Raw genomic sequence first — 68,090 nt, 5'->3', positions numbered from 1 at the left:
AAAAAAAACCAGGGTAGATCTCAAATCTGCACAACCAGGGCTGAAGGAAACATCGATTCAATTTTTTCTTTTAGTTCTTTCCGTTAATTTAGTGTCTTTTTTAAAATATTTATATCATAAACACCCGATGGTGTAATAAAATCGCAGTATGTTTTTGCCCAAATTGTATTTCTTTCCTTTTTAATTGTAACAAGAAAACCAGGTCATGTCAATCTTACCAAACCAACCACCTTTTTGCAACCAGTGGGAAGGGGTTTTTTTAAAATTTTTTCGGTTTCGAACGAATCACAACAAAAAAACCTTTAAGAACTGAAATGCGGCAAATTCGGAATTTTCACTTTTTTGGTATGACTGAAAATTTTTAAATTTTTTTTTATCATACAAGTTTAAGCCCAATTTGAATTGGCAGAAAAAGTTTTCCAGAGAAAAAGCAATTTTTAAATTTTACCACAGCCTACAGACACAGACCACACAGACAACCGAACACTGGTTATAACATGACTCATTTTGTTTCCAATGAAAAAAAAGACATCCATCTGTTTTTTGAATACTGTTATAAAATGGTTCTTTTTTGTTAATAAAACCAGTACTCCATCTTTCATAAATGAAGATCAGACAGGTTTTTGTAACTACAATACAAATGAAAACATTTGACTTTTTTTCGATACAATTGGTGTGTGTCCATCGAGACGGTGCCATCTTTGCACCAGCGGGGGGATGGGGGAGGGTGGTGGGGGGGGGTGGGGAGGATGCTCAGATCTATCTTTGAATGCCAATGGTTAAATAGTCCAGTCTGTGCACAAATTTTCGTGACAGTTGGGGCATATCATTGTCGGGAGCTTGTTTCCCCGGACTTTCTGGCCTCCCTCTTCTAACAGTGCAGAGTCCTTTTTGGCCTCGACAACTTGGCGCCTTGTGCACAGCACGCGCCTTTTTGCCCCCGGTCCTTGCAGAACCTTTCCCGGAGTCAGGGTTATGTCAAAAGCTTTCAGAGAACCTCAAGTATCCGAACGCTCTTCTGGCCTCCGTGGATCTCTTCCCCGTTTCACCCCCTAGAAGAGCCCTTTGGGCAGCCAGGCCTGCAGCCCCCACGTGCCAGCCCAGCGAAGCGGGGACTGCATCAGGAGGGTGAAGATGCTGGAAGGGTGGCTTTGCAAGCACCTCCGTGTCTGGGTCCTGTCTTGCCCACTTGATGTTCAGAAAGCTTCAGAGGCATGTTGTGTGGAAGTGGTTCAACTTTTGGCGTGTCGTTGGTACACGTTCAAGTTTCGCGGCGAAACAGTAGTTGGGGAGAACTACTGCTCTGTAGACCTTTAGCTTGGTCTCGAGTCCAATGCCTCTTCGTTCCAGACATTGCATAGAGTCTGCCAAAGGTTGCGCTTACTCTTGCAATTTTTAAACGTTTACTTTCATCGTCGATGGCGTATTTCGTGACAGTGTGCTGCCAAGGTATGTGAACCGCTCCCCCCGCACGAGCTCTGACCGTTGACTGTGATGTTGGGCTCAACGTAGGTTTCCCTGGGCTGGCTGTTTGGAGAACTTCAGTTTTCTTCGTGCTGATGGAAAGGGCCGAAGTTCCTGCGGGCACTGGCAAACTTGTCGACGCTGAGTTGCATGTCAGCTTCAGATCCAGCGTTGAGGGCACAATCATCACAAACAAAAAGTCCTCTGATGATGTCTGTCATGACCTTGTTTTTTTGCTTGAAGCCTTCTGAGATAACTTAACTTCCTTTTCGATACAATTAATTACATCATGATAACATCCCACCAGGACTCTTAGTCTGTGCTATTTTTAAAAGGGATTTGACTCTTTTGATTGACTTTTAGACTAAATATTCAAATCCTTGGCTTCGGGAAGATATTTGTTCTTAGATCGAAATATTTTATATAAAAAAAAAAAAAAAAAAAAAAAAAAAAAAATCACTAAACATTAATGGGCAAGCATCTCAGTGCTCTGCTATTTGAGAGATTACCTGGGTTTTTACCTTGCATTTCATTATCTGCGTTGAAATTCTAGGGAATAATGGTTCGAAAAAATGATGGTAATCAGGCATATTAATTGACGATAATGAACCTAAGATACTGTAATTTGCAGACGATTACACAAGTGCTGTAAAGGCAAAAAGAATTGGAAAATTAAGGTTTACAAATAAATTTATTAAATGAAATTAACCATTTGGTTGGGAAACAAAAAAAAATCAGCTTCAATTTATATGCCACATCTTAAAATTCAATGGAACCCACCATTTTTTAAGATAATAGGAATATGCCTCACAGAGATCTGCAGGAGCGAAGATATAAAAAATTCTGAAAATTTTTAGGAAAAAAAAAAATATATAAGATTGGGGATACAACGTAAACCCACACCGTTTGGAAAATTGCCATTTTGAAATCTTTAATATTGTCGAAACGGTATACTTATATTTTATTTTACGAACCCTCCACCCCCCTACCTCCCTGATTCTTTTATAAAAAACGTGCAACAAAATATAAAAGGGAGACTAGGAATACCTGAGTTCCCACAATTTCTTTAAAGGGCCCTTCCAAACTGAGCTGGATAAAAAAATTAAAAAAAGAAACAAAGTGTGAATGGAAAAAAAATCATTATCACATCCTAAACTAAAAAATATTGATAAGTCTGGCCCAAAGTTATTTTGTTTGTCTTGAAAAACAAAACAAAAACCGAATGTGTTTTGGAAGGATGTCTTTTCATGCCTCTAAAGACTTTGTAAACATGATCTGCCATAAAAAGGAAGCACAAAATGTTGGCCAAACCCCAAAAAATTCACTTAGCATAATCTTGAATTAAACTTAAGCGAATGGATGCGAGAAGGCATATATGTGGCTACAGTCTGTTTCCTCTCTCTCACTGTGAAACCAAAAAGGCCAGCGTCGCACATCATCGCTGCACTGTCTTCTTAAATTCTCTTATCTTCTCATAATACTGTAACAAGAAAGGCAAGGGCCTTCAGACTCACTTGTGATAAAATTAAGTCCCCTATCATTAATTACAGAGTAATTTACCTTTTTACTATCTGCACCAAAACGTTTGCAAAATAAATAAAACTTCCATGCTTAGCAAAAGAATTCCTGTTTGAACAAGAAAAAAAAAGAAAAAAAAAGAAGATAATAATGACTCCTCTTGTTGTTGTGTCAGAATAAGAGTCAAAGTTCCAGTTTAGAGAATACAAAAAATATGAATATAACATAAATGCAGTTTTCATATAATAGGCTTCTTTTCTTATTTTTTTGTGCCCATCCCAGAGGTTAATATTTTTTTTAAACAAGAGACTGGAAAGAACTAATTTTTCCTATTTTAAACCAAATTGGTGTCAAATGACAAAGTATTTGCAAAAAAATGTCAATGCTAAAGTTTACCACGGACACATAGACACACGGGCACCACACACACAGACAACCGAACACCGGTTAAAACATAACTCACTTTGTTTACACAAGTTTACACAAGTGAGTCAATAAAACAACAGAAAAACCCCTTTTTTGACTGGCCTCTACATTTCCTTGACCTGCACAGATCTTTCTATCCTTTCACCTTCAAACTCTTTAAATTTAGTAATAATCTGAATTCTTTTGTACCGTCCCCTGTATATACCACTCGGGTTAACACGGTGCTACAAAAGTGGCGTCACCGACAGGATTAATTTTGATCCACAGGATGGTCCCAAGATTTTTTAAAATAATGTTTTTAATCCTCTTATCCAAATTAAGCGCAAAATTCTTAAAAAACAACAACAAAAAAACAACAACAAAAACCGCACAAAAAATCCTGTACTACCATTCCCTTTAACAAAAGTAATGTTGAAGACTGATGACGAAACCCTTTTTTTCCATTTCGTCTTAGATGGGCACCCTAGTCTCCGAAGAAGGCAGCTTTATGCTGCAGTCCTCCACACAACCGTAGAGCTTTCGGGCAGAACGATTCGAATGCGTTTAAGTTTATTTAGTTTACTGTCAGGAAACCAGGCAGAAGAGTGTTACAGTATTTAATCTAACAGTAATGAAAGAAACAGTAAGTTTTTTGGCACGGCAGTGGGAAAGGAAGAGCGAATTGACTGATCTCCTACAGAGCGCGGACAAGCGTTTGTCCCTGTTACCCATAGACAGTATTTCACAGAAGTAATGCCAAGGTTCTGAAAGACTGGAAGAAAGTATGTCGCAACCACATATTTATGTAGAGGTGATTTTGTTACCTTTGATTTAGTGCCAATGGCAGATAGATGGGTTCATCCTCTTTCATCTTCAACTTGTTCTCACTCATCCACTCAGCCAGAACACAAAATGACTTCAAATGGCTATTATCAAGGTTTAAAACCGTAGCTGAGTAATATGGTTTACTTTGTACTTTAAAAAGTGTTTTGATGAAAAACGCACTAAACTGACTGCCAGTAAAGTTCGTCTGCTGCTCTCGCGTACAACCCACGAGTACGCAACACCATGATTTAACTTCACACTGCGCTATACTTGATTACGAGATTTTTGATTACCAGTTTTACGAGATTGCCAGTGATATTCATCAATCAAATTTGATACCTATATACCACTAGTTATTTCCATCATATCCCTGGTTTTTTTTTGTGTTGGTTTGTTGTTTGTGTGTGTTGTGTTTTTTACTTACTCCGCTGTTTGGGGTATTATTGCTTGTTTTCCTCAGAATGATTTAGTTCACCAGATCTTTGCTCTTCCATTCACCACCATCCTATTAATGTGACGTGCTAATTTCATCTCCAAGGAAACATTTTTAATAGTTTCAATCAAAACTAAGCAATACTGTCCATATTGTAGAAATAACCGACGAAATCATGTAACTTGCACTTTCAAAATGTGACACTAATGGTTTAAGCTGACCTAAAGTATCTGTGAAATATATATTTTTTGATCATCTTTCGCACGAATACATTTGTAACAATAAAAATATTTCCAAATGATAAATAAAACCCCTATGTTAATATTGAAATGGAAATAACCATTTTTTTGGCATCACACAAAATCTTGATAAAACCTTAAATCATTTAGATATGTACAATGTGGACACACCTGTCTAAATACATTCTATTATATAAAATACCCAGGGCACAGCTCCTGCAATTTACTTACTGAATGCTAAATTTTCTTAATGAACTATGCAGACAGACATATAGGAAAACAAATATACAGACAAACGAACAAGGTAACAAAAACCCCAGTCATCACAATAGTGATGTTTTGGGGTGACTGGGAGAATCAATCGACGTTTGTTTTCGATGAGGTTACGCGCCATTGAACAAGCAAAAAAAAGTAAAAATCGCTTTTGCAATTTCTTTTTAATCGTGTGTTTTTTATCATCTTTTTAGATAACTTCCTGCCTTCGGGCTTATGTTGTTTTTACCTATTACTCACGTACACTTTAAAAAATGCATAACAGAGGACATAAACAGCAAAAATCATTCCAAGTTTCTCTGCTTTCAGCTTGACAAAACTTAAGTCAAATATAATATATTATAAGAATGAAAATTAACCCCCATCTCTTACGGGGATGAAAAGGCTTTCATTTGTATTTTCCTTTCCTTTTTTCCGCGCGCTGCTACGAATGTCAGGGTTTATTTTCAGCAATTCTTTCTTTAGGGTTGACTGCACATCTGATTTCAGGCCTCGTGTTGAGTCCTATCCAACGTATTGGTTTAGTAGCTTTTTCTTCACTTTTTTTTGTCACATTGTATTCTTTGTTGTGAAAATTCACACATCTTCGTTCCCTGTCACAGTCAACATAGACAGAACGGGCTCGAAAGATCGTAAAAAAACTGGTCTTTGCTTTTGCTTCCGTTGAAGTACTTCCACCACACTTAAACTTTTCGTTCGTTTTGTTTTTGGCTTTCAGTTAAAGCACTCACTCCACTTGTGGATACACTTTCTATAGGCCTGTTCTGTATTCAATGTCTAAAGCACTCCTTACACTTAAAGGTTGACTTTCCTGCCGCTCTGTTTTTGTCTTCAATAGCTACATACTCTCTCCACGTGCGATAACTCTTCGATATGTCTTCTTTTGTCTTCCATGTCCAAGCACTCGCAGTACTTGTGATTAATGTTCCTTTTTTTCTAGCTCATCTTCCATGACTAAGGCACTCAAGTTACTTATTGTTGGCCCTTCTTCAACCCATTTTTCGTCTTTTTCGTAAGCAAGTATTCGTCGTCGTGACCAATGTGTTCAATGTGATTTGCATACTATGCCTTGAAATATAACTGCATCCTAGCTTTCGTCTTATGGCCCCTTTGAAACGATTTATGAAAAAGCATATATAAAGGATTAAATACCGCGCCACTAAACAAGAAACATAAGCACTACTGCACGTCTAATGATAAGTTGAAGACAAAAAAACATTTAAACTATGTGTAATAAGAGGGGCAACCATTTATGACAAATACTGATACGAGCGCAGCAATACATTTGACATAATGCTGAAGTTTTTTGTTTTTTGGTTTGTGCAGTTCTGATGGATGGCTAATGCATATAGGTCGAACGTCGCTGCCGTTTCCGAAGATGAGAAAAACGTTTGTGTACGCAAATATCATGAACACTAAACAGGTAAGACGAACCTAAAAAAATGACTAAAACGAGAAGTTAGAGGAATGACAGCAAACGAACAGCACGAAACACCACCCCGGTACCACCCCATGAGAGCACAAAGCTGATGACATGCCAGCTAAGAAGGTTCGCACCAACTACTTTTAAAGGATTTTGTCTTGTGACGTTCTTCCTGTGCATGATAGGATACTTGACTGCCGGAACCTCTCATGGTATAAGCAGAAGTTTTCCCTGACAGAGAAGTTGGTGAAAGCAATGACCAAGCAGTTGACGAAGATACAAGCTACAAATCCGGGAAAACCAGGGAAAATCATGGCTGAATGGGTCCGCAATCTGCTGACGATAATCACCAGGCCAAAAGCCCCATAAAGTGTTGGGGGTGTTCGCAACTAGGAAAAATTGCAGAGGGGGAGCAGCACCATCCATTGGCCACCACAGACACAGTGCAGACTAATCATAGCTGACAGTTACACCAATTCACCAATATCCCAGTTTCCTGGGCCATTCAGACACTGAAAAAAAAAGTGCGTGGTAAGCTTTCACAATCTCATGTTCTCTGGAGATATTTTGCCTATTTACAACAAAACGACTAAAATTGAAAAAAAGTTCTTTCCAAATATCCCATTGTAATAACAATGCATTTCTGGGAAGAACACAGAAATTATGAAGTATCAAAAACCGTTTCCATGGTCTTTGTCTCACGATGTATTTACACAGAACTTGAGTCGGCCTGTGAAGTTACACTGTGTTTAGTTGTTTGTGCACTGTGTGTGTGTGTGGTGTGTTGTGTGTGTGTGTGTGTGTGTGTGTGTGTGTGTGCCCTAACAATTCATTTTCTCTGGAAATTCTTTGTTACACAAACTGTGGCTTACGAAAAGGAAGAAAATATTCGTTAACCCCCCCCCCCCTTTCCACTTGCTAATTGTAATATAATGCACTTTGGGCAAGGACAAAAATGATTATAAGTGATAAGTGTTTCCACAGTCACGTTGCGATAACATTTTTGTTTCTTATCCACAAATCTTAGTATTTTTACATGACATACCGAAACACTTATAAAAAACAGTCAATTTATATCATTAGTTCAAATACGAACGTTTGCTGAGTATGGAAGTTGCATTGATGCACATATCTGCCAGGAGCAGCAAAATTATGCCAGTAATGGGACATCATATAATATACTGTGGATTTTCTAAAACGGATCTCATCAAAAACATTAGAATTTGAAATATGACGGAAGGCACAGAAGGCTATTATGTTTCACACTCAGTCTGATCTTATGCTACCTACATTCGCTCAGGTGGTCACTTGTCAGTAAAAGAAGCAAAGCTGTGCTTTTACGACTTTCATGTTCCGCTTGTGAAAATATATTGGAAGGAGTGAATGAAGCTACTTGATTTTATTCATAAAATGTTTTGCGCAAAGGCCTTAACACTCACTGCATAATGTTCATGGCTACATTCAGTGTGAAAACAACACGCTTAGGCCCAGTCATTGCAGGTCCTGCGAGTCTGTCCGTCATGAAATAGGGTATTTTGGAGTGTAGGAGGCAAGGTGGCATTGAAGGCTATCAGTATTTATCTGTTGAGTATATGAGTGTGACTTGTTCCTGCAGTAAGACGACTAGGTCTGAAAGCTTTTCACCTGATGTGGTGTGGCCTACAGGTAAACAGCCCCCGAACGTGAAGGCGTGTGAAACGCGAAAAGTCATAACCTATCGACTGCAACTCACATCCCCTGCACTGGTTTCCCTGTATCTTTTTGACAGTCCACGGTTCGCCTCGATTCCACATTGATAGATTTTCCCCGTCGATAGATCACTACATCGACTGATACATCAAAAGCCGCAAGTTAAAAACATCACTCAGTTTGTTTGTTTTTCTGCCCCATCAACCATTTCAGTGGCATTACTCCCACGCCACTCATCCCCGGACCTCCATACAGAACCACACCCGGTTCGTCTGTCGCAGTCCCAGTGCCAGCAGTCCGCCATCGATAGTAGATCGCCAGGAGGCCACTTTCCATAGAGACCCTGCACTGCTGCTGAGTCACTCTGGTGGTGCTCAGTAGTGCCTGTTCTGAATTAACCGACACAGGGCACCGCCTACTAACCCCATACTGACGACAATAAGTCTTTGTTTACGGAGCCAGACTGAGTATGCGTCTCCCCTTAGTGGAGACCGCCCTCCAACAACAGTCCCCCTTGAATCCGCCAGTACTGAAGACATTGACAAGACTCACCCCAAGGACGGACGTAGAGGGTATCGAAACTGAGGTCACCATAAGAGCAAGACATGAAAAGCCCATTAAAAAAAAAAATAAAAAAAAAATGTCGATGATGAAGAAGGAAGAGGATGACGATGATGATGATGATAACGATGCCGCTATGGAAGTCCATTTAGGTTTGGGACTACGTGACAAGGCTGTACTCTACGATTCCTATCATAATGATATCCCAGCGTTAACCAGCCCGAGAGATGCACACTTGCAGTGTTGATCAGGAAATTTGAGCAACACACCCACAGACGCATCAGTGAAGTGGATGACACTCGACCGTGTGGTCCAAGTCTTCCCATACGCCCATGGCACATTCAGCTTTGGTAGGAGTGGCCGCAGGCCGAAAAAAACCACCTCCGCTGGATTCGAACGCGCGTCCTCCCAGCGTCAATCCGCGACGCTAACCACTTCGCTACGGCGCTGGTACATCACTCAGTTTTTCTTTTTTTTGGTCGGTTGGATGATCGGTTTCCCCCCCTGTGTCTAGCTATTCGAAAAGAAGAAAGTCGAGAGAAGCCTGCTCTCGAAATAGGCAGAATATGAGAGGAAAGCCACACACGTGTTCTCGCCATCTCTCATTCTTTCTCAGTTGAGAGTGTACGCGCGCGCGCGCGCACACACACACACACACACACACACACACAATTGGGACTATGTGCACTGAGACATGTGCTGCATTTACAGCAGTCAGAGCCATTATAGAAGAGTTAAAGAGATGTAATAAGTATTGTACGTGGAGTCTGGTATTGTCCATTGAATGAAAGACAAAGGTGAGTTAATTCACTTGTGTCATTATTTGCGCATCTAGTTCCAGCTGTAGTATCCACACTAAAATTTGTACTCAAGACGGAGATCTATCACGCGAAGATCTACTGATGTGGAATCTATCGACTCGAGATCTATCGATGTGGAGATCTATTGACTCGGAGGTCTATCAGTATTGAGATCTTTTGAGATGTAGTTGATTCCACACAACACAAGCTTTGCTCCCTCAAGGGGCAATTGGAAGGCTGTGAAAGGAAAACACTGATGTTTCTTCTTCCCATTCTACAAAAACAAGAACTACTGCTATCACTACCACAGTTCTTTTGGAACGACAGTCTACAGTTTTCCTAATTAAATCCGTTTGGACCTCACCTGCTGTTGATCAAATCCACTAAACTGGAATTTGTTCACGTTTGTTAAAGTTGTCTTTTCCCCCTTGCCTCACGCAGTCGTGTTCTTTAGGCATACAACATACTCAGTTGAAGAAATGCGTCATAATGTCGTGTGACCTCTGCATGCTATTCGTTATACTTACAAAGTAAATGGAATGAGGTAAAACTAAGAGGTACACAAACAAATTTATAACCGATATAATAGAAGAAATAGTGGTAATCATGTCTCCCGAAACCGAATAATGAAGTTTTCTGCATTGTGTCGTAATTTGGTTTTGAAACTGTGCTGCTTTCATCAGTTTGGAAGTCTGACGCAGTGCGATCAACGTAGAGTGTTTTTTTTTGTCATTTTTGTTTTCGTCATCTGCTTCCATTTGATCGCGCAAGGCGAACGGCGACCGTAGCAGGCGAACTTTTATAGCATCACGCTTTTGTAAATTTAGAACACTTTTCATTAAAATACTTTTGAGTACATCATATATCATTTTCATTAGCTCTAATTTTATAATAAGTTTGATAATAACCACCCAGAAGTCAAGAATAGTGCACTGCTTTTTATGCGGATAAACCTTCCAACAAATAGCGATGAAATATGGCATCTGGAAAGCATCAAAATTTGATTTGACTTCTGAGCTTTCTTTCTTCTTATTGTTTTGTTGTCAACAACTCGATAATCACAAACTTTGTTGTTGATTTTACCGCGACTAATACAATTAATTGTTTTATAATTTCAAGTTGAAATAATTATACCTATTAGATCTAGATTAGCTTATTTAGATTCTGTGACTGAAATGTGAAGATAAAATCGAATCTCATTCTTTTCACAGTGAACGTGTTTTTGATCAAGAAAACATATTTCGCTCCCAGATTACATAATTTGCATGTACCCACTTGCCTATAAAAAAAATTTAAAAAACCCAAAAAACTAGCGGAAATATGAATCAGTGCTTTAAGTCAGCAAACAGCTATGAACCACTGCACACATTTGTCCTTTTCAGCAACAAACCAGTGTACACAATCTGCGAAAAATCATCAACAGAACATAAAAGGTATTGCCATTTGGTTTGGATATAAACGGAAAGAACAACGCCATGAAATGACGAACACTCCAAACTAGGAAAAATTTTGTGTTGTTTGGATCTCGGAGCGACATACATCGTAACTGAATGTCAACAGTAAATATGTGCATGAAAAAAATTGAACATTATTAATCATGATGTTTTTAGCAATTTGGAATGGCAGCAAAGACGCGTGTGATTGTAACTAGAGAGAGAGAGAGAGTGTGTGTGTGAAGGGAAGTCTGAGGTGATGGATGGTGTGTCGGTTAGTGGATGATTGTGTGTGTCCCAACAAATGTGACAACGCGTCACTTTCAGCAAATCTGAACGTCATACCTATACACCAGTTCACTGCAACTTACTTTCCCTGGAAGCTTTTTTCAGTTAAATTGGTACAGACTTGAAAGTAGCATCAACAGCAAGCTTCTCACTTTCGTATTCCAATATGCCAGTCAAATATTGGATTAGTAGCCAAATGCACAATTGTTTAACTCTTAAGTTCCTGGTGGACACTTGGTACTCTCTCGCTTTTCGTAGTCATTCAGTGTGAAATTAATGGAAATTTTGTTGATCTCAAACACAAACAGAACATTCAAACCATCTGTGCACAGGTGCTATCAACTTAACCCGTGGTTTGAAAGAGCTTGGCATACACATTACACGAGTTGACAAGAGATATACATTATTGCAAGTCGTGTGATTTTGAAGTATGGAGCGCAACAGGTTTTCAGTCTTATGCCCAGTTTTTATTGACTCACTTGTGTAAACAAAGTGAGTCTATATTTTAACCCGGTTTCGTTGTGTGTGTGTGTGTGTGTGTGTGTGTGTGTGTCCGAGGTAAACTTTAACACTGACATTTTCTCTGCAAATACTTTGTCAGTTGACACCAAATTTGGCATAAAAAAATAGGAAAATTCAGTTCTTTCCAGTCATCTTGTTTAAAACAATATTGCACCTCTGGGAGGGCACAAAAAATTTAAAAAATGAAGCCTAATTATATGCAAACTGCATTAACTGTTATATTAATATTTTTTGTATTCTCTGAACTTGGCACTTTGATCTGATATTCGACACAACAACAAGAGCAGTCATTATTATCATTTTTTGTTCAAACAGGAACTTCTTTTGCTAAGCATGGAAGTTTTATTTATTTTGCAAACGTTTTGGTGCAGATATAAAAAAGGGAAATTACTCTGTACTTAAAGCTAGGGGGACTTAATTTGCTTTTAACCTGATCTTTCTCATCTTAAACATTACATGTTGAAATTTATACTCAATATTATAAAAGCTTGTGTGTTTTACTCTCAGTGTACAGGGCTTTCACTATGTTCATTCGCCCAAGTGTTCTTTTTCCGAAAATACTAAAAATCAATACGAGTGGACTTTACAGATCTGTTGGCTGAGCCCTGAAGGTCATGGCAAATAATCAATTGCGTACACATATTCATACACATTCAAAGCGCGTGCTCATATTCTTTGCAAACGCGAACGACGCCATTTTGTTCAAGTTGTTGACCCTGCCCGTTCAATCCTATTTCAATGGACAATACACGATAACATGTGATGAAAGTTGGAGAAGGAGACCGTTAAATATTTATTCAGAGAAAGATTTGTGAACGTCTCATCACTTACTGACTATGCCCCAAACTGCCATAAAAATATCCACAGAATCATTCGGAAATTCACAGTTAAAAATTGTAAACCATGCGAGTTAATACCCTTTAACTGATCACGATGAAACGAAAAAATTTCCAGTCTTGACTTTTCTCAAAATGAAGTCCTTTTCACTTCTTACGACGTTTAGAAGTACTTGTACTTTGCTCTACATGTTATTAGTTTAACAAAATACTAATTTTCATATCAACTTTAAACTATAAAACTAGAATGAACATAAAAGAGAAATTGTTGTACTACATTCCCGGCGGGTGTAACTAAACCTTGTACAGCGATCTAGATCTAGTGAAAAAACGGCTAAATGTTGCAGTGTGATTGCGGCGATAGCCATTAAAAAGAATTTTGTATTCCCCTTAAAGATTTTTGAATGCCCAAGATACACCAGAATAATGTGATTTAAACAGCGTTCTCACTGCGAATACCGCAATTGATTTATCGCCCTTTAAAAAAAAGTATTTCAAATGTTAAATTTTAGAACGTCAGTTCAGGAGCCACGATAGTGTATGGATAAGGCAGTTTCCTCTCACCCGAACACATCGCATGTATGCAAACTAATGGAAAAAATTGTTCCAAAAGACATGTTCATTATTGTGAGAAGTATAGTGTAATTCCTATAAATCAAGCTGGCTTTAGAAAAGGTAGATCCTCCACAGAACATCTAATCAAACTGACTACACAGGTAAAGCAACAGTTTGCAAGGCGAAAAAACGTACTAGCGACTTTTTTTTAGTAAAAAAAAGCATACGACCCAAGTGTGGGCACGCTCGACTTTTATATAAACAGAAAAATATCGGTCTCACAGGCAACATGTATGATTATATTAGAAGGTTTTGGTGTGTTTTTTTATCAGATAGATCTATACAAGTAAGAATAGGACATACCTACTCAAACCCCAGACAATTACACATGGGGTTTACCACAAGGATCAGTAATTTCGCCGATTTTAATCAATATATTATTAGCAGATCTACCTAACAAGCTAGCTAAAGATACAGTCTTGGTTCAATTTGCTGATGACATTTGTTTTTTGGATGAAGGTGACAATGAAAAAAAAACGCCTACTAGGACATTGAATTTCATAAAGAAAATATACCAGCGAGAGACTTGATAAAATCAAGCAACTTCATGACAGAAAATGGCTTATCATTGTCCTTAGAAAAAATAATATGATGCTATTTAATACAGGGATCAGACCCAGAAAGCTCCCCGTGTTTACAATAAATGGTACTATCATCAGATTTTCACAATCTGTTAATGTTTGGGAGTCCTATCTTTCTTCAAAGCTTTCGTGGAATTATGATATTGACTATATACTAAACAAAGCAAGAAAAGGTCTAAATTTCCTTAAAATAATTTGTAAGCAGCACTGGGGGCAAGATACCAAAGCGTTGATTCTCTCGCTACCTCCCTCGTACGTTCACGCTTGACATACGCTCAAGAGGTATTTTGCAGTGCTCCACAGCATTGCTAAAGAAGCTGCAAAGCATTGATTGTAAGGCTTATAAACTCGCTCTAGGTGTGTGCCCATTCTTACTCAATTTAGGGACTTACAGAGAAGCAGGTGTTTTATTCTCTTGACGAACATTCAGCCGCGAAATTCGTTATCAAATATTTCGCAAATGAAACATTTTCAAAGAAGAAGCTAATTTGAGTGCACAAAAAGATTTTGCTAAAAGAGCTAAGACGATACAGGCTATGACATCCATTAATACATTTGCATCATATATCATTAGTGCTACGGAATCAAAAGACAAGCAAATTGCAAAAGTACCTACTTTTTCACCAGTCCCTGAATGGAGAGCAGTGTAAGTTACCTTTGACATGATTAGACGATTTATCCAAGAATCAGTCACCATTTTTGTTAAAACCTGAAGTGTTCTCACATAATATAGAAAATCACTAGTCAAATTATCTAAAAATATACACAGACGGATCTGTTTCTAGAAGATGGTAATTCAGGAGCGGATTTTGTAATTCCTTCATTTAGAATAAAAAACAAAACAAAACTATATTGGTAGGCAATATTCCATTTTCACAGCTGAACTTATACCCATACTATGGCCTTAAATTATATTTAAGAGACATTCCGAAAACTGTAAGTGAAATTTTATTATGTGTAGACTCAAAGTCAGTATTACAAGCTATAGAATCTCCAAATTCAAAGAAGCGAACTGAGATGACAATGGAAATAAAAAACATATTATTCACCAACTGACAAAACAGGGCATTGAAATAACTTTCTGTTGGGTACCTCGCACTGTGGAATATCTTCAAATGAGTGGGTAGACCAAGCAGCTAGAAGAGCAGCACGCAATTTCGAAGGCGCAATACAACTTGCCATCCAGTTAGATGTACATGAATGCATCAGCTGTATAGAAAATGTATTTAGAAATCGATTTAAGAAATACTTATAGATTCAAATAATCAATTATACCAATGTTGTGTAAACACAAAGAATGCAGCTAATCCTAAACATTTTCTAAATTCGACACCAGCAGCACATTCAAGGACAAATTACAAGTCTAATGTATAGACTTCATTTAAATGCCTTTCGTACAAAATTTTCTAAAAATATAAAATGTATATGCGGTAAGCAGATAACTGTAAGCCATCTACTCATTCATTGTCCGAGCATAAGACAGTTACTTCCAAAAGATGTAGTTGGTGACTTTTCTTCCAATATTTCATTAGCCACTGAAAAGATTTCGAATGATTGTTCATTGCTTAGAATGTTTTCAGAATGTTAAACTCCAGTTGGTATCCTCCTTTGATGTATTATATTTAATAGTGTTATTTATATTTACATTGTTGTTGGTTAATACTTGTTGATATGCATATACATATTCTCCTTCCAATGACAACTCATTCAATACACACCACAACCTCTTTAGACTTTTTCTTATAATATACTTTTCCTCTGATGCATAACATGAACCTTTTTTTTCTATACTAATATTCACATGCATTCCCTTTCCTTTATACACTACTTTACTCCTTTCCGTCTAAAAACACTTTTTGTGAATAGGCGTTAAACTGAATAAAACTGCAGAAAACACACACACACACACACACACACACACACACACACACACACACACACACACACACACACTGTCGTTGTAAAGGCAGCTAAAGGTTAACGATTTAAAAAAAAAAAAAAAAAAAGAAAGAAAGAAGAAGAAGAAGAAAAAAGATATATGATAAATCGTTGATGGTCTCCACTTCTCTGTTTTCGTAAGAACATACACCAGGGAAAGGAGGGGGGTTGGGATGGGCGTAAGGTTGGGGGGTAAAGGTGGGTAACAGAGGATGTCTCTCTCGCAGGATCCACTTCCATCACCACAAAAACCAACGCAAGCCCACTTCAGAACACGACCGCTCCTTGTCGCTTGAATTTCTGGGTTCGATATCCCTGCAAATTGCGAAACTGCCACGATCAAACTCCGAACATGACGAGTGTGTTAAGAGTCTCTGATTTCACCTCTGCAACTGATCTGATCAAAAGCCCATCCATTTAATGATGAAAGACTGTTTTCAAGTGTAGGAAGACACTATGGGGGAAAAAAAAGATTCCTTGGTCAGGACGCCAAACCTTCCTTTGACTTTTCCTTTGCTCAACAACGAACAGGTGCATACACATAGAATTAGATAAAAGTGAAAGTTTGGGTAGATAAAGGAAAAGGGAGATGAAAAGGAGAAGGGGGAAGAAAAGATAAAGAAAGAAGAAGAAGAAGAAGAAAAAAACCCCACAAAAACAAACAAAAACAACAGAAGCAGAGGAGGAGGAGCAAGAACGCACAGAAGAAGAAACCAACAATGCGCAAATTTCTTCACAATAGAACATAGCCTCTCTGGGTTTTCCCCCCCAGCACATCAGACAACATGCTGGATACCAAGTTCATGGCATCAGAGATCTTGTCCCATCTGTCTTGCGGCAGATCAGTGGCAGCGTATGTGTGTGTGAACGTAGGTATGTGTCATGAGAGCTCTAAGCGTGTGCGTGTGTGTGTGTGTGTGTGTGTGTGTGTGTGGAGGTTCGTGAGAGGTGTGATATCTAGGAATGTGTGTATGTGCGTGTTTCTCTCTCCGGTGTGTGTGTGTGTGTGTTTTGGGTGGTGGGTGTCTGTGTATATGTGTGCGTTGTGGGCACTATGGGAGCTGCACAATGTAGGAATGTGTGTGTGTGTGTGTGTGTGTGTGTGTGTGTGTGTGTGTGCCTTTATCTATTGTTTATTCATTATACTTTACTATTATTATCATTATGATTATTATTGATATTGTCACTATTCTTATTTCATTTTATTTTCATGCTTTAAAAATCAATCAATCAATGTTGATTAAATATTTTATGAATGATCAATTAATTAATTCGTTAATTAATCAATTCATTGATGCATTTATGTATTTGCAGAAATCACGCATCTCCCTCGGCGATCGAGGGGACTTCGAAACAATCTGTCTCTCGCAACTGATAATTGATAACTGTCAGGAGAATTTCATGTTGGAATAAATATGCAAAATAAATCTAGTACTCTCACCACAATTCTTGTAATATGCACAAATTTATCATATAAAAAAAAAAAAAGATTAGTTCTTAGAATCGAGAAGGTGTGAGAGCTTGCGGACTGGTTCATTTATTTCAAGCTGCACCACATCGGGGGGAGGGGGTGGTGGGAAGGTGTCAAGGAGAAGGAGGGGGGAGAGAAAAGGGGAATGGAAGGAAAGGAAGGGGGATGGAAGGGAAAGGAAGGGGGATGGAAGGGAAAGTGAGGGGATGGAAGGGGAAGTGAGGGGGTGGAAAGGAAAGGAAGGGGGATGGAAGGGAAAGGAAGGAGGATGGAAGGGAAAGGAAGGGGGATGGAAGGGAAAGGAAGGGGGATGGAAGGGAAAGTGAGGGGATGGAAGGGAAAGGAAGGGGGATGGAAGGGAAAGTGAGGGGATGGAAGGGAAAGGAAGGGGGATGGAAGGGAAAGTGAGGGGATGGAAGGGAAAGGAAGGGGGATGGAAGGGAAAGTGAGGGGGATGGAAGGGAAAGGAAGGAGGATGGAAGGGAAAGGAAGGAGGATGGAAGGGAAAGGAAGGGGGATGGAAGGGAGAGTGAGGGGATGGAAGGGAAAGTGAGGGGATGGAAGGGAGAGGAAGGGGGATGGAAAGGGGATGGAAGGGAAAGTGAGGGATGGAAGGGAAAGGAAGGGGGATGGAAGGGGAAGGAAGGGGGATGGAAGGGAAAGTGAGGGGATGGAAGGGGAAGTGAGGGGGTGGAAAGGAAAGGAAGGGGGATGGAAGGGAAAGGAAGGGGGATGGAAGGGAAAGTGAGGGGATGGAAGGGAAAGGAAGGGGGATGGAAGGGAAAGTGAGGGGATGGAAGGGAAAGGAAGGGGGATGGAAGGGAAAGTGAGGGGATGGAAGGGAAAGGAAGGGGGATGGAAGGGAAAGTGAGGGGATGGAAGGGAAAGGAAGGGGGATGGAAGGGAAAGTGAGGGGATGGAAGGGAAAGGAAGGAGGATGGAAGGGAAAGTGAGGGGTTGGAAGGGAAAGGAAGGGGGATGGAAGGGAAAGGAAGGGGGATGGAAGGGAAAGTGAGGGGTTGGAAGGGAAAGGAAGGAGGATGGAAGGGAAAGGAAGGGGGATGGAAGGGAGAGTGAGGAGGATGGAAGGGAAAGTGAGGGGATGGAAGGGAAAGTGAGGGGATGGAAGGGAGAGGAAGGGGGATGGAAGGGAAAGGAAGGGGGATGGAAGGGAAAGGAAGGGGGATGGAAGGGAAAGTGAGGGGTTGGAAGGGGGATGGAAGGGAAAGGAAGGGGGATGGAAGGGAAAGGAAGGGGTTGGAAGGGAAAGGAAGGAGGATGGAAGGGAAAGGAAGGGGGATGGAAGGGAAAGTGAGGGGGATGGAAGGGAAAGGAAGGAGGATGGAAGGGAAAGGAAGGGGGATGGAAGGGAAAGGAAGGGGGATGGAAGGGAGAGTGAGGGGATGGAAGGGAAAGTGAGGGGATGGAAGGGAGAGGAAGGGGGATGGAAGGGGGATGGAAGGGAAAGTGAGGGGATGGAAGGGAAAGGAAGGGGGATGGAAGGGAAAGGAAGGGGGATGGAAGGGAAAGGAAGGAGGATGGAAGGGGAAGTGAGGGGATGGAAGGGAAAGGAAGGGGGATGGAAGGGAAAGTGAAGGGATGGAAGGGAAAGGAAGGGGGATGGAAGGGAAAGTGAGGGGATGGAAGGGAAAGTGAGGGGATGGAAGGGAAAGGAAGGGGGATGGAAGGGAAAGGAAGGGGGATGGAAGGGAAAGTGAGGGGATGGAAGGGAAAGGAAGGGGGATGGAAGGGAAAGGAAGGGGGATGGAAGGGAAAGTGAGGGGATGGAAGGGAAAGGAAGGGGGATGGAAGGGAAAGTGAGGGGATGGAAGGGAAAGGAAGGGGGATGGAAGGGAAAGTGAGGTGAAGGGAATTAATATGTTGTCACTCACTAACACGGGGCCCCTCAGGTTGAACATACAGTGCGTAGGCTAGAGATGACCTGGACTTTCCATAAATCTTCGGTTCAGGCAGTCTCCACGGCTGTTAACGAAAGTGCTGCCACTGTTATGTGTGTACGGCTATGTTGTCCAGAGTTGAAATGGTTTGCTACTGAAGTGTCTTTTTTTTTGTGGTAAGTATACCTATTTGTCTCTGTGTTCTTTGAAGCGGCCGTTGAGGTACTAACAAAGCGAACGCAGTGTTTGAGTACAATATTCTAGTTACTGGATTCCCAGATCGTGGATGAGATGGATCCAAACAAGAGTAACAGAAGAAGGTACCTGGGGACGTGATGCAAGTCGTTACAATATAAAACCGAAATGCATCAGGAAAATGTTACCGGAGTTTCAGTTTCAGTTTCAGTAGCTCAAGGAGGCGTCACTGCGTTCGGACAAATCCATATACGCTACACCACATCTGCCAAGCAGATGCCTGACCAGCAGCGTAACCCAATGTGCTTAGTCAGGCCTTGAGAAAAAAAGTAAATAAATAATAGATAAATACATAAAAAAGAACTACTACTACTAATAATAATAATATGTATAAGGCGCGCAAAAACTTGAAGTCAACTATAAGCGTACAAAAAAACAAACAAACAAAACAAACAAACAAACAAACAAACGAAAAAAAAAAAAAAAAAAAAAAAAAAGGAAAAAAAGAGAGTACACAATAGCAGTGACTCCGTGTGCATCCCTATTTTGGTCCAGGAAATTTGGTGTGGATATTGACGGGTCAGTGTGGTCCAGAGCGAAAGATGTTACAAAAAAGACCCGATTATTAGTCCTTCACTGGAATATTTTACACAATATCTACCCCATAGATGTTATTCTAAATAAAATGGAAATTAAAGAAAACACCAAACGTTCATACTTTAGGGACACAATAGGTTTTTTAATTTTTATTTATTTTTTTAATTTTTTTTAAAATTATTGAACACTTTTTCTATTAATGCCCGATTGTACAAAGCTTCTGGAGACACACTGAAGGAAAGGTTTACACAAAAACAGACCTGAAATTAAAACTTGCAGCCACTGATATCTTGTTTGGAATTCCAAACTTGGAGCTACTGCAAGAACATTACAGATATATAAACTTTCTGATATCCATTGGTAAAATGTGTATAAGTATTAATAAAAAGACAGAATCTGCCGTCTCCATACAGCATATATTTGAAAAAGAACTTCACATTAGGACTTTGATTGGATAAATTAAAGTACCAAACTACACTTCTATTTTAGAATGTCTTTGTTTTTCAGTATCCAGGCATGCAATACAGCAGGCATACACGCAGAAACATGGAATCGCATACATTTGTGGAGAGGGTGTGAGTGAGATGTATATGCACATTCACCAACATAATACATACACTAGATTAAAAAACAAAACAAAAAAAAACCCAGACAGTGTAACAACTGTAAAATATTAAAGAGAAAAAAACCAACAACAACGTGTACATCGGTAAGAAAACACACAGACAAAGAATTGTGGGAGAAAGGTTATAAATGTGACAGAGTCGGCAGGGGGCAAAAACCTCCATCCCCCCAAAATGAAAGTATAAAGTCTCCTCATCCCTCTTTAGTATCACACATGAATTTAAAAAAAGGTAAGAAAAAAAAAGCGGTCGTTGAAGGTTCTGTAAGTCTCACCATTAAAAAAAAAAAAAGACAAAAAAAAAAAAAAAAAAAAGACAGAGGCTGCAGAACAGGGCATAGACTACACTTGGAGTTTGGCAATTGGAGTGGGCAGTGAATATATATCGGTGTTCTGCATCAGAAGAATCTCTGTGGTGAAGAGCCTGGGGTCTTGGAATGGACTGTGCTCGTTTGACGGCTTGTTGTATCAGGGTTGCTGGGTAGCTTCTAGCTCTGAAGTAGGTGCTCATAGTTGCAGTCTCTCTGATGAAGTCATCGTCATCACTGCATAGTCGACGGAGCAGTGGGGATGGGGGTAGGGGTGGGGTGGGGGTACTGTAAGTAGGAATGGGAAATCTGTGGGTCTGTGATGTACTAAGGTATGAAAAGACAGAGTCAGTCTGGATCATCTACGATATAGTGAGATGCACACAGAGAGAAAGGACATTCGGAAATCAGTAGAGAGGCGGAGTGATTACAACAGAGAGACAGATACAGAGAAACAGACCCAGAGCTGTGAATCAGCACATCTTTCAACTCTTTCCCCTTCACAAGAAAATGTCATACAGAGACACAACACAACTGCTGAACCAACAAAACTCTCGTGGTTTTCACCGAATACAAATCTTGCTGTTTGCTTTTCCAGTCATTTTGTATGTTTGTCAACCTGTCCATGCATCACCTGTCTATTGCTACGCATTGTTCATGTACCCTTAATGGCCACCTGACAATGTTAATTAACAAAGTAATAACAACAATGATGATGATGATAATAACAGTTTCAGTTTCTGTTGCTCAAGGAGGCGTCACTGCGTTCGGACAAACCATATACGCTACATGATAATAACAATAATGATAATAATAATAACATCTTATTCAATTTCACTTCGTCTGTCACCTTGACGGAGTCAGCAATATAAAGTTTAAGATATACTTAGCTCCTTTCCGTTATAATCAGGAGACGAGAGTTGATTTGTTTTGAATTCCTTTTCCGGCGCACTGCAATACTTGACCAGCATTATTGTCAACCTTTTTTTTTCACATCCGATTTCAGGCCTCGTGTTTAACCTTGTTCCACCGTTTCTGGTTCAGGTGTCTGTTTCTTCACTGTCATTTTTTCTTTTCTTTCTTTTTTACCTCCCTTTTTTTTAACCACTCTTGCATTCTTAGGTTTTGTTTGACGAAACATGTTTTTCTTTCCTTTTCGCTGGATAAACAAATTATCCTATTCGGACTAGTGTGAAACAAATTTGTCAACATGCTTGTGTTTTGTTTTTCATTTCAGTGGAAGTACTGTCACAATGTTATATCGTTCCTTTTTTTTCGTTTTCTCTTCCTTGTTCAAGCACTCTGTCTACCTGTGTTTTGTTATGCTTTTGTCTTCCTTATCTAAAGCAGTCTCACCACTTGTAGTTGATGTTACCTCCATTCTGGTTTTGTCTTCCATGTCTAAAGCACTCCCTGAACTTGTTGACGTTCCCTAGGTTCTGTTGTTGTTTGTTGTTTTTTTCCTGCCCTATATTTTAGTTGACCTTCTGCTTGTCTTTTTTGTCTTCCATGTCCAGCGCACTTCTTCCACTTAGATTCTACTACAGAGAAAGTATAGAAGATGAATGAATCTGAATCTGAAACAGACCCTGCACTTCTGTCTTTCTTGTTCACAACACTTTCTCTGAATGTATTAATCTTCCTCTGAAGATGAAGCTGAATCTGAAGCAGACCCAGCATTTCTGTCTGTCATGTTCATAGCTCTCTATGTGTGACTAACGCTCCTCCAGTTCTGTTTTCATCTTCAGTGTCGAAAGCACTCTCTTTCGTTGACGTTCCTTCCAATCTGTTTTTGACTCTGTTGTCATCTGCACTTCTTTCACTTATACTTACAGGTTTTGCAGTTTTATTTTCCTTTTCTTTCTTTGAAGCACTCCCTCCCTTTGTGGTCAATGCAGCTATAGTTCTGTTTTTGTCTTTCATCTCTAAAGCATTCTCTCTTTTTGTGGTTGGCGTTTCTTCCGTTCTGTTTTTGTCAGCAGTGTCAAAAGCACTCCCTCCCCTCGTGGGTAAACTTCGCGTAGCTCTGTTTTTGTCTTCAATCTCTACAGCACTCCCTCCACTTATGGGTAACCTTCCTGTAGCTGTGTTTTTGTCAGCAGTGTCCAAAGCACTCCCTCCACTCGTGGGTAAACTTCCCGTAGTTGTGTTTTTGTCTTCAATGTCCAAAGCACTCCCTCCACTTGTGGGTAACCTTCCCGTAGCTGTGTTTTTGTCTTCAATGTCTACAGCACTCCCTCCACTTGTGGGTAACCTTCCTGTAGCTGTGTTTTTGTCTTCAATGTCCAAAGCACTCCCTCCACTTGTGGGTAACCTTCCTGTAGCTGTGTTTTTGTCTGCAGTGTCTAAAGCACTCCCTCCACTTGTGGGTAACCTTCCTGTAGCTGTGTTTGTGTCTGCAGTGTCTAAAGCACTCCCTCCACTTGTGGGTAACCTTCCCGTAGCTGTGTTTTTGTCTTCAATGTGTACAGCACTCCCTCCACTTGTGGGTAACCTTCCTGTAGCTGTGTTTTTGTCTTCAATGTCTACAGCACTCCCTCCACTTGTGGGTAACCTTCCTGTAGCTGTGTTTTTGTCTGCAGTGTCTAAAGCACTCCCTCCACTTGTGGGTAACCTTCCTGTAGCTGTGTTTTTGTCTGCAGTGTCTAAAGCACTCCCTCCACTTGTGGGTAACCTTCCTGTAGCTATGTTTTTGTCTTCAATGTCTAAAGCACTCCCTCCACTTGTGGGTAACCTTCCTGTTGATGTGTTTTTGTCTGCAGTGGCCAAAGCACTCCCTCCACTTGTGGTTAACGCTCTTACGGTTTTGTTTTTGTCATTTGTTTCTAAAGCACCCTCATTTTTTGTGGTTGGCGTTCCTTCCGTTCCGTTTTTGTCTACACTATCTACAGAACTCTCTCCACCTGTGGATAACTTTTCTATAGTTCGGTTTTTGTCTTTAGTGTCTAAAGCAATACCTCCACTTGTGGTTAACGCTCCTATAGCTTTGTTTTTGTCTTCCGTCTCTAATGCACTCTCTCTATTTGGAGTTGACGTTCCTTCCATCACTCTGTTTATGTCTTTAGTATATACATAACTCTCTCTACTCTTGAGTAACCATTGCATAGTTCTGTTTTTATCTTCAGTGTCTAAATTACACCCTCCATTTGTGGTTACCGTTTCTATAGTTTTATTGTTGCCTTCCACTTCTAAATTACCCCCTCCGCTTGTGGTTACCGTTTCCGTAGTTTTGTTGTTGCCTTCCATTTCTAACGCACTCTCTTTATTTGTGGTTGACGTTTCTTCCGCTCTGTTTTTGTCTTCAATATCTCCAGTACTCCTTCCACTTTCTATTGGTGTGCTTTTGTCGATCATGTCCACAACGCTCATTCTGTTTGTGGTTAATGTTCCTTCTCCACTAGCTTTATCTTCCCTGATTAAAACACTCACGTCACTTATTGTTAGCAATTCGTCTGTAATGCTTCCGTCTCCCTTTTGTAAAACAGTCTTTTTATTTATGACTGATGTGTCCTTAGATGTTAGCATTGATTGCCTTAAAGTATATCTACGTCCCAGCCTGTGTTTTATGGCTTTTCGAAACGCTTTTATATAAAAAGCATATATAAAAGGATTGACAGCCGTGCCAGTAAAACTAAGAAACACAAACACGTACTCTACTATTAATGGTGAATTAATAGACATAAAAACTTTTAAACTATTTGCAATGTAGAGGGGAAACCAGTTTATGGCAAACATTAATATGAGTGCAGCAATACATCTAACATAACGCTTAAGTTTTTTGTTTTCTGGTTTAGCATTTCCTAATGTATGGGCTGAGGCGTGCGTGCTCCGCCGTAGATGCCGTCTGCGGACTATCAGATATATGTTTGTGTACACATATATCATTAACACTAAGCAGGGTAAAACGAATCCTAAAAAAATAACGTAAACCATGAAGGTGAGAGGAATGACAGCAGTAAAAGAACAGTCACTAAATTCACCACGCCGGTACCACCCCATGAGAGGCACAAAGCCGATGAGCATGCCAGTCAACCAGGCCATACCAATCGCTGTCAGGACTTTTCTGTTGGTGACCTTCCTCCTGTGCATGACAGGAAACTTGATAGCCAAGAACCTCTCTATGGTGATAAGCAGAAGTTCCATGACAGATAAGTTGCTGAAAGTAATGACCAAGCAGTTGACGAAGATACAAGCATACAAATCCCGGGGAAGACCGTTGAAGGTTATAATTGAGGTGGGTGCCGCAATGCTGCTGGTGAGTAAATCAGCCAGGGCCAAACTGCCTATAAGAGTGTTAGTAGTGGTGCGCAGACTAGGACACCACCAGAGGGCTAATAGCACCAGTCCATTGGCCACCACAGACACAGTGCAGACTACACACAGAGCTGACATGTACACCAAGTCACGTGTTTCCCAGTTTCCCGCCATTCAGGACACTGAAAAAAAGCGCATGGTAAGATTTCACATGCTATGTTCTTAAAGGTGTATATACACACAGCGTGGGTCTGTGTAGTAACACTGTGTTTTGGTTGCTTGTGTGAATGAGTGAGTGTGCAAGTGTATGTGCGTGTGTGTGTGTGTGTGTGTGTGTGTGTGTGTCTGTCTGTCTGCGCGCTCGCTCACGTGTGTGTCCATGGTAAACTCTCACAAATTCATTTTCTCTGGAAATACTTTGTTACACCGAATGTGGCTTAAAAAGATACAAAACATAGTTTTTTCTCCCCACATTCTAACTGTAATGACAATGCACTTTTAGGAAGAGCACAAAAATTGTAAAGAAATGAAAAAAATGTTTCCACAGTCAGGTTGCTCTAACATTTTTATTTCTTATTCACAAATCTTAGCGCTTTTATCTGACATTCTGAAACCCTGCTTCAAAGCGGTAATTTTTTTTATATTATTTGTTCAAGTAGAAACTTCTGTTTAGAATATTGAAATTGCGTGGATACAAATATCTGCCAGGAGCAGCAACATTCTGCCACGTAATGGGACATCAGTATAACATACTCTGGGATTTTTAAACGGGTCTCACTCATCTAAAATATCCTATTTTGATATATTATTACTCAAGGCATCGAAAGGCTGTTGTGTTTTACACTCAGTCTCGTCTTACACTACCTACATTCTCTCAAGTGGTCACTTGTCAGTAAAAGTAGTATAGCTGTTTTTAAGCACGGTCATGTTCACCTTGCGAAAATAGCCTGGAAGGAATGAATGAAACTACCGGATTTCATTCAGAAAATGATTTGCAGAAAGGTGTAATCACTTACAGAATAATGTCCATGGCTGTATTCAGTGTGAAAACAACACGCTTAGGCAGTCATTGCAGGTCCTGGTGAGTCTGTCCGTCATGAAATAGGGGGTCTCTCGGAGTGCAGGAGACAAGGGTGGCATTGTAGGCTATCAGTATTTTTTCTCTGTTGAGTATATGAGTCTGACTTGTTTCTGCAGTAAGACCCTCTTTCCATGCCCTGTGTCTCCCTTTATCCTTTTGGCAGTCCTCGGATCCATGATCCATGTCGATTCCACATCGATAGATTCTGGCTTCAGTATCATCGCCTGATACATCTAAGCCTGGAAATCAAAAACATCACTCAGATTTTCCTTGCTTGTTTGGTAACCCCCCACCTCACCCCATCCCCATCCCCATAGCGTTAGCTATTCAAACGCTCATCATTCTTGGGGACTTCAATGCTAGAGTTGGCTCTGACTACATCTCCTGGGATGGAGTGATTGGAAAGCATGGTGTGGGCCACTGCAACCCAAATGGACTGCTTTTGCTTCAGACATGTGCAGAGCATGAACTGCTGATAACCAACACAGTTTTCTGCCTCCCTACCCGTAACAGGACGTCATGGATGCACCCTCGCTCAAAGCATTGGCATCTCATCGATTATGTCATCGTCAGGAAAAGGGATAGGCAAGATGTACGTGTAACAAAGACCATGTGCGGCGCCGAGTGTTGGACAGACCATCGCCTTGTAGTCTCGAAGCTGAATATTCGAATCCAGCCAAAGAGACGCCCCCAAGGCCAGAAGGCTCCAAAACGGCTCAACATCGCTAAGCTGAAAAACATCACCATCAAACAGTCCTTTGTGGAGCTGCTGGAAGATCGTCTGGAATCCGCCTCTCTGAACAACCAGAATGTGGAGTCTGACTGGAGGACCCTGCGTGAGCTGATCTATAGTACAGCTTCAGAGACCCTGGGACCCATGATCAGAAAGCACAAAGACTGGTTTGATGAAAACTGTGATGAAATCAAGCAGCTTCTGGATGAGAAACGCCGTCTGCATCAAGCCCACCTGAGCAACCCAAAGTCCACATCAAAAAAGGATGCGTACAATGCCATCCGCAGGACTGTTCAGCAAAAGTTACGCCAGATGCAGGATAAGTGGCTGAGTGACAAAGCTGATGAGATCCAGGGATATGCTGACAGGCACGATATGAAGAGGTTCTATGATGCCTTAAAAGAAGTCTACGGCCCCACATCCTCAGGATCATCCCCCCTCCTCAGTGCAGATGGGAATACCTTGATCACCGAGAAGGAGAACATTCTCGAACGATGGGCTGAGCACTTCAACAGTGTCTTAAATCGCCCTTCCTCCATAAATGATGAAGCCATAGACCGTCTCCCACAAGTCCCCACCAACGAAGCACTGGACGATCCGCCAACACTTCTTGAGACCCAGAAAGCAATCCGTCTGCTATCCAGTGGCAAAGCACCTGGCTCAGACTCCATACCAGCAGAGGTCTACAAGGATGGAGGCACTGTGCTGACTGAGAAGCTTCATCAGCTGTACTCACTCATGTGGAAAGAAGAGACGATCCCCCAGGATTTCAAAGATGCATCTATCATTCACTTGTACAAGCGAAAGGGGAACCGGCAAGCCTGTGATAACCATCGGGGCATTTCCCTGCTCTCCATCGCAGGCAAGATACTTGCCAGGATCCTACTAAACCGCCTCACAGCACACCTTGACCAAGGTCATTTGCCTGAGAGCCAATGTGGATTCCGGAAAGAGCGCGGAACCACCGACATGGTGTTTGCTGCAAGGCAGCTGCAAGAGAAATGTCAGGAGCAAAATGCTGATCTGTTCTCCACCTATGTCGACCTCACTAAGGCCTTTGACACCGTGAGTAGAGAGGGACTGTGGAAGATCATGGCCAAGTACGGATGCCCTCGGAAATTTATTTCCTTGGTCAGCCAATTCCATGAAGGCATGCTGGCTCGAGTCCAGGACAATGGTGAAACATCTGCTCCTTTTGCTGTCACAAATGGTGTCAAGCAAGGCTGCGTCCTGGCTCCAACGCTGTTCAGCCTCATGTTCTCTGCAATGCTTACTGATGCCTTCAGAGATGGCGATGTTGGAATTGGCCTAAAGTACCGAACAGATGGCAAGCTGTTTAACCTCAGAAGGCTTCAAGCAAAAACGAAGGTCATGACAGACATCATCAGAGACTTTTTGTTTGCTGATGACTGTGCCCTCAACGCTGGATCTGAAGCTGACATGCAACTCAGCGTCAACAAGTTTGCCACTGCCAGCAAGAACTTCGGCCTTACCATCAGCACGAGGAAAACTGAAGTTCTCCATCAGCCAGCCCCAGGGAAACCCTACGTTGAGCCCAACATCACAGTCAACGGTCAGAGACTCAGTGCGGTGGAGCGGTTCACATACCTTGGCAGCACACTGTCACAAAATGCGACCATCGACGACGAAGTGAATGTCAGGATTGCAAGAGCAAGTGCAACTTTTGGTAGACTCAATGCAAATGTCTGGAACAGAAGAGGCATTAGTCTTGAGACCAAGCTAAAGGTCTACAGAGCAGTAGTTCTCCCCACACTACTGTACGGCTGCGAAACTTGGACAGTGTACCAACGACATGCCAAGAAGCTGAACCACTTCCACACAACATGCCTCAGGAAGCTACTGAACATCAAGTGGCAAGACAGGACCCCAGACACAGAGGTGCTCGCAAAAGCCACCCTTCCCAGCATCTTCACCATCCTGATGCAGTCCCAGCTTCGCTGGGCTGGACACGTGGCGCGCATGCCAGACCATCGGCTGCCCAAAAGGCTCTTCTATGGCGAGCTGCAACAAGGGAAGAGATCACACGGAGGTCAGAAGAAGCGCTTCAGAGATACTCTGAAGGTCTCTCTGAAAGCGTTTGATATCAACCCTGACTCCTGGGAGGAATCTGCAGTGGACCGTAACAAATGGCGCGCTGCTGTGCACAAAGGCGCCAAGTTGTGCGAGGCCAGCAGGACTGCTGCAGCTGTTCAGAAGAGGCAGGCCAGAAAGTCACGGGCAAACAAGCTCCCTGACAATGATATGCCTGTCTTTGTCTGCCCCAACTGTCAGCGAACATTTCGTGCGCAGATTGGACTATACAGCCATCTGCGCACTCACAGATAGACTCATGAGCATCCTTCCCCCCACCCCACCACCACCCTCCCCCCATCCCCCATCTGGATGACAACGATGGTCATCATCGATCTCGATGGACACACCACCAGCTATTCAAACGCTCAGAAGAAAGTTGAGAGGGGCGTGCTCTCGAAATAGGGCTGAATGATGAGAGGTTCCCCACACACATGCTCTCTCATTCTCTCTCTCTTTCTCAGTCAAGACAGTGTAGGCATGCACGGAAGCGCGCGCGCGCGCACACACACACACTGATATAATTTGGGAGAATTGCACTGAAACATATGTACTACATCTAGAGGCAAAATTGTATGTGAAGTCCATTGAATGAAAGGCGGAGAAGTGAATTCACTTGTGTCCGTATCATTTAAATCATCGAGTTCCAGCTCTATCAGCCACACGAAATTTATATTCAAGAGAGAGATCTATCATATTCATGGCGAAGATCTATTGATGTGGAGATCTATCGACTCGCAGATTTATCGATGCAGAGATCTATCGATGTGGAAATATATCCAGATGTAGCTGACTCCCATAAATGACAGAATAGATGACCGTGATTTGGTCACTCGATGGTAAGAATGGAAGAAGGAAGGCTTTGACAAAAAAAACAACAAACAACTGCTGCTATTTCTTCTTCCTATTCTACAACAATAACTACTGCCACCGTAACTATTACAATTCCTTTTTTTCTCTGGATTTTACAGTCCAATGTTCTCCTCGTTAAATCTGTTTTGACCTCACCTGCTATTGATCAAATCCATTAAACTGGAACTGTTTCGCACTTGTAAAATATTGTCGTTTTCTCCATGCCCCGTGCAAACATATTCTACTTTGGGTCTGATTGTTTTGGCCGCGACGTAGTCAGCTGAAGAAAAGCGTCATAATTCTGGAACTCCGCATGCTGTACCTTACGGTTTACACAGTAGAAAGAATAGGGTAAAACTAAGATGTACACAAACAAAAATATATGGATTAGATAGAATGTATAGTGATGAATATGTCTACCAAAACCGATTCGTGAAGGTTTCTGCATTATGGCGTAATTTGGTTTTGGAACTGAGCTACTTTCAAGTTTCATCAATTTGCAAGTCTCACGCAGTACGATCGTTTTGCGTCATCTGCTTTGAGCAAGATCGTAGCGGACGAACTTTCCTAGCAGTTATGCTTTAGTTTTATCACTATTTTTAATTAATCTTCTTCTTTTTTTTCCATTAAAACACTTGTTAAGTACACAATATATCATATTCATAAGCTCTGGTTTTCTACTAACTTGGTAATAATCACACAGAAGTCTGAAAGTGTGCACTGTTTTTGACATGCAAAAACCTAACAGCTAGCGATTGAGTACGATATCTGGAAAGCATCAAAATGTGATTTGATTTCTCATTCCTTCTTTCTTCTCATCGTTGTTTTGTCATCATCATCATTTCGACAGTTGTCATTTTCATTCTTTTCTTTTTTCGATTTATACCACTAACTGTTATAATTTCAAGTCGAAATATTGTATTTAAGATAAACTTATTTAGATCTGGGAGGGAAATATGCTGTGGAGATCAACTCGAAATCTAATATTCTTGTCACAGTGAGCGCGGTTTGATTCAGACAACATCTTTCACTCCAAGATCTAAGTAACATATATGTACGTACAGACTATAGCCTTTGGGGGGTGGGGGGGCGGGGGGGAAGCAATCACTCGATCCAGTGTTCATTTAAAAAAAAACACCCCAAAACCCCCCCAAAACACAAAAAAACAAAACAAAACAAAAACAAAAAAACCATCAGTCACTGCGCGCATCCGTCACTTTCGCAATAAACACAGAGACTGATGCAGACATGAAGTCAATCTTCGAAAATTCATTAACAAAACATAAAAGGTATCGCCAGTTTGTTTTTGGATAGAAATTATAGTGTAGTCAGCTTGTGACAAATACACTTTGACCCAAAACTTATTGGTACTTGAACTATTTCTGTTGTAACAGGTTTACCAAGAATATGTCTGCATACTGTTAAAAAGGGAAAAAATTTTAAAAAAAATCGAGATATATATGTCTCTGCTCAATCGTTTTGTGAAGATTTAACTATATATGTAATAGATATAAACAAAATGAGCCGTCACATATTTTCCTGAAAACCTTGTCATATTGCATCTCATTTCAAGAACCTCATGAGACAGATTCCAAATATAGAGCCTTTTGCACACGTACGTGTGATTCCTGCTGATTTAAAAACTACAAGAACCAACCGAAAACCTGGGTGGTGGGGGCATTATCGGGGATGGGGTGCGGGGGGGCGGGGGGGGGGGGATGGACGAGGGGTGGCATACCAGCTATGTATTGACCTGCTGATTGATTTTTTTGTTTTGTTTTGGTTTTTTTTTATCAAAGTTTCAAACTTCCCATGTCTTCACTTTGGCTTTCTGGCTTCGATGAATCGTAACACTCTACACAGAAACCGATTTTCGGTTATACCTTATTTTAGGGTTATTTTCTTTAGTATCGATTACTGAATTACTGCAATTAGACGACGTGTAGACTACAGGTGTTGGTCTGGATTATTTCTATGTCCACTGTATAATAATAATATAAAAAATAAAAAATAAATAAAAAAATGCACTTCATTGTACAGAGTTTGGCTGTAGCAATGGAGGCTTTCAATTGAAGAAATGGAGGACAGCACATGTTTGCAGCTTTTGCCCATGCCGATCGCCTTTGGCATTGCTCGTGATTTCGAGTAAAATTTTATATTCTTTGCCTACAAGAAACCCACACAACTCACAGCGCTTACCCGGATGGGAAAAACAATGGGATTTTTTTTTTTTTTTTTTTTAAATCAGGAAGGAACAAGCCGAAGCAAGGGAGAAGTCATTTTAGTTGCAAAACATTTCACTGTGAGAGTTAAATTTGAAATGGCTCAAAGTATAATCTTAATCGTCTTAGTCTTACACGAGAAATGTATTTTTCATCCAGCAAACATATATATGTATATACGTTCCAAACAATGCCACAGATAAAGTGGCCTTTTTCATAGAACTTCAGCAATAGTGACAAAAACTTTATTGTGTGTGGTAACTTTAATTGTGTTCTTGACAACATCATCGGGAAAATTTAATACAGAAACTTAATAGATTTAAGAAGTGTTTTTAATTTAACTGGCACCTGCAGAATGTTCCACGTGACAGAATAAGATTGTACCTGGTGTCGCAGCAATCCATTCAAAGCACGTTGCCTTGACTGCTGCTTCATATCAGAAAGCATGATGCACCATTTCGTGACGTGCGAAGATATCATAGTTGCCAACTCGGATCATAAAGCAGTTGTAATCTGACAACATACAAGACAAAACTAACACATTTCTAGAGACTGAAATTTTTCCAGGCTTAGGCGAAGACGAATCAGCGTCATGTGAAGGACTGGTTACAATAGAAGAAACGACTATGGTTTTAAAAAGCTTGAAAAATGGTTCCGCTCCTGGATGTGACGGAATTTTATAGATTCTTTCTGGTTAAACTATGCTTGTTGAATCTTTTGATAAGGTGGAATGTCTTATACACAAAAAAGAAGGGGTAATCACGTTGTTATACAAAGGGAAAGGATTACAAAGATACAGATTACAAACTGGCGACCTATTACCAAGTTCTCACTACAAAATACTAGTGAAAGTTTTATCAGAAAGACTTAGTAACTAATTCACAACGACCAAGTGGGTTATATTAAAGGTAGAAATATCGCAGCAATCATGAGATCTATTGACAATGTAATAAATCATTCAAATGATATTGATAAACCAGGTTATCAACTAGCCATTAATTACTGTAAGGCATTCGATTTCATATCTAAAACGTCTTCCAGGTCTTCAACATTTTCAGCTTTGGAGCTGACTTCCAAAGATGGGTTCACGTTCTAAATAATGGTTCTTCCAGCTGCATCACATCAGAGGTTGGATTTCTGAACCTTTTGCAGTAACATGTGGAATTAGACAGGGATGCCCTTTTCTCCACTGGCATGTAGTTTGGCTGTAGAATTGCTTGATATGAAAATTAGAAATTGTACAATTGTGGGCATTAAAGTTCTCTCATGTTCTGGTAAAGGTAATCCAACTCACTAAAAGATTAAGTAAATGGCTGACGATACTACTTTATTCCTTAGAGTTAGAGAAGACATTATGAAAGCTTTGGAGATATTTACTGTGTTCGAAAGATTATCTGGCTTGAATCTGAACATAGAAAAAACTAATATAATGAGGATTGGTCAACATAACGAAAATGAAGTTTTTCCATTTACTTTAGTACATGAAATTAAAATCTTAGGTATTTATTTTCAAACAGATTAGATGACACAAGAAACTGAAGATAACTGAACACATGAATAGATCAATGAATACATTGATCCAAGGAATGGAGTGAGCACAATCTTAGTATTCAAGGTAAAGTAGCAGTTATGGAGACATTTTTGATCAGTCAGTTAGTTTACGTATGAAGTCTATAGGTCTTCCACATAGTATTCTGTACGAAATGAACACAAATTTCTACAGGTTTCTATGGCAGAAAAAAAATAATAGAAAGACATTTGAAAAGTTAAAACGGAAAGTCATGTAAGCTGAATACAATGCTGGAGAAAATGATAAATATGATTACTTTAAAGAAATGCTTTAATTTACAATGGGCAGGAAAACTTTCTGAAGCAACCGAACAGCAAAACTGGTGCTCAATATCGAAATGGCATCAACTGTAAAATAAGAGACATCACGGGTTCAGATAGAATTATCAATGTGCTCTGGCAGGGTAGAATAATTACTTCAGAAAGCAAAACTTTAGCAACACGCAGTGTAACAAACAGCAGCAACTTCCACAGTCAAATGCTATTCAACAAATCCTTTGATCATATACAAAAACAAAGACTTTATTTCTTAACCTTCGCTGGCTATCGTGGGTCGTATACGACCTAGAAGGGTACAAAAACGCAAATATCTCAGCCAATTCTTAATATTTTTCTACGAAATTTCAAAAATGCTTCCGATACCTAAAAGGCCAACTTTCGCCAAAAAATGAAAAAAAAAAAAAAAAAAAAAAAAAAAGAAGAAGAAGAAGAAAGAAAAAAAAGCATTAATTAGTTAATGAGTAATTAAAGGTGGCGTTTTAACAACACACGGACGCTTGTGTGGGTTGTGGTTCACCCATGCTTTTTAAAGAGGAAAAAACGTGGTCACCCGTCGAAAGCTCGTGTGAGTCATGCACGACCCATACCTTTTTAATAGTAATTTCTTCAGGTTTAATTTGCAATTAGTGAAGGAAAATAAAGAAGTTTTACTTTCAATAGCCTCACTACCCCACTACTCTCCCACTACCCCCGCCCCCCTCCCCGCCCCGTCCCTTTCGCCTGTCTTCAGCTGTAACCCCCTTCCACCCCTTCCTCTAACAGCATGTACCTATGTAACTGAATATCTTTGATTGTGCGTGTATAGGATGCTATGAGTCATCTCTCTCTCTGTCTCGCTGTCTGTCTCTCTCTCTCTATCTCTGTGTGCATAAGTAGGGTTTGTATGTATGTGCATGTGGTGTTATGCGTCTCTGTGTGTGATCAGTTTGTGTGTGTGTGTGTGTGTGTGTGTGTGTGTGTGTGTGTGTGTGTGCGCGTTTGTGAATGCGTGAGCATGTGTTTCTTCTGTGTGTGTGTGTTTGTGTGAGTCTGTGTGTGCATGTGCGAGCGCATGTGTGTGTGTAATCAGTTGTTACGATATGTTTTCTATATTTGGTTATAAGCTTTGGAGGAATATACAGGTTTTTGTCTCTTTACAAAGTATGGGTCGTGCACGACCCACACAAGCTTTGGGGGAATATACAGGTTTTTGACTCTTTGAAGGTATGGGTCGTGGACGACCCACATGAGAGCTTCCCTGTGTAGTCGAAAGCGACAGCCAGCGAAGGTTAACCAGTAGAGTGCTTATAAGACGTCAGCTGACGTCCTACAAAATGTATTGCCATAATGCCCATAAGACGTCCACTGACGTCCTGCATATGTTCCGATTTTCCCTTTATTGGAGTTTGGTTCAGTTCATATAAACAGACTCTTAACAGTTAGTTTGATGTGTCTGGATTATAAAAATACTATTCAAATGAACATACATCAGGTTGACGACCCCTTTCTACTTGATAATAATTTGCTGACCACGTGATAGGCCTGTGGAATAGGGGGTTACATCATGTGCAAAAAATGCATTGAAAACTGTCCAGTAAAGCAAATAAGTCACAGTCAGCAGATTTACACATTTCTGAAAGCTCTGCTTGTGATTATGGACAGCTTTCGCGATGGAGAAGGATCTCTCTTGTCTGATGATAGGCTTGAAAACGAAGATGATTGACAACGACAGTGATGAAACTGACAGCCCATTTGATGTTAATGCAGTCCGTCAATCCAATCAGACAGCGTTTTCAACAACTGGCTAAAAGACTGTTAGAAAACGGGCAGCCAGCGTTGGAGGAAGGGGAGAGGGAGAGGAGTGATGTAAGAGGATAGGTCGAATGCCAACTAGAGCACTTCAAGGGGGCGTGGCCTTTGGGAAGAGTGTACTCACATTTCAAAGCAGACTGTAGGAAGTCGACAATCGCCAATGCCCCACAATTTTCACGAAACACAGGGCCTGAACCTGCACTGGCCGTGAAACACGTGCTTTTTGATTTTTAACGCTTTTTTTTCGCTGAATCAGCTGGTTGACGTGTTTGAAGAGGTGGCAAGCCGGATACACAGCAGACACTTTAATCGGCCCACGTGCAACTTGAAAGGAGTGAACGTCATCAAAGAACTTCACCCTCTCACTTGCAAACGCTCTTTGCTGTCAAAAAGCTTGCCAGCTCAGTTTCTGAGACCGTGATTGACCTTTTACGTTGACTTTACCCACCTTTGTGGTTGTTGGGACGGTGATTTACTTACATGTCTGCATGAGCTGTGATTTGTTTTCAAAACCTTACAGCCTGTTTTAATTTCTTCTACAGGTATAAACTGACAATAGGCATGCTATTTCTAGCTGTATTTTCTTTCTTTTCTTTATGGATGTCATTATCTAGAGGTGGAAACAGACTTTTTTGTTGCACAAAAATTATCTTGGCTTTACATGCCTGAACAGTTCCCTACAATTAACCTAATTTTGGGGGAAAAGCGCCAGAAGCAGAATCTACACTCATTTTCCTTCACAAAAACGTTCACCTTCTTTTCATATCACCCATAGGTTTTGTGGTTGATTTTTGTGTGATTTATTACCCCTGAGTCCTCAAAATTCCCAGACAAGGGGAGAGCACTATTTTTAAACAAAAATCTCTGGCACTGAGCTTGTTTTAAACTTCAAGAAAATGGGATAGAACTGATTAAAGAACTAATTCATGCAAGTGAAAACCGAATACTTACTTTAAGAAATACAAACTTAGATTGGGCAGAACAAAATTTGATGCTTGAATATAATCTTCTAACCCATTGTTGTATTCCGAAAACATGGATTAAGTCGATACAGAAAGAAGTAAAATAAAGGTACTTATGTATGTGAAGTTCGCAGGTATAACACAAAACCTAGAATTATTAAGAATAATAGTTACTTGAAAATGAAGAAACAGTAACCCCATTTCTGTTTGATTTTTGGTTAAGAACATTTGGCATACATTTAGGTGAGTCAGCATGGTCAAAAGCCAATGATGTTGCAAAAGAAGTAAGGTTAAAAGTTCTTAATGGAAAATTCTACACAATATTTATCCAACAAATATTCTTCTTTGTAAAACGAAAGAAAAGTAAAATTATAAATGTTCTTATGGTCCAGACACTGTCGATTGTACTGAACACTTTTTCTTTGAATGTCTACTTGTACGCAGCTTTTGGTGATATATAGAAGACTCGATCATTTTAAAACAGATCTTAGATTGAGACTTTCAGTAACTGATATACATTTTGGTGTTGACAAATCAGAACGTCCGCTTGGAAATTATGAATACCTCAGTTACGTAATCCTTGTAAGCAAAATGTGTATAATTATTAAAGAGAGAGAGAGAGAGAGAGAGAGAGAAAAGACAAACAAAAACAAACTGAGTCTTCCCTCTCTACACAATGCATTTTCTGAAAGAGAGCTAGACCTCAGAAATCATCTGAATCGATGTTAGTAAATGTAATGCACACGCGCACGCACTGTACGCAAACACCTTTCATAAATTCATTTTTGCATCATTTATTGGTATTATCATTATTGCTGAATATTTTTGTTTATCTCACGGACTGGCCGAATGGGTGTGATGTAAAATGTCAATAATGCGCATCGTACAATGTCAAGTATGTTATTCACTTTCATGTAGTATACGACGAGTTATCCTGGGGACGACGTGGCGAGCATCCTTTATCAGTGCATCCGGCAGAAGAACAATCACTGTGCGTCGTTTCAGGGGGCGGACCCTGCCTGCTATCCAGGCGTCAGATTTCCTCGATTCATTTTCTTTCTTTTTCCCAATAATTAATGCTGTTCTAATGATATGTCTTCGATGTGTACCTCCTAACATAATTTCGTTGCTCATTCCACACGTGGAAACCACATACTCATATCAGAGCAACCTAAATCTCAGATAACTCCAAATCCATATATAATGTTAAAACATTCACTGAAATTGTCCATAAAAACGGAACGGTCAGACAAAGACTATATTCAGAAGGACACTTTGAACACATTTGAAAACCGCGTATTAACTGAAAACTGGCATGTTAAAAAAAAAGTCCATTTTGTGGAAGAGAAGAATCTTAATGCCATTTTATCTTGGTGTGTGCCCAGTATAAATCCTGTCCAAACACGTTCAGATTACCTTTGCTTCTTTTTGATTCAAGACTGAGTGGCACTCGTCCCATTTCTGTCAAAAGCGTTTGCTCTTCAAAGAAAGCTATCAACATAAAATGTTTGAACACACATGGTTATTTTCATATAAGTGTTTGTTCACATGCACAAGACAAATGATATTATGTAGATATTCATGTGGTGTGTGTGTGTGTGTGTGTGTGTGTGTACGCGCGCGTGTGTTCCAACGTTTGAATCATGTTGATTCTTGTGTGAAAGTATTGATCTTATGTACGGTGAATTGTTCAATCCCTCTTTGACTTCAAGCAACTATGCATGTTTCCCAATGAGGAATTTTGTTTCACCCAGTCCAGATAATTCTGTGTTACCCCTTTGTCCCTGTATCCCCCTACCTCCCGCCTCCCGACCCACCCCTGACACGGGCAGAATGGCCAATGTGTGTGTGTGTGTGTGTGTGTGTGTGTGTGTGTGTGTGTGTGCCTGCCTGCCTGCCAGAACCTGTTTGAAAGAATTACCCAACCAAACCCTCGCCGAAAAGACTTCTACTTCTGGATGACAAACAATATTGTCAACTGAAGCTGATCAGGAGGAGAGACCGGACATACAGATGCATGAAAAAGAGCAGCTGTGAGGAACTACAAGGAGCAGTTAAGCTCCTTAACATAGAGATTCAGTGAGAGCTCAGACACTCCTTTTGGAGGTATGCCGAGAGCCTGTTTACAATTCCCTCTGGCCCCTATGGTAATGCTGACACTCCACTCGACCAAAAACGCTTCTGGACCTTCGTGAAGCACCAATGCTCCACCACAGTCAGTGTCCCATGTCACGGTCGATTTCACTTTTTCTTCTTTTGCAGAGGGAGAGTAGGACCTTTCGGGTTTCGTTGCGTGTGGCCAACACCTTTTACGAGCTCGTTTTGTTTCCGGTGCCTCACGTGTTGTAGTTGTTTGTGAGTAAGTGAAGTACAGAGCATGCTGTCACCAGATGAGTGAAATTAATATAACAAAGTAATGTTGGGAGGACAACGGACCATTCATTTGGTTAGCGATGCTGATTGTTGCGGGCTCAGCGCCAGTAGATGGGGCATATTATTTTTGTAATGGGATCCTCGTAGGGCTTCAACAGCCAAGGAACCTTGGCCTCTTGCTACAGGAGGATATTCACAGTCTGTTTGAGACTTGTATGCTTGTACCCTGCTACATCCTTTCTTCGACGCAGTTAAGTCTTCGCCCCTGGCCTCTGATGTCGTCTGCGTTTCCAGTGTCTTCCACTCTTCAGCGTCGTCTACGTCCTGCGTCATCAACCCCTTCTATGACCTACACTTATCCCTTTCCCCCTTCCACATTTTTTCTCCATCCCCCCTTCCCATCTGTGGATTCAGTGAGCTACGTCACTGACCGATTTCTAGTTCGTCGGTTTCCGGACGCTTTCCGTTATGTGTGGTGAGATGTGCTTTGACAATCCTGTGCCAAATGGCGGACACTTTTGTTTATGTTGAATAGGAACAGTGGTACCGTATTAATGGTGTGAGAGAGTGTGCAAGTGAGTGAAGAAGTTAACTGTGTTTGTTAGATTAATGTAAATTTATTTCTGTCTTCTAATTTTGTCAGCTGCTTGTAATCACTGTGTGAGTGAGCGATGTGATGGACATTATGCAACATCCCAGCCCTCAAGTCTGACGGTCATCTCGTCTCAGACCTCAAGCAGAAAGCGGCGGAAATCCTGAACAGCCAGTTTTACACTGCGTTCAGAGACTTGCACCGCCTTCACCAGAGAAGAGTTCAGGACCAAAGGTACAATGCCTGACTCCCGTTACGACTTCCCCACCATGGCCGACATCATCATCAACGTACGCGAAGTGCGGAAGACCCTCTTCAACCTGAACCCCACCAAGGCAGCTGGACTAGACGGCATCTCACCATGCGTACTGAAAGAGCTAGCTGTAGAAACACGAGCCCATTATACATATAGTGTGTGTGTGTGTGTGTGTGTGTGTGTGTGTGTGTGTGTGTGTGTGTGTGTCTTTTCAAGGTCGCTATATGTGGCCCATTTATATTCTTACTTCGTTTCCGTCCTTTGCCCTCAAGGTATTTTAAGTTTATGATTTAAGGTATTTACTTATCTGTATATCTTATTGACTTACTTTATTTCGTTCTAAGTTCCATGTTTCATTGACAGCTGTGGTTATGTCTCACGATCTGACCAGCGAGTTCGACTTATAAGTGCTGTGTGTATTTATTTCTTGCCATTGTGTTGGGTTTTGTTTTCTCTCTCTCTCTCTCTCTCTCTCTCTGTGTGTGTGTGTGTGTGTGTGTGTGTGTGTTCAAGCAGATGTGGTGCAGTTTGCTATGAATCAGTGCGACACGCTCTGACGCCTTTTCGATTCTAAGAATTAAACTTAAGAAAAAAAATCGTACACATTTTGATAAACTACAGAAGATGAAGATGAAGATGAAGATGAATCTGAAACAGACCCTCCACTTTTGTCTTTCTGGTCCGCAACACTGTCTCTACGTGTGGTTAACGCTCCTCTAGTTCTGTTTTCGTCTTCCACGTCTAAAGCACTCGCTCTGTTTGTAACTGACGCTCCTTCCATTCTGCTTTTGTCTTTTTTGTCATCTGCACTCCCTTCACTAATGGTTACAGATTTCGTAGTTATCTTTTTGTCTTCATTGTCTAAAGTACTCCCACCATTTGTGGCTAACGTACCTATAGTTTTGGTTTTGTCTTCAGCTTCCGTCTCCAAAGCATTCTCTCTTTTTGTGGTTGGTGTTTCTTCCGTTCTGTTTTTGTCTTCAATATCTACAGAACTCTCTCCACCAATGGGTAGATTTTCAATAGTTCTGTTTTTGTCTGCAGTTTCTAAAGCACCCCCTCCACTTGTGGTTAACCTTTGTATTGTTCTGTTTTTGTCTTCAGTGTCTGAAGCATTCCCTGCATTTGTAGTAGGTGCTCTTTCCGTTCTGTTCTTGTCTTCAATATCTACAACACCCCCTCCACTTGTGGGTAACCTTTCTATAGGTTTGCTTTTGTCTTCCATGTTCACAACACTTACTGTACTTGTGGTTAATGTTCCTTCTTTTCTAGCTTTATCTTTCATGACTAAAACACCCACGTCACTTGTGAATTCTTCTTTTCTTCTTTCGTCTCTCATTTGTAAAAAAGTCTTTGTAGTAATGGTTGGTGCGTTCAGCGATTTTTGCAATGATTGACTTGGAATACAATAACATTCTAGCATACGTTTTATGGCTCTTCTAAACGATTTAATGTAAAAGGCATATATAAAGGGATTGATAATCGCGCTAGTATGACTGAGATACACAAACACGTACACTAGTTCTAATGGTGAGTTAATAGACTGAAAAACTGTTAAACTATTTGAAGTGTGGATAGGCAACCAGTTTATGGCAAACACTAACACGAGTGCAACAGTACATTTGACATAACGCTTTTGTTTAGGGTTTTCTTGTTTGCCCAGTTTTGATGGACGAGATAATGTACGAATGTTCCCACTTTGATGACGTCTGCGGAAGATCAGATATATGATAGTGTACACAAATATCATGAACACTAAGCAGGGTAAGACGACTCCTAAAAAAATGACGTACACCATGAAGGTGAGAGGAATGACAGCAGTAAAAGAACAGTCACTAAATTCACCACGCCGGTACCACCCCATGAGAGGCACAAAGCCGATGAGCATGCCAGTCAACCAGGCCACACCAATCGCTATCCGGACTTTTCTGTTGGTGACCTTCCTCCTGTGCATGATAGGATACTTGACTGCCAGGAACCTCTCTATGGTGATAAGCAGAAGGTTTAAAACATTGACGTTGGTGAAGACAATGGCCAAGCAATTAAAAAAGATGCAACCATACAAATTCTGGGGAACACCATGGAAGGTCATGGCTGAGGTGGGCCCCACAACACAGCTAACGAGTAGATCAGACAGGGTCAGACTGCCTATAAGAGTGTTGGTCGTGGTGCGCAGACTAGGAAACCTCCAGAGGGCTGACAGCACCAGTCCATTGGCCACCACAGACACAGCACTGATGGTACACTCAGCTGACAGGAACACCAGGTCACGGTGTTCCCACGTCATTGCCACTCAGGACACTGGAAAAAAAAGTGTTGATTACTTTCCAAAATAGTTATATGACCAGTAAGAAATAAAAGAAATGATAATTCCATCTATATGTGCACTGATATCCCCCCACCCACTCCCGCCCACGATGATATATGTTTTATCGAGTGATCAGGAAGCAGGAAAAACTCATCATTTCACAGCCCTACCTCCCTCCTCTTGAGAACATATGAGTACCCAGAAAGTGAACAATAGATTTAAACATTATCCGCCTGCCATAATGAGTTCTCGGAAAAGGATAAATAAAAATGAATTACATATTTACCTTCATATCCCAACACAACGCTATACAAATGGAGATGGTCTCAGCGTGTGAATGGATGGGAACGAACCCGCAAAACTCCAGTCGTCACAATATAGTTCTCTGATTTAATCCAGAAAACATACACCCTTTTTATTGAAATGTGCGGACATACAATTCCATTTTATTTGTTTATTTTTGAATATTCATGCCTAATTTGGTTTGGACAAGTATTTCCTCAGAAAATAAATTTTGAATTTGGTTTGCCACAGACACCTCCACCGCAACACATACACTTGAAAACACACACACACTCACACACACACACACACAGAGCCGAGACATAATTATTACAGACTCACTTTGTTTACATACTTGAGCCTAAAATTTCACTTTGTTTACATACGTGAGCCTAAAATTTACTAATCGTTGTCGGAATCCACGGTCAATCCCTCTTGAAATTTCGAAACAACAATCTTTTTCTCTCCAAATTATTGCTGATATTTCCCTCTAACCGCTTCGTCAGAAACTGAAAGTCTGTTTTCATAGACAAAGTAAAAATACATCATAAAACAAACCCCACACCCCAAAGCAAACATCTCTCTCTCTCTCTCTCTCTCTCTCTCTATATATTAATTAGAGTCACGGCCCTTCGCCTAGGAGGCTTGAAGTTTCGTGCTCTCCTTGTTTTTTTTTGTTTTTGTTTTTTTTTTAGTCTGTTTTACTGACACTTTCTTTTACTTGATGCTTTTTAAATCTCTTCGTTTTCATCTTATTGTGGACTTCCTGTGGTGCAGTTTCGTTGCGCTTCGTGGACATGTGTGCTTCCTATCGTCTTTCTCGTTCCCGTGTTCACTGAGCCTTCTGTTCTACAGCTTGCGATGCCACGCTTTGCTGCACGTCATTTAGATCTATGCCGGCGCTAGCTTTTTCTCTCCGTTTTATCATTGAAGTGAAAGATGTGTGGACATGGACGTCATGGACTGGGTTACCTCTTTGTGTTTGTTTGGTACAGGTTTGCCCCCGTCACAGACACATTCTTCGATTCTTATTGTTCTTCATGTGGCTGCTAGTGTAAGTGCAATGATCACTCTCGCCACAGCAGCCTTTGTATCCAGCGTTCTTGCACATACCGCACGCACCAGCGTTCATACCGTGGTGTTACGCTGACTGCTGTACTGTCGCTCCTGATTGTGAGTACGTTTGCACCGCTAAAGATACGTCCGCGTGCACCACTGCTGTTCCCCTGTTTTGCTTTATTCGCGAAGTGAGCTGCTGGTCTGCCGACTTGGGAAACTTGACCCCCATGTTGACCTCCCACCTTCAGCAGTTGGGTATTGAACACCATGTCTCCATTGGGCGATCGTGCAGAGGTCGACGTAAACAACGGCGGATCTGCGTGGTGTGTGGTGGTGCCGCCTGTGTCGTGGTTCCTGGCACTGTGACCAACAGTGGCGTCCTGCTGGAGTCAACCATGCCAACCTGGTGCACATCGTCACTCAATGTGCTGGTGACGACACAACGGCAGGGTCCTCCACCTCCTTCATTAAGGTACTGCACTTTAATTGCTCAGTCCTGTTGCCAGAAGGCTGCTGATATTCATGAACTGATTGTGGACTATGACGTGGACTTCCTCATGATGACAGAGACATGACTCCAGCTGGCTATAGTTTTCATTTCTTTCCTCATGTTGGTGTTAGAAGTGGTGAGATCTTGACTAGATGATTGTCTGCTCTGATAGCAGATGTCTCTCTGACGTCAGTGTCCAGGACATTGATGTCCTTGGTGACCATAAGGCCATCTTTTCCACATTGACTGTTAGACGGCCACAGTTGTGCAACCGACTGATCACTTCCCGCAACATTAGATCTATCTAACATCAGTGCTTTCGTGGATGAGGCCTGCCAGCATCCTGTGTGTGACCTGGCCTCCATGTACAATGAGGGTCTCCGTAAGATCCTTGACCGCCACGCTCCTCTGACTGCAAGGTGCATCAGTGACCGCCCTTCTGTGCCCTGGCTGAGCGAGGAGGTACGGGCTGCCAGGCACAGGCAGAGGAATGCTGAGAGCTGCTGGAGGGCCTCTCAGTTCACTGTACACCAGCAGACTTTCACTGCACAGCATGCTGCTGCCAATTCCATCGTCAGTGCCGCAAAGATGGCTTACTGTGAAGACAAACTCTCTGTTTTTTGCTTCTAGCAGGCAGCTCTTTGCTGCCTCAAATGAACTCCCAGGCAAAAATACGGCCACTCCTCTCCCAATCAACATCCCCAAATCGGATCTGCTTGATTGTATCTGTTACTTATCTCGGACAGGGTCAAGCAGATTCGCAATAATGTGGACTCGCGTGTATGTCCTGTACCCACTTTCTCTTGCTATGATGGCCCTAAACTGTTTCAGTTTAAACATGTGACTGAGGTGAACTCCGTAAACTCATGGATTCACTTACAAAGTCTTGTCTTGACTACATTTCCACATCCCTTACCAAGCAATGTCTCTATGGCCCTTTGCCTCTAATCTCGAGAATTGTCAACCACTCTTGCCACTTGTACATTTCCTCATCCCTTCAAACCGGCCATTGTGTCACCACTCCTTAAGGAAACTGGCATTGACCCCAGTGAATTGAAGAATTTCCACCCTATTTCTAACCATCCTTTCATATCTAAAATAATTGAGAAAGTTGTTCTGACTCAGCGCAAAACCATCTCTCTAATAATAATATTCTGGAAACATTTCAGTCCGCCTACAGAAAATTCCACAGAACAGAGACTGCTGTTCTCTCGTGTTCTCAATGGTCTGCTTGCCAGTGCTAATGAGAGACTTGTTTCAGTACTTACTCTGCTTGACCTGAGTGCAGCTTTTGATACTCTTGGTTCAGGTCATACCTGACTGGCCGTGAACAGTCTGTTATCGTCAATGGCGTTAAGTCTTCTCCCCGCCCACTTGTTTATGGAATACCGCAGGGTTTGGTGTTTGGGCCAGTACTTTTCTTGTTCAGCCTCTCTCTGATGTGATTGATTCTTATGCTTGTGACTACCGTAAGTACGCTGATGACACTGAGTTGTCGAAACGTTCACGTCCCACAGATTTTCTACTGCTTTATTTGATATTCAAAATTGTATCGATCACGTGCTGACCTGGATGAGCGGTAACAAATTGAAACTCGACACAGACAAGACTGAGATCATGACAGCTCAGCATCACGTCTTTGTAAAGTGGACAGTGAGTTTGCTAACTTTGGGGGTGATTTTGCAGAAAGTTCAGAACAGTGCAGTTGAAGCTTGGAAATGTAATCTTAAGCTTGGAGATCTAAGCGTAAGCATGTGACAACTTTGCTCAAAGAGCTGCATTGGCTTCCAATTAAATTCCACATTAAGTTCAAAATTGCCACACTCGTATTCCGCTTTTCTGATGGTACACTCGGGGGCGCGCGTGTGTGTCTGCTGTTTATATGCGAGGATGGTGACGGATTCTTCATAGTTAATTCATTTTCTGATAATTTTTGCATCTCTTTTGTAACGTGTAATTTGTGGAGCGCCACGAGTGATTGTTCTTTGAATTTTTCTGAGAATTGTTTCTTTATTGTTATGTCTAATTTGTGGAGCGCCGTGAGCCTCTCGTGAGGGAACAGAGCTTTAGCAGAGCACATCATTATCTATCTATCTGTGTGTGTGTGTGTGTGTGTGTGTGTGCGCGCGCTCGCGCGCGTTTGTGTGTGTGTGTGTGTGTATGCATGTATAATTTTATATCCAGTGTTGTGTGTATGTTACGTGTGTGTATATGTGTGTGTGAGAGAGAGAGAGAGGGAAACGGAGAGAGAGAGAGAGTGTGTGTGCGTGTGTGTGCGCGCGCATGCAAATGAGTGTATTCGTGTGTGCATGTGTCGTAAGCAAGCACACGTGTGTGTGTGTGTGTGTGTGTGTGTGTGTGTGTACCCCCGTACGCCCATGACCGCGTATGTTTAATTATTATTTGGGTGCCTGGCTGATTGTGTGAATGATTGATACTGCTAAAGCTGTTTGGCTAAATGGCATCAGAGAGCGATTTTTAATGAACAGCAGAGCTTTAATTCACCCCATTGTCGGATTTTACAGCATGTAACCTTACTTCTTTCTTTGACGTGTTATGAGGCTGTAATATACCTTATCACTTAAGTAAGGTCAAACCCCAATCACGGAATTAAAGGCATCTAATTGCCATTGCTAGTGGTCTATGTGTTTTATTATTATCATTATTATTATTATTTTTAAGACATACCTAAAAACATGTATCATTTGACTGAATCAGTCAGAATTACACAATCTTACCCTGCTACTTCTGCTGCTACTTCCATTCATTAAATTCATCAGAATCTCACCTGCTGTGGACCAGATCCACTAAACCAGAATTCTTTCACAGTTGTTAATTTATGGTCTTTCCCTCAGTCCAGTGTGAAGGAGACATGTCCCATTGAGTTGACGTCAAGTTTGTTTGCATAAGAAATACGTCATAAGTGTTACCTTGACGTAAAAACACAGTGTGCAGAAGACTTTTTCAGAAAATGGTGTAATTCCTGTCCCAGATCATTACTAACATATAAACGTGTTGCATGAATGCACCTGACTATTATTATTGCTGTTTTTGATTTAATACATTTCAGGTAGTATTTGACAAGTATAAAAACTTGATATTCCACCATCTTTTTGTAGAAAATTTGTGTTATGTGGTATGGAGGGGTTAAGATATGGCTGTCCCCACACAGGGGCTGTACTCAAGAGACCATCTTGCCTGCGGTTAAATGTGTGCCTGCAGGTAATCTGCCTGAGGCAAGGCAAACTGCCCGAGGGTTTGCAGTATCCGGTATTCAGGAACACAAAAACCTACCTGTGGTTCTACAAATCTGAACGGCGCAACGTAACACATACACACACACAGAGCAAATGTCAAGAAGCCCCGCACGCATTAGTCACTGAAGATAAACGTTCGTAGCATTCCACGTCAATACTTTTTGGCGTATTGCTATGATTACATCAGTTGATGATGCCGCTACACTTCATATCTGCTGTAATTAAGATCAGGGATCTATAGCTGACGTTCCGTTTTACCAGCATGTAGTGTTATGTTTTGCAAGTGCCTTGACAGACACCACACATACACAGATAGACATACAGACAAACGCATAGATGTGCACACACATTTTACCATTTCGTACATACACAGACACACAATACACAAACTTTATTGTCTATACTTGGTACAGAGATTTTCTTTTTGGCACAGCACATGTCCAACATAAGACAAAATAACAAACAAATAAAATGAATGAAAAATGAAAAGATAAATGGCACCAAATGGAAATAGATATATACAGGTTACTGAAATTCACGTGCCTCTCCATTTCAGTCAGCAAGCCACATTTCACATCTTCCCACACCACTCACACACACACACACACACACACACACACACACCACGCGCACACACACACACGCACACACACACACACACACACACACACACACACTCTCTCTCTCTCTCTCTCTCACACAGAGTATGTAACTACAAGGATCATAGTTCATTTAAAAATAAAAAAATCACCAAACTAAGACTAAAAATTAAACCAAAAAGCAGCACTCCATAGTTCACAAAAATTAAGAGACATCACAGTAGAACAACTTTCATTCGTTCATACTGATCAAAAGCCCTATCACCACTTCTTCACCCCACCCCCCCACATTCCCATATCCTACACTCCCCCTCCTTTGGAAAAAATACCTACAGGCCTAAGCATAATCGCTCCTTTCACACACACACACACACACCTTTCATCCTTCCGTAAAAACAACAACAAAAAATAAAACAAACAAAACAAACTTACAAAGCACCACTTCAGTTCACTCATAAATTTAATATCCTGTCGTAATTGCACCACAATAAAAAGTTTTACACATATCATAAGAACATAAATGGACATGATCCCACCCACCTGCACACACACACACACACACACACACACACAATGTATATATATATATATATATATATATATATATATAAGCACACACACACACACACACACACACACACACACACACATGCATACACACACATATATATATATATATACAATATACATACATACATACATACATGATGGAGTCTCCCATCGGACCGACGGATGAGGGGCAGGCAGGCTTATCTGCCGGTGTGTGTCCTCATATGGGAGAAAAGGCCGATTCTGGATGCACAGCATTTCCTGCAGGTGTTGCATGGGAAAACGTCTCCAGAAGTTGAGCCCTGCTTCCTTCACTCTCCTTAATGGCCAGCATTCTCTTGTTTTCAAACGTCTTTATGCCACTAGAGCACAGCATCCTCCAGCGAGAGCGGTCAAGGGCATCAGTTTCACAGGAAGCGATTTCTATGTCACAGGCTTTGAGGTTTGTCTTCAAGGTGTCCTTGAAGTGCTTGCAGGGTCTTCCAAGTTCACGGTGGCCTTCCTTCAGCTGGCCATACAAAAGGATCTTCGGGATCCTGCTGTCTGTCATGCGGACAACGTGTCCTGTCCAGCGTAGCTGGCACTGGATCAGGCTTTTGATGCTGGGCAGGTGTCACAGATTTAGCACATAAGGCTCCTCCTGTAAACCAGTGCCACTGAGCCGTGACGAACATTATCACCCATGTATATATCTCACCTTAGTTGTTTTCTCGTTTTGGTTTTCTTTTCTCTCTCCCCCCCTCCCCACCCCCTCTGCTCCTTCTCTCCCCCTCCAGTCCGTGTTATTCTGTTTAGCTTTTGCACGTGCTTAGCATACTCCTTGCACAGGCTCACTTTCAAGATCTCAGTAAAAGAAGGTAAAATTTCATCGAACATACAGACATCAACGGCATTCACTCTTCAGAACTTAATAGCCTCTGGTCGCCTCGAGCTTCGACGCTCTGTAGGGCGGATAGGGAGTATTTGTTCGCTCAGACACTCCTAAAAGATCCCCAGTATCCCTCCGACCCTGTGGCCTCTCTTCAATGAGATGATGAGTGTGGAGGAATAGTTCTGCATCACCTGGAACTGGAAAGGACCCCCCCAGTCTCTTTCAAATTTGTCCTCTTCACTGACCAGAGTGTAGCACCCAGACTCGACATCCGGTCTCTGCCACACGGTATTGCTACCCGTCGACCCACCAGCTGCTGAGGTAAGCAGAAACATTAAGAAGATAGTTCGAAACCAAATTCATTTCTTCGTTACATTCTGATTAAGCAACAACAACAACAACAACAACAAAAACCCACATAAGTTTCCTCAGTTATTTTTTCATTTTTTTTGTATTCGTTCATTTTTCGCGGTAGGCCGGTCGTTTTCGATTTTTTATTATTTTTTTTAATCCTTATGCAATAGTTTTTTTTGACGCACCTAATATGTGTACATCATTATATTGTAAATATTTGTTCCGCCTTCTCTTTGTCATAGGATAATATAATTACTGTGTGCACACGTACGGGGATCCAGTTCTCTTTTTCTGTTATTTTATGCGTTGGATTTTTCACACACCAAGGCATGTGTGTTGCTGTTGGATAGGATGGATATCTATTCTTTCTTGTCCTTATTATTCGTTCATTTATGTAAACACGCAGTAAACGTGAACTTCACAGCTAAAAAAGTTACAAAAGGTGGTTATTATTTTATTTTAGTAATCCAAGCTCAGACCTTGTAGTCAATTGTTTCGTTGTTTTCTTGTGCATCACATTTATTTCTTTAGCGCAGTTAGAAAGTGTATTCAAGACCAAAACGACTCATGTGCGTTGTCCTTTTTTCGCTAGTTCGTATAATATATTGTTGTCGTTTTCCCTTTCCCAAGTGGAGGTTGATCTAGGGGGAAATAACTGTTGTATGAATGCGTGGAAGTGTTTTATTCATCCAGTTTTTCTCTCCCTTAAAATATGTGAAAATACGTAACCCACCTGAGGGATGACAGCTTGTGTCCATTTATAAATTAATTATACGGTAGTGCCATTGTAAGCCCTGCTGAAGTCTCGACGTCCCTCGGATAAATAGCCCTCTCCTTTAGCCCCATTTAAACACTACTGTGAATTTTAGCGAACATTTTGTGTTGCAGCTGTTTGAACAGTTCTTTGTCCTGCTGAAGTCACTCCGAGGACCATGCCCTGCCAGACTCCAACCTGAGTTGCCCTGATTGTGCCACCGCATCAACTGGACAAGCTGGCTGTGTTTTAGGGGAGAGGGTTGAGGGAATATGACTTTGTAGGGACATAGTTTGTTCTGGTCGTTTCTTGTTTGTTTTTGTTTGTTTGTTGTTGTTTTTTCATAAACTCATTAGTCGTCCATCACCCTTATTACCCTTTTGCCTTTGGGAAATTTTTTTTTTCCTCCCCGGGTAGTGGTAAAGATTGGGGTAGTTGGGTGGGTGTAGCACTCTTTTCTATCTGTAGGCTAGCTAGCATACATTATTTTGTTCCGTTCTCTTTCTGCCTCTTCTTTCTGACATTGTGTTAATGCATGAATAAAAGATGTAAAAATATATTTCATTTTTAGTGGTCTGCTGTTTGTGTGCGAGGGTGGTCGATTTGAGCAAATCCCGGGTAAAAATTATACGAAACATACCTTAGACGCGACAGCAGGCCACTCCTCTCGAGGACCTGGAGGTTGGAGACCCTGTCTTGCCACTTTATGCCGAGGATCTTTCTTAGGCATCTCTGGTGAAACTGCTCAAGTTGTTGAATGTCGACCATGTTTCACAGCAGTACAACAAGGTGGTCAGCACAACAGCTCTGTAGGTTTTCATTTTGGTACTGAGCCTGATGCCTTTGTTGTTCCACAGCCTGTTGTTGAGTCTGCCAAAGGCGGAGCTGGCCTTGGCGATGCGCAGCATCACTTCTGTATCAAGGGCTCCATTGCTGCATAGGGTGCTGCCCAGGTAGCAAAACTTGTCAACTGACTTGATCTCTGCGTCTTGATTGCAGGTGGGGGGAGGCACTGGCGTTCTGTGAGCTAGCTGGTTGGTACATGGATTCAGTCCAAATTGCCTGCAGGAGGCTGAGAACCTGTCCATAATGAATAACATGTCCTCATGGGTGTGTGCAGCAAATGCGCAATCATCAGCGAAGAGGAACTCTGTCAACAGTGCCTCAAACACCCTGGACCTGGCATGGAGTCGCCGCAAGTTGAAAAGTTTGCCATCTGTGTGAAACTGAATGTAGATGCCCTGGTGACAGTCTCCGAAGGCGTCAATCAGCATGGCAGAGAAGAGAATGGAGAACAATGTGGGTGCCAGGATGCAGGCCTGCTTCACTCCATTTACCACAGGGAATGGATCCGACATGTCAGTATTTTCCTGTACTCTTGCCTGCATGCCATCGTGGAATGACGCAATCAGCTGGATTAGGCTCTCTGGGCAGCCAAACTTTAGGAGGATCTTCCACAGACCACGGCGATTCACCGTGTGGAAGGCCTTAGTCAGGTCTACAAAGACCATGTGGAGCTCCTTGTTCTGCTCACGGCACTTCTCTTGCATCTGGCGTATGGCAAACACCATGTCACATGTTCCCCTGCCTCTAGCGGAAGCTGCACTGTGCTTCAGCGATGACTGTGTTGGAGACATGGTCAACCAGTCTGTTCAGTATGATGTGGGCGAAGATCTTGCCGGCGATGCAGAGGAGAGAGATTCCACGGTGGTTATCGCAGGATGTTTTGTCTCTCGTTTGTTAATATGGACAATTGAAGCATCCTTGAGATCCTGGGGGACCTCCCCTCTTTCCCAGATAGACTGGAACAGGGCGGTCAGCTTGTCTGTCAGCACCTCGCCTCCATACTTGTAGATGTCGGCCTGGATTCCATCCGCTCCTGGTGCTTTTCCCGACGGTGTCAGCTTCAGGGCCTTCCGGGTCTCAGCCTTGGTGGGAGTGGCAGCTAGTGAGTCATTGACTGGTAGCTGTGGGGGGGCTGCGATTGCCTCGTCAGATACGGACAAGTCCCTGCTGAGGAGGGTGTTGAAGTGCTTTGCCCAGCGGGCAAAGATGTCTTTCTTGTCTGTCAGGAGGGTAGTCTGGTCCGAGGCTCGGACAGGGGTTGATCCCGTGACTCTCGGTCCATACACAGCTCGGAGACCATCATGGAAGGTCTTCATGTCGTGAGCATCAGCGGCGGACTGAAGCTCCTCGGACTTTCTCTCCCACCAGGTGTTCTTCATCTCATGCAGCCTCTTCTGTACGAGTTGCTTGGTTTACAAGAACTGGTTCTCCTTCCTCTGGCAGTCTTTATCGGAAATGTGATCCTGATGCCGTATATGCAGTGTTTCCAGGAGCTTGGAGATTCCAGAGTCGTTCTCGTCAAACCAGTCTTTGTGGCTCCTCTGTACAAAGCTGAGAGTGTCAGCTGCTGCTGTGTACACAGCATCTCGAAAGGTGCTCCATACCTCTTCTACATCAATCGATGCAGGAATTTCTTGGAGAGCTGCTTGGATTTGCTGCTGCAGCACATCCTTGGTGATAGGCAGGTGGTGGATGTTCAGCTTCCTAGGGGTTTTTTGCCCGGCTGGTTGGAGCTTGTGTGCAAGTCTGATGTTCATCTTGCTGCATACCAGGCGATGGTCCGACCAACAGACTGCTCCTCTCATGCAGCGTGTAATGGAAACATCACCTCTGTCCCTCTGCCGGACAATCACATAGTCCAGCATGTGCCATTGCTTGAAGCAGGGGTGCATCCATGTGGTCTTGTACTTGTCTGCTTGTTGGAAGAGGGTGTTGGTAATGGTCAGTCCATGCTGCGCACAGAGCAAGAACAAAAGCAGTCCGTTTGAGTTGCACTTGCCAGTGCCGTGCTGTCCTAGGACTTTTAGCCACGAGAAGTCCACGCCGACGCGGGCATTGAAATCCCCAAAGATGATCAGCTTGTCCTTTCTGTCTACCGCTGAAATGGTGCGGCTGAGCTCCTTGTAGAAAGCTTCTTTGATGTCATCAGGGTTGGTCATTGTCGGGGCATAGCAGCTGATGACTGTGGAAAAGCGATCCTTGGACAGCTTCAGACGCAGGATCATCAGGCTATCGTTTATCCCACGGGGAAGGCTGTCAAGCTGTCGTGCAAGTTTGGTTCGTATGGCAAAGCCCACGCCTGAGGTTCTTGGGGTGCCATCTGGCTTCCCAATGCAGTAGAAGGTGTAGCCCCCTCCAACTTCCACCAGCTGGGTTTCACCGGTAAACCTGGTTTCGCTCAGGGCTGCTATGTCCACCTGGTAGCGATCAAGCATTCTAGCAATGAGCACTGTGCGTCTTTCTTGTCTGTCGCCTCTGTCGAGTAGTGTGCGAACATTCCAGTCAGGGCATGACTCCTGGTTCTTTTCTTCTGTTGTTTTCGACCACTAGTGTTGGATGTCCAAGTTGGTGCGGTTTCCTACTTGGTACTAGGTGAGGTAAGCTTTGTTTGGGGATCCTTTTATCTCCCCTTCCCCTTGTGGGAAGAGCAGTGCTGTCCCTAGAAAGGGCTGCTCTGACACTGTGGGAGGATACGGGCACCGCATCTGCCCCAGTCTATGGCGGACGACCATCACCCCACAGCCACCAGCGTGCAGAGTCATGGCTAGGAACTGCCAGCAGCATCCTCTGCCTGTCCCTGTTACCACTTCTCCATCGCCGCAGGACTTGGGAAAGCTGGGTGTTGAAGGTTAGCTCGTCGTTCCTACATTAACCTGGTTGCCTGACCAGCACAGGTGACTTTTTTTTAGTGAGGAGGAATTGTGCAGTCCCTTTCCCACTCTCTTGCCTACCGACGCTTGCAGTCCCACAGGTGCAGATACCGCCACGTGTAGGACGACCTCGGGAGGTGCAGGTTTTTTCTTCGAAGCTCTGTCTCCTAGGAGGACTTCCAGCCAAGGATAAGAGCTCCCCCTGCCCTTTGGTCATCCTCTTCCGTCTTCACAGACGGTGGGAAAGATTTCCTCCTCCACAATGTCCGTCGTTGGGAGACTTCACATGTGGCAGGTAGTATTGGGTTACATGGTACCAGTAGCAAGGGCTATGCCCCTGACCTGACAATACTACTGCAGTAGTAAAGGTATGGGCATATGAGCAGCTGAAAAGCAAAGGAGGTGCAGGGAGAGGAGGGATGCTGATCCTGAGGCCAGACAGATGATCTGAGAGAGAAATAATCTGAGACTGGTGCAATAGCCAAGTTGTTAAGACGTTGGACTTTCAATCTGAGGGTCCCGGGTTCGAATCACGGTAACGGCGCCTGGTGGGTAAAGGGTGGAGATTTTTCCGATCTCCCAGGTCAACATATGTACAGACCTGCTAGTGCCTGAACGCCCTTCGTGTGTATACGCACGCAGAAGATCAAATACGCACGCTAAAGATCCTGTAACCCATGTCAGCGTTTGGCGGGTTATGGAGACACGAAAATACCCAGCATGCATAAAATGCTAGTAATGGTCAAACTTATGACCGCTGAGCATTAATGGAAGAAGAAGAAGAAGAAACACCAGGGATGAACAGGATGGCAAGAAGAAGTCTGTGAAAGATATGACAAGCCGAAAACATACAGCAGCAAAACAGAAGTGGAGCAAAAGTCAACAAGCTTTAGAAATTGGAAAGAAATGCTTGGAAAACAATCTCACACCTCCAGTGGTCCCTATGATCGCAAAGGACAAAACGACAAATGCAAGTAGACCTGTAAAAATTAAAATGCTGATAAGAAAAATCAGTGTTTTTGGAAAAAAACAAAAGTTGAAAAGAGAAGATGGGTGTTGGCATACATGAAAAGACTCCAGAGATATAAAAAACCCAAACTGAAAATCAAAGGTCTTATGTATAAAATTGCCAGTCGCACAGAAGTAAGAAAAGTGTAAAAAGAATGATAGTTTATAAAAAGTTCTTGGTAAGTCAGAAAAGGGAAAATTACAACCGATGGAGAGAAAAAAAGTTCGCTCGCGGGAGATGTCCTCGGAAGGTATGGAGTCAGAACGCAAGCATTCAAAGCTCTTTGAGTTGCTCAGTGGAAAAATAAAAGAAAGTTGAAGAAGAAAGAATAGCCTTTCAAGTTATGATTCATAAGTTAATCTTTGGTCAAATTCTTTGAGAGTGATGACGTCTCAAGAGTCTTGCAAGGAAAGAAAAGCACCATCACTAAGTACAAAGAAAAGAAATGATGGCTGCTTCAGGACTGGTGACCCGTTGGCACAAGAGCTACCTAGCAGAGTCTGAACAATATCAGCTTCACAACTTTCTAGAGACTCAAACCTCTCTGGGTGATTTACCCAAAAGTATCAGAAAGAATAATATGTTTATGCAAAATGTGTGAAAATTCTTATTCTCATGCAGAAGCATTTTATTATTCAAAGTTCAGTCAGATATAATTGTCAAAAAAGTTGTGTGCTCCACTGAACGAAATCAGTGCATTTACTTAGTTTGGCAGATATGCAACAAGAAAGTATTTGGGAAAGTCATATTCTTTATAGGGCTAAAAATTATGCTCTGAATATTTCAGACAAGATATTCGTTTTGAAAAACAACAACAAAAAACAAACCCAACCAACCAACCAAAAAAAAAAAAAAAAAAAAAAAAGGAGGAAAAAAAAAAAAAAAAAAAAGGAAAAAAAGAAAAAAAAAGAAGAAAAAACAAACCCTGCCAAGAAAGCTGTAATCGAAAAAAAAGTAGTTAATGTTATGTTGTACTGCTGCAACAAAAAATTAGATCTGATAACAGGAATGACACAATTCAGCATTTAATCTAATCAAAGCCAATTAATCTTTAATATTGATTTGTAAAATAGCACTTTCATGCAAGGAATGTATTCCAAACAATATGTGAACAATAAAAGTTTCAGTTATCAGCATTTTTTTTTCCATTTTCTTCAGTTTTGAATTACACCGTTTTTTGAAAATGTCCCACATAAATAATATTTTTTCTCTGGAGCAGCTGAATGTTTAAAAATCAGTTGGGAAGGAAGAAGCTGACGTTTATGCTTGACAGTTAACCCAGTTGAAACGTTTGTTTGGACAGACATCTATAAGTTAAAGTGTGCCAGCAGTGTCTCCCCCCACCACCCACACTCTGTCCCCCTTCCCTCCCCATCCCTGTGCCCACTTCCCCCTCCTTAGCTCCCTTCCTGCTCCCTCCAAAGTCCAGTTTTTGAGGTCGCGATGACACCACGCAACCCTCCTCCTTCCACCCCCCCCCCCACCTCCTCCTCATCACCACTCCCTAGTCGGCCGCCTCTGGTCAGCGACGCCGCATCACTGGTCCCAGCTGTAGGAACACGTGTGGTTATGTGATGTCTGCCGCAATCCCCCGTGCCGTAATAGGTGTCGGCGTGTTAAAAACATGCTAGTGTCGGAACATATCGGAACATCCCAGTACGGTCGTCTGTTTTTCAAGTTGTTCCCCCCCACCACCCCCTTCCCTCTCCCCAATCTCTTTGTGACGTACATAGGTGAATTTGTCGTCACAAAATGTGTATAGAAACAGGTCTTGAAGTGAGCAAATCAGATCAATCTGTTGAATCAGGATTAAGCAGTGAATCTGTCAGTCATTCACATAGTGTCACTAAGACAAGCAGAGATTGATTATTTCAGTTGATCCAGTTGGGGGAGTGAGTGTTGTAGCTTGCATTAGTATGCACAGTATGTTGTGGGAAGGGAATAAAACCAATCAGCACAGCCAGTTCTTAGCTGTCTCCCAGAAGAACTGAACACTGACACAGGGTGACTGACTGATCTGTGATGTGAGGTGCAAGGAAATCCTTGATGGGCTGTGTGCTGCTTGTAGATGCTGCTTGTAGGTGCTGCTTTAGGTGTAGGGTGAACTTTTTAATATGTGCTGCTTGTATGAAGTACTCGAAGTAGGCAGTGTGTGCTGCCTTAGTGTGTGTTGCTTTTGCTAAGTAAGGTGAACTGCTTAGTGTGTGTGCTGTATTGTAAATGTAAAGTAAACACTCTATAAAAACCAATCCATGTCGCCCCAGCTATTGGTGTGAGGAGAGCAAGTGAGTGTGTGCATCATCAGTCGATCCTATATCCCCCTGTCTGCTCCCCTCTCTCTTGGAATCAAACTACACACTTTTGAACAGTTTTTACATATAAATTCATGAGCATGGTTTTATCAATTGCAAAAGCCAAAGTGAATGATTCTTATGAGCATTTGGGATTGTCATTTTCATCTATATCAAGTTGAATTCCGCATGGGAAGAATCTTGCAGAAAAGAGAAGAATGCGTTATTGACATGTTATTTGGATTACTTAACTCTATCGATGGTTGTTTATCGTGTAAACAGATATTGCATATATAATGTAGGGGACTGAGTGTCAAGTAACAACTTGAGAAACTGTTTATATGTGCGTTGAAACGCTTTTTAAATGTGACAGTTCATAAATATGATACTTTTTTTTTTCAAAAGTTGAAACGGTCAGGTATTGTTTTGGTTAACTTTCACAAACAGGAATATGTAGACAGGATTAAATTCTGTTTTATTGATGGAGTGTGATAAAAAAAAAAAAAAAAATCGTCTCGCAAAATATAGAAAGTTCATTCAAGGAACAGTGTGGCTATTCAAGGTAGTGGGAAAAGAGCCAAAGTTGAATGCAGAATTTCAAGGCTTCTGATTCAGTGCTGGCTAGTAATCAATGATCGAGGCCCTGTTTTGGCATGGTTGTGCGTCCTTGTGAAAGGCACTTTACTCTGATTTGCTTCACTCCACCCAGTCCAGGTGAGAATGGGTGTTTAACTTCAGTTGGGCAAGATTAAAACGGCGGAGTGAGAGGATTTGGCTCCACCTTCAAATGCTGAGCCCTAGACACAGTAGATTTGAATTCCATTCCCCAATGTGTGTGTGTGTGTGTGTGTGTGTGTGTGTGTGCGCGCGCGCGTACGTACATATTTGTCATGAGAGTTCAGAGCATGTGCCTACGAGTGTGTATATGTATGTTTGCATATAATTATGTGTGTGTATATGTGTGTTTGTATGTATGTGTGTGTGTGCGTGTGTATGTGTGTGTGTGTGTGTGTACGTGTGTGTGTGTGTGTGTGTATGTGTGTGTGTGTGTGTAATCTGGGAGATGGGAAATGTAGAATGTGTGTGTGTGTGTGTGTGTGTGCGCGCGCGCGAGCGCGCTCGTATGTGTGTGTGTGTGTGTGTGTGTGTGTGTGTGTGTGTGTGCGTGCGTGTGTGTGTGTATGTGCGTGTTTATGTGTTGGAACTCGTATGCTTTTATCTGTAGTGTTTGGCCCGTGAACATTTATTTATGGCTGTGAGACTGCAGTTTGTTCAATACCTGTTGTATCTCTCTCTCTCTCTGTATGTGTGTGTTTGTGAGTGTGCATTTAAGTGCTTGGGTCAGTGTACGCGCGTGTGTGGATGCACATGATAGGGTGCCCCATATGTTTGTCTACCTGTCCATGTGTCACCTATTTTTACTCATTGTTAATGTACCCTTAATGGCTGCCTTACAATATCAATTAATATACAATAACAACAACATAATAATAATTCTAGTTCACTTTGTCAGATTGGCGAAATCTAAGTCAGCACTGTAATTTTCAAGACATATTAGCTCCTTTCCGTTATGGTTATAACATAAGAGCTTTGATTTGTTTTGAATTCGTTTGTCTGATCATTGTGATGCTTGCCCAGCTTTATTGGCCATTTGAAAAAAACAACAACAAACAAACAAACAAAAACGAATCATTTTTTAATTAAAGTAGACTTTACTTTAAATCTGATATCAGGACTCGTGTTTAATCTTGATCCACCGTTTTTGGTTTGGGTGCATGTTTCTTCGCTTTTTTAATGCATAATTTTTATACCACTGTTGCATTCTTAGGTTTGTTTTATGTTACATGTTTTTCTTCAACTTTTCGCTGGATTTACTAATCATTCTATTTTGAACAGCGTGAAACAGATTGGTCAGAATGTTTGTGTCTCCAATTCCGATAGAAATACTTTCACTATGTTTTAACATCCCCTTTATCTTCCATGTTTAAAGCACTCCTTCTACGTGCAGTTAACCAGCTTTAGTTCTGCTTTTGTCTTCCTTATCTAAAGCACTTCCTTCACTTACGGTTCACGTTCCCTCCACTCTCCTTTTGTCTACCATACCTAAAGCACTCCCTACACTGGCGGTTGGCGTTCCCACCATTCTGTTTTTGTCTTCCATGTCTAAAACACTTCCTATACTTGTGGTTGCCGTTCCCACCATTCTGTTTTTGTCTTCCATGTCCAAAGCACTCCCTATACTTGTGGTTGGCGTTCCCATCATTCTGTTTTTGTCTTCCATGTCTAAAGCACTCCCAATATACTTCTGCTTGGCGTTCCCACCATTCTGTTTTTGTCTTCCATGTCTAAAGCACTCCCTATACTTGTGGTTGACGTTCCCACCATTCTGTTTTTGTCTTCTATGTCTAAAGCACTCCCTATACTTGTGGTTGGCTTTCCCACCATTCTGTTTTTGTCTTCCATGTCTAACGCACTCCCTATACTTGTAGTTGATGTTCCCTCCATTCTGTTTTTGTCTTCCATGTCCAAACACTAATTCTACTAATGATGCAGTGTAGACAAATGAAACTGCATCTGAATCTGAAACAGACCCTTCACTTTGGTCTTTCGTGTTCACAGCACTCTCTGTACCTGTGGTTAACGCTCCTCCAGTTTTGTTTTCGTCTTCAGTGTAAAAAAACACTTTCTTTGTCTGAAGTACCTTCCAATCTGTTTTTGCCTTTGTTGGCTTCTGCACTTGATTCACTTATGATTACAGGTTTTGTAGTTTTGTTTTTGTTTTCTTTTTCCAAGGCACTACCTCCACTTATGGCTAACGCTCCTCTAGTTCTGTTTTTGTCTACCATTTCTAAAGCACTTTCTCTATTTGTGGTTGGCGTACCTCCCATTCTGCTTTTGTCTTCCATTTCCAAAGAACCCACTCCACTTGTGATCAAAGTTCGTATAGTTCTGCTTTCGTCGTCCATTCGTGAAACGTGCACTGGAATCTTTTTAATGCTGTAGTAATTTACGATCTGTGAGGTTGACAGGAATTTCTTTGAATGATCACTGCGTCCTAGGATATGGTTTATGTCCCTTCGAAACGATCAGAGGAAAAGGCATACATAAACGGATTGATAACTGCGCCAGTATGACTAATAAATACAAACGTGATCTCTAGTTCAAATGGTGGGTTAAGAGACCCTAAAAGTTTTAAAATATGTAAACTATATAGGGGCAGCCAGGTCATGGCAAACACAAACACAACTGCAACCATTCACATGACACCACGCTCAAGGCGTGTGTTTTTTGATTTGGAAGAAGTGGTTTTGGTATTCATTTTCTAACACTGATACTTTCTGAGGGTGATGAGAAATATCTTTGTACAAACAACTATCATGGTCACTAAACAGGGTCAGACAAATCCGAAAAAAATGAAGTGAACCATGAAGGTGAGAGGAATGATAGCAGTAAAGGTATTGTCACGAAATTTTCCACCCCATGAGAGGCACAAAACCAATGAGCATTCCTGCCAGCCAGGCCAAACCAATCACTATTAGGACTTTTTTTTGATGGTGACGTTTATCCTGTGCATGGTAGGATACTTGATTGCCAGGAACCTCTCGATGGTAATAAACAGAAGAGTCAAGACAGAGACGTTGGTGAAGACAATTGCCAAGCAGTTGATGAAAATGCAACCATGCAATTCCCGGGGAACACCATGGAAGGTCATGGCTGAGGTGGGTCCCACAACACAGCTAACGAATAGATCAGACAAGGCCAGACTGCCTATAAGAGTGTTGGTGGTGGTGTGTAGACCAGGAAACCTCTAGAGGGCCAGTAACACCAGTCCATTGGCCACCGACCATGCACTCAGCTGATAGTTACAGGAAAAACTCATCACTTTGACATCCTGTCTCCCTACCCTTGATTACATAACTGTGCATGCCCAGAAAGCACAATACATGTAAACATTACCCACTTGCCATTATGAGCTTTCAAAAAGAATAAATTACACATTTTACCTTCGTATTACAACACTATGGTACACAACAGGAGATGGTTTCAGCATGTGTATGGATGGGAACAAACCAACAAAACTGCAGTCAGTCCTTAACCGGAATTAGATTAGATCATTTAGGGTCTTGTGGTGACATGGCCAAAAACAATAACAACAAAAAACAAAAGAAAACAAGAGCAACAACTCTTCAGCTCTGCCTTATTAGAAACTGTCCCATATACGCACATACAGCAGTGAACACAAATGAGTTACACACACACACACACAAACAAAACAACAAAAAAAAAACAGAGTGAAAGTTTTAAAATATAATTCATTTTGAGTGGTCTGCTGTTTGTGTGTGAGTGGTCGACTTGAGCGAATCCTGGGTAAAATAATTATACAAAACATCCCTTACACGCGACACAAACACAAACACGACTGCGACAATGTACATGACGCCACGCTAAGGCGTGTGTTTTTTGATTTGGAAGAAGTGGTTTTGCTATTCATTTTCTCACACTGATACTCTCTGAGGGTGATGAGAAATATCTTTGTATAAACAACTATCATGGTCACTAAGCAGGGTCAGACAAATCCGAAAAACCAATGAGCATTCTGACAAGCCAGGCCAAACCAATCACTAGCAGGACGTTTTTTTGATGGTGACTGTTATCCCGTGGAGATAAGCAGAAGTCAAGATGGAGATGTTGGTTTAAACACTTGCCATGCAGTTGATGAAAATGCAACCATGCAATTCCTGGGGAACACCATGGAAGGTCATGGCTGAGGTGGGTCCCACAACACAGCTAACGAGTAGATCAGACAGGGTCAGACTGCCTATAAGAGTGTTGGTCGTGGTATGCAGACTAGGAAACCTCCAGAGGGCTAACAGCTCCAGTCCATTGGTCACCACAGACACAGCACCGACCATGCACTGAGCTGATGCATACAGGGTCTTCTGGTGACATGGCCAAAAACAATATGAAAAAACAAATCAAAACAAAACACACACACAAAGAAAAAAAAACAACAACAACAAAAAACACAACAAAACACAACAGCTACCTTCTTAGAAACTATCCCATATACGTCTGTTGTACATATAATTACACTCACGCAATACATCGGTGCACACAAATCAGTCAGAAAACAAACCCAGACAAGACAACCAGTGGATAACGGATAAAGTTAGTATGAGCATGTGTGTGGTAATGTTGTCTTAAAATCGTAACGAATCGCGGTTTTCTTTGATCAAGCAATGAAAGAGAAATGATCCAAGAAAAGGACGCAAGTGAAAAAAATTGTTCACGACATTGGTGTTGACAAGTATTTGCTTAGAAAAATGAATCAGGGAAAGCTTTCCATAGACCCCCCCCCCCTCCCCCCAAACACACATACACTTCTCCACACCGAGAGATACACGCGCACAGATGCTCAAACACACCACACACATATATGGATGCACGCATGCTGGTAAATACACACACTCACTCACACACACACAAATGCACGCACGCACACACACAGAGAAACAAAGCAGGTTTATTACAAAATATCACTTTGTTTACATGCATGATCCAAAATAATTGCTACTCATTGCGGGAATCAACGACAAAATCCGTTTTCTAAAACTGCGAACTTTTCTGACCATGTAACCGCTGAAATTTGCCTATCACTATTTCGAACATGAACCAAAAGTGTCGTTGTTTTTAAGTGGAAACGTGTGCATCACACGAGCGAACGCCCACCCACCTCTACTGTGGCAAGCAGATATGTTTATTTGGATTGTCTTTTTTGAACATAATAACGAAGTGATGATGCCATTACACAATGCATTCTGTGAGTGAAGGAGAAGGATTTAAAGCCTCGTGTTTAATCTGGATCCACCGTTTTTGGTTTGGGTATTTGTTTCTTTACTGGATTTTCTTTTTAATACCACTATTGCATTCTTATGTTTGTTTAATTATACATGTTGTTCCCAATTGTTTTCACTGGATTTACAATCACCCTATTTAGAAAAAAATATGAAACAGATTTGTCAGCATGTTTATGTCTTCAATTTCAATTGGAGTACATTCACTGCCTTTAAACATTCCTTTCATTTTGTTTTGTCATGTTTAAAGCACTCCGTCTACCTGCAGTTAACCAGCTTTAGTTCTGTCTTTGTCTTCCTTGTAGAAAGCACTCCCTACACTTCCATTCTGCTTTTGTCTTCCGTGTCTAAAGCACTTCTTTCACTTGCTTTTGACGTTCCTTCCACTCTGCTTTAGTCTACCATATCTAATGCACTCCATATACTTGACGTTCATATAGCTGACGTTCCCACCATTTAGGTTTTGTCTTTCGTGTCTAAAGCACTCCCAACAGTTATGGTTGACGCCTCTATGGTTCCGGCTTTGTCTTCCATGTCGAAAGCACCCCCTAGACTTTAGCTGACGTTCTGGTTTTGTCTTCCATGTCTAAAACACTAATTCTACTAATGAGACAGTGCAGACAAGTGATACTGAATCTGAATCTGAAACCAACGTTCCACTTTTGTCTTTCTTGTTCACAGCACTTTCTGTACGTGTGGTTAACGCTCCTCCAGTTTTGTTTTCGTCTTCAGTGTCGAAAGCACTTTCTCTCTCTGACGTTCCCTCCAATTCGGTTTTGCCTTCGTTGTCATCTGCACTCCCTTCACTTATGGCAACAGGATTTCTAGTTTTGATTTTGTCTTCTTTGTGAAAAGCACTCCCTCCAATCGCCGTAAATGATTCTATATTCCTGTGTTCGTCTTCCATGTCTGAAGCATTTTCTCTATTTGTAGTTGACGTTCCTTCTATTCTATTCTTGCCTTTATTGTCATCAGCACTCCCTTCACTTATGGTTACAGGTTTTGTGGTTTTGATTTTGTCTTCTTTGTCTAAAGCACTCCCTCCACGTGTGGTTAACACTCTTATAGTTCTGTTTTTGTCCTCCATTCCTAAGGCATTTGTGGCTGACATTCCTCCCGTTATGTTTTTGTCTTCCGTTCCTAAAGCAGTGTCTCCATTTGTGGCTGACGTTCCTCCCGTTATGTTTTTGTCTTCCATGTCTAAAGCAGGCCCTCCACTAGTGGTCAACGTTGTTTCAGTTCTGCTTTCGTAGTCCCTTCGTGAAAAACGACTTGCAATTCTGGCTAGTGTAATCACTCCTTCTAGCCTCTGTGCTGCTGGTGATTCAAGTGTAGGTGCTAGCATACGTTTTATGGCCCTGCGAAACGATGTGGCGGAAATGGCATACAAAAAGGGGTTGATAGCTGAGCCAGTATGACTGAGAAACACTAACGCGTACCATAGTTCTAATGGTGGCTTAACAGACTGAAAATATTGTAAACAATGTAAAACATAAAGGGGAAACCAGGTCAGGCCAAACAGTAACACGATTGCAGCCGCGGACATGACGCAATGCCTAAGATGTTTTTTTTCTGATTTGTAAGAAATGGTTATCTCACACATGTTATCAACTTGATCCTGTCTAAGGAAAACCAGATATATATTTGTGTACACAGATATCATGAACACTATGCAGGGAAAGACGACTCCTAAAAAAATGACGTATACAATGAAGCTGGGAGGAATGACAGCAGTAAAAGTACAGTCACTAAATTCACCACGCCGGTACCACCCCATGAGAGGCACAAAGCCGATGAGCATGCCAGTCAACCAGGCCATACCAATCGCTATCCAGACTTTTCTTTTGGTGACCTTCCTCCTGTGCATGATAGGATACTTGATTGCCAGGAACCTCTCTATGGTGATAAGCAGAAGGTTTAAAACAGACATATTGGTGAAGACAATGGCCAAGCAATTAATAAAGATGCAACCATACAAATCCAGGGGAGCACCATGGAAGGTCAGGGTTGAGGTGGGTCCCACAACACAGTTAACGAGTAGATCAGACAGAGCCAGACTGCCTATAAGAGTGTTGGTGGTGGTGCGTAGACTTGGAAATCTGAAGAGGGCTAGCAGCACCAGTCCATTGGCCACCACAGACACAGCACTGATGATGCTTTCAGCTAACAGGAACACCAGGAGACGGTATTCCCATGTCATTGCCATTCAGGACACTGGAAAAAAAAGTGTTGATTACTTACCAAAATAGTTATATGACCAGTAAGAAATAAAAGAAATGATAATTCCATCTATATGTGCACTGATATCCCCTCCCCCCACCCCCGCCCACGATGATATATGTTTTATCGAGTGATCAGAAAGCAGGAAAAATTCATCATTTCACCACCCTGCCTCCCTCCTCTTGAGAACATATGAGTACCCAGAAAGTGAACAATAGATTTAAACATTATCCGCCTGCCATAATGAGTTCTCGGAAAAGGATAAATAAAAAATATATTACACATTTACCTTCATATCCTAACACAACGCTATACAAATGGAGATGGTCTCAGCGTGTGTATGGATGGGAACGAACCCGCAAAACTCCAGTCGTCACGATATAGTTCTCTGACTTAATCCAGAAAACATACACCCTTTTTATTGAAATGTGCAGACATATCATTTACATTCATTTGTTTATTTTTGAATATTCATGTCAAATTTGGTTTTGACAAGTATTTCCTCAGAAAACGAATTTTGAATTTGGTTTGCCACAGATACTTTCACCGCAACACATACACTTGAAAACACACACACACACACACACACACACACACACAGAGCCGAGAAATAACACTTTGTTTATATACATGAGCCTAAAATTTACTACTCGTCGGAATATTTCCCCCAAATTGCTTCATCAGAAACTGAAAGTCTCGTTTTCAGAGACAAAGTAAAAACACTCACATCATAAAACAAACCCCACACCCCAAAGCAAACATCTCTCTCTATATATATACATATATTAATTAGAGTTACAGCCCTTCGCCTAGCAGGCTTGAAGTTTCGTGCTCTCCTTTTTTTTTTTTTTTTTTTGTCTGTTTTTATTGACTCTTTCTTTTACTTGACGCTTTTTAAACCTCTTCGTTTTCATCTTATTGTGGACTTCCTGTGGTACAGTTTCGTTGTGCTTCGTGGACATGTGTGCTTCCTATCGTCTTTCTCGTTCCCGGGTTCACTGAGCCTTCTGTTCTACAGCTTGCGATGCCACGCTTTGCTGCACGTCATTTAGATCTATGCCGGCGCTAGCTTTTTCTCTCCGTTTTATCATTGAAGTGAATGATGTGTGGACATGGACGTCATGGACTGGGTTACCTCTTTGTGTTTGTTTGGTGCAGTTCTGCCCCCGTCACAGACACATTCTTCGATTCTTATTGTTCTTCATGTGGCTGCTAGTGTAAGTGCAACGATCACTCTCGCCACAGCAGCCTTTGTATCCAGCGTTCTTGCACATACCGCACGCACCAGCGTTCATACCGTGGTGTTACGCTGACTGCTGTACTGTCGCTCCTGATTGTGAGTACGTATGCACCGCTAACGATACGTCCGCGTGCACCACTACTGTTCCCCTGTTTTGCGCTATTCGCGAAGTGAGCTGCTGGTCTGCTGACCTGGGAAACTTGACCCCAACGTTGACCTCCCACCATCAGCAGTTGGGTATTGAATACCATGTCTCCATTGGGCGATCGTGCAGAGGTCGACGTAAACAACGGCGGATCAGTGTGGTGTGTGGTGGTGCCACCTGTGTTGTGGTTCCTGGCACTGTGACCAACATTGGGCGTCCTACTGGAGTCAACCATGCCAACCTGGTGCACATTGTCACTCAATGTGCTGGTGACCACACAACGGCAGGGTCCTCCACCTCCTTCATTAAGGTACTGCACTTTAATTGCTCAGTCCTGTTGCCAGAAGGTTGCTGATATTCATGAACTGATTGTGGACTATGACGTGGACTTCCTCATGATGACAGAGACATGACTCCAGCTGGCTATAGTTTTCATTTCTTTCCTCATGTTGGTGTTAGAAGTGGTGAGATCTTGACTAGATGATTGTCTGCTCTGATACCAGATGTCTCTCTGACGTCAGTGTCCAGGACATTGATGTCCTTGGTGACCATAAGGCCATCTTTTCCACATTGACTGTTAGACGGCCACAGTTGTGCAACCGACTGATCACTTCCCGCAATATTAGATCTATCTGACATCAGTGCTTTCGTGGATGAGGTCTGCCAGCATCCTGTGTGTGACCTGGCCTCCATGTACAATGAGGGTCTCCACAAGATCCTTGACCGCCATGCTCCTCTGACTGCAAGGTGCATCAGCGACCGCCCTTCTGTGCCCTGGCTGAGCGAGGAGGTACGGGCTGCCAGGCGCAGGCAGATGAATGCTGAGAGCTGCTGGAGGGCCTCTCAGTTCACTGTGCACCAGCAGACTTTCACTGCACAGCATGCTGCTGCCAATTCTATCGTCAGTGCCGCAAAGATGGCTTACTGTGAAGACAAACTCTCTGTTTGTGCTTCTAGCAGGCAGCTCTTTGCTGCCTCAAATGAACTCCCAGGCAAAAATACGGCCACTCCTCTCCCAATCAACATCCCCAAATCGGATCTGCTTGATTGTTTCTGTTACTTATCTCGGACAGGGTCAAGCAGATTCGCAATAATGTGGACT

The 68,090-nt window shown here is 41.8% G+C and overlaps 2 protein-coding genes across 2 annotated transcripts in view; one reads left to right on the top strand and one right to left on the bottom strand.

The window, feature by feature from the left end:
* LOC143281412 (cilia- and flagella-associated protein 61-like) overlaps nt 1–1,193 on the top strand; it is a 24,308-nt gene extending 23,115 nt beyond the window's left edge. The window contains exon 11 of the mRNA XM_076586622.1: nt 954–1,193. Within this exon, the coding sequence (XP_076442737.1) occupies nt 954–1,193 (240 nt within the window). The remainder of the gene's footprint in view (nt 1–953) is intronic.
* A 32,645-nt stretch (nt 1,194–33,838) lies between these two features.
* LOC143281411 (adenosine receptor A3-like) lies at nt 33,839–42,276 on the bottom strand. The gene is made up of 4 exons (XM_076586621.1): nt 41,835–42,276; nt 40,606–40,637; nt 38,185–38,245; nt 33,839–33,861 (listed from the first exon to the last, which is right to left on the bottom strand). Exons 1-4 carry the CDS (start codon nt 42,274–42,276, stop codon nt 33,839–33,841), a joined length of 558 nt encoding a protein of 185 aa, XP_076442736.1.
* Between the last annotated feature and the right edge of the window lie 25,814 nt (nt 42,277–68,090).

The sequence above is a fragment of the Babylonia areolata genome, chromosome 4, assembly GCF_041734735.1.
Source record: "Babylonia areolata isolate BAREFJ2019XMU chromosome 4, ASM4173473v1, whole genome shotgun sequence".
NCBI lineage: Eukaryota > Metazoa > Mollusca > Gastropoda > Neogastropoda > Buccinidae > Babylonia > Babylonia areolata.
The sequence above is the reverse complement of the archived record's forward strand: the minus strand, read 5'-3'. Positions and strand labels throughout refer to the sequence as shown.

Excerpts from the sequence above, each read along its gene's own strand:
- LOC143281411 (XM_076586621.1), bottom strand. The coding sequence starts at position 42,276 with ATGACGTGGGAACACCGTGACCTGGTGTTCCTGTCAGCTGAGTGTACC. Across the intron at positions 38,246-40,605 it reads CTTCATCTTCATCTTCTGTA|CAAACGCTTTTGACAGAAAT; the intron begins GTTTATCAAAAT and ends TTCTTTGAAGAG. Across the intron at positions 33,862-38,184 it reads TGAATCAAAAAGAAGCAAAG|AATACTATGTGGAAGACCTA; the intron begins GTAATCTGAACG and ends CATTTCGTACAG.